General features: G+C 28.0%; 3 protein-coding genes, 1 long non-coding RNA gene and 4 pseudogenes across 4 annotated transcripts; 6 read left to right on the top strand and 2 right to left on the bottom strand.

The window, feature by feature from the left end:
* The first annotated feature begins 15,502 nt into the window (after nt 1–15,502).
* LOC126551687 (uncharacterized) lies at nt 15,503–16,623 on the top strand. Its single transcript, XM_050205671.1, has 2 exons — nt 15,503–15,596; nt 15,944–16,623. Exons 1-2 carry the CDS (start codon nt 15,503–15,505, stop codon nt 16,621–16,623), a joined length of 774 nt encoding a protein of 257 aa, XP_050061628.1.
* A 3,325-nt stretch (nt 16,624–19,948) lies between these two features.
* On the bottom strand, nt 19,949–24,184 carry LOC126551688 (uncharacterized; annotated as a pseudogene).
* Nucleotides 24,185–27,872: 3,688 nt separating this feature from the next.
* LOC126551689 (uncharacterized) lies at nt 27,873–30,036 on the bottom strand (annotated as a pseudogene).
* A 3,780-nt stretch (nt 30,037–33,816) lies between these two features.
* LOC114119915 (piggyBac transposable element-derived protein 2-like) lies at nt 33,817–34,487 on the top strand. The gene is made up of 2 exons (XM_050205691.1): nt 33,817–34,087; nt 34,153–34,487. The coding sequence occupies exons 1-2, from the start codon at nt 33,817–33,819 to the stop codon at nt 34,485–34,487; spliced, it is 606 nt and encodes a 201-aa protein (XP_050061648.1).
* A 2,830-nt stretch (nt 34,488–37,317) lies between these two features.
* LOC126551692 (uncharacterized) lies at nt 37,318–40,796 on the top strand (annotated as a pseudogene).
* A 3,272-nt stretch (nt 40,797–44,068) lies between these two features.
* On the top strand, nt 44,069–46,502 carry LOC126551693 (uncharacterized). The gene is made up of 4 exons (XM_050205693.1): nt 44,069–45,430; nt 45,499–45,752; nt 45,831–45,967; nt 46,465–46,502. The coding sequence occupies exons 1-4, from the start codon at nt 44,549–44,551 to the stop codon at nt 46,500–46,502; spliced, it is 1,311 nt and encodes a 436-aa protein (XP_050061650.1). The 5' UTR covers nt 44,069–44,548.
* A 6,339-nt stretch (nt 46,503–52,841) lies between these two features.
* Nucleotides 52,842–54,648, top strand: LOC126551695 (uncharacterized; annotated as a pseudogene).
* A 10,889-nt stretch (nt 54,649–65,537) lies between these two features.
* Nucleotides 65,538–67,742, top strand: LOC126551534 (uncharacterized). Its single transcript, XR_007605460.1, has 4 exons — nt 65,538–65,670; nt 67,402–67,477; nt 67,537–67,587; nt 67,671–67,742. It is a non-coding gene; the product is annotated as an uncharacterized LOC126551534 (long non-coding RNA).
* The last annotated feature ends 4,347 nt before the right edge of the window (nt 67,743–72,089 follow it).

Below are 72,089 nucleotides of genomic sequence, written 5' to 3' on the forward strand. Positions count from 1 at the left end.
TATAATTATGATGATTATTTATATGATTTGAAACAGAGTATGCAAGTGTCGCATAAATTAGAGAGAGAGAAGTTAATAGAACACAAAGTAAAAAGTAAGGACCGATATGACAAAAATGAGAATCCTGTAAATATACACCTGAAAGATTTAGTACTTTTAATAGATAACGCACATAAAAACAAACTTAATTCACTATGGTTAGGACCATATGAAGTAATTGAAGTAATAGTAGATGAAAATATAGTTATACAACGTGGCCGACGAGGCATTACCTACCGTACATAAAAATTATGTAAAACGGTATTATAATGATAAAGCAAATGATTAATTAAAAAATATAGTATAAATGAATAGATTAAGGGAGTTTGTAAAAAAAAATAATAATTAATGATATGTAATAAACTAACAAACCATATAACTAATGTTATTAAGTAGTACTATAATGAAGATATAATTTTACTTTTAGATTGGTGATGATGGTTGGACTTAACAGTGCTAATGAAATAAATTCATCGGAATATTATACATATGTACCCTATGAACAATCCAAGGTTTTTTATTATGAGAATTTAGGCCCCAATAAGGTGATAGGAGCAGAGTATAAACTGGTTACGTATTTTTCACTTAAGGAATATAATACAAAGTATGACTTATTAGGTTTGAAAATGAAAAATATAACAAATATATGTACTGACAAACGCCATATAGATTTGGGTGGGAAATATCAAATAGTAATAACTGATTTATATGATGAAATATCTAATCAAAAAGAACGATTGTATATGTCGTTAGAAGGTAGTGTTAATCAAACCGATGTATATCAAGAAAATAAACGAAACAAAAGGGGATTAATAAACTTTGTTGGTAACGCAATGTATACATTATTTGGTGTATGTGATGATAAATGTGCAAAGAAAACTAGAGAAGCAATCAAACAAACAGAGGAAACAGGAGCTAATATTTTACACATAGTGAAATCACAAACAACGGTAGTAAAAACAGCAGTTAAAAAGATTGCTAGTTCACTAAATCAAACAGAGGCACTATATAAAGAAATATCAACTAAAGAACAAAAATTACATGAGAGAATGATGCAATTACAGAATATAACTGATGACGTATTAGATTTACTATTGGCTGACGAAGTCCATAATCTATACACTATAATAACTAATCAGTATGCGTATGAAACCTCAACGTTGGAACAGATAATAACAGCTGCAAGAGAGGGGTTAATACATTCAAGTCTTATGACACCACAAGCACTTGCATCAACATTGAAAACAGCAGAACGAATAATTAAAAAACAATATGCTATACCTATAGGAACAGAAGCGTCAGAATTAAGTGAATTTTTAAAAATAACAAAAATAAGCGTATACTATTAAAATGAACAATTGGTATTTATTACAAGAATACCATTGGTTGTCGACGTAGAACTTTCATTATATAATATAATACCTATACCAATAAAATTTGTTGAAGATGGAATAGACTCATGGTATATTTAGGAGATTTAAATATTAAAAAATATATATATTAATAATATATACTGTACTAACATACTTTATATTGTATTCTTAATTGATTTAAAATTTGATATAACTAATATTATTATTAAGTTACCAATGTAAAACTGAAATTGTAAGTGTAACTGAGTGCATTTAAGAAAAATTGTAAAGATTTCTGTCTTGCAGACATAAACCTTTTTTTTTTTGTGGGGAGGTGTTATGGGCTACGAAATATCTATAAGATATCTACGAGATTACAAGGCTAAGTTAGTATGACCATGCCTCGTGTCAAGGGTAATGCGGATGCTACTATGACCATGACACGTGTCGGGATAGTAAGCGCACCAATAATTACAGTGCACTAATAATGCATTTGAGATGTTATTGCACATTCTCAAATTCGTGTCCGAATTTGCAACAACAACAACAAGGACACCTGGTTTCGCCCAGAAGGCGACCACACGACGTAAACAAGAGACGCACCACAATATATAAGGGAGCCCGATGACCAGCAACGGCAGATGTACCAAAGCTATCAACAACTGAGCACTTTCACGTCACTCAGCCACTTATTTATTTGTTACATGTATTTTGTTTATATGCAATAAAAACATATTACGTTATTAAGTTTAACTTTCATTCAAATTAACCATTTGGATTCAAATCTGATACTGGCACGCAACAATACCAATATAGTATAATATGAACAATCTCATACCGTGTCCCGTCGCATGCCTGGTTCTTTTTTTTATATTATAAAATTTATTTAGTGAAAATGGTAATTGAATGTCTAGCTATCAGTCATCATAATATGATGTAAATCGATGTCCGAAAGTTAAATCCATAATTGTCATACTTCCTAATGTCAAAGTTCAGATGTTGTTTTTGATATGTAAGAAACTATAAAACATATCAAATGTCATAAAAATTGAAAACATAACAATTCAAAATGTACTCCCTTAACGCGTTATAGTACTACACTTTATAATATGTATATATACTTATAATAATAGCGGCCGGTGTGCCTCGGTGTAAGTGTGCCTCGCTGTGCTGTGAAATTCGGTCTAAGTGAATATCCTAGGCCGGAGTCGGGACTGTAAAGAAAATATCGTAAAAAGTCTAGTAGTCACAATTTTAGTTAATCTAACCTCCGGTGGTTTGGAAGGAGCTGAGGGGGTCCTAACCTAACCTTCGAGGGGGTCAGTGTGCCTCGATTTCTGGGCTGGTGGAAGCCGACTTCGGCGCCTTCGAGAGGGTCGTGTGAAAATCGTGTTATCAGGAATTCAGTCGGAAATTGTAATCGGGTGTCTAGAAAAGAAATCATACACTAAAAAAGTAAGAAAAGTACTGAAGTCGAGTAAATAAATACGAAAAATGGTAATTGAGCTATCAGTCCTTAACTGGTGTAATACCGTTTCCTATTGCATGCCCTGTTCTTTTTGTATATAAAAAAGTGTATTTAGCGAAAATGATAGTCGAGTGTAGATCGCGGACAATGCGTGAATAGTAGGTTTATAATGCCAATATAGTATAATATGAACAATCTCATACCGTGTTCCGTCGCATGCCTGGTTCTTTTTTTCATATTATAAAATTCATTTAGTGAAAATGGTAGTTGAATGTTTAGCTATCAGTCATCATAATATATGATGTAAATCGATGTCCGAAAGTTAAATCCATAATTTTCATACCTCCTAATGTCAAAGTTCAGAATATATCAGATGTTGTTTTTGATATGTAGGAAACTATATAAAACATATAAAATGTCATAAAAATTGAAAAACATAAAAATTCAAAATGTACTCCATTAACGCGTTGTAGTACTACACTTTATATTATACTAATAATAATCGTAATAATATAGTATTAAAAAAAAATCGTAGACGTATGTATTTTATCGTATAAAAGAAAGCAATAGCTTTAATTTTCAAAATTCAAATTAAAAAATCAAAAAATAACTTGAAAAGAATGCAATAAATTTAGAGCGTTCGGGTGGCCGTGTATATCAAATCGCCGCAGTAGGATCGATTATAATATGTATTATGAAGTAAAATTAAAATTGGCATTAGTTACAATGAATACAACAATAAGTATTGAGTTGACTTTTCTACAATTTTAATTTATATTTTATTTTTATTATTGTAGGTGTTTGAAATATTTGAAACTTGAATTCGAATAATTTTGAAATGCAAAAAGAATTACACGATAGAATAGAAATTGAATATTTGAGGGGGGGTCTAGCAATCAGTCATCACCTAAAGTAAATCTTTGTAATATGTACTTTTAAATACATCATCATTTACATAATAAATTGTAAAATAATGTAATAATACATTATGTGCATCATTAAAGGTATTTTTTCCATATACGTTTTTCAATTTTAATTAAAAATGTTTTGAAATTTTAAAAATACATAAGGTTTATATCACACGTGATAAATATAAAAACAGGGTAGGTAAATATTTAACCCATCTTTGAAATCCTTTATTGTACAAATATTTTACATAATTGACCAGTGTCGTGTATTCGTTATATAGTCAGTATTATTATATATGTGAAGGAAAGAAATAACATAAAGATTTAACAACAAACAGAAAATAATCGTTTGATAATTATAATTTATAGCTCAGCATTAATGAAATATAGTAAGTTGTTAAATAAAAATTAGACAATTTATTGTAATAAATGTATTGGTTTATTCAGAACCAATTTAAAAGCAATAATGCTTTGTAAGTGTAAAATATGAATGAGTATGTATAATGTTCAGACAACTGGTTTACATTAAACCAGCATTTTAAGCATAACGTCTCATAATATATAAGCTAAAAAAAAAAACAGTAGTACAAAAAAAAACATGGTGCTTAGATGACAGATGTTGTATATTGTGCAATTGCATCTTATTATTATACGTATTTTCCGTGTCTATGATATTGGTGTTTGATTATTTGTTCTTAATACTTCCCAAACATAATATATGTATTTAAGGGGTTCAATGAGGTATTGGTTTACAATGAATACAAATATACCTAATAAGCAAAATTTATAAATACTTTCGCATATTTAAATTTGTACGTATTTAACAATAATACGCCGACTGTGGAAGTGAAGGCGTATAGTAATGTTGGGTACCTACACTAATAATTAATAAATACTAATTTTGTATTGAGTATAACGAATTTACCAACAATAAATAGATTTACAATTCGTCAAATCGAAATCTTATCGACGATAAGATACTATTACTATACCCAAAGATTAAATCTAACACGGCCGCCGTTGACGTCCAATTAATATCGGACTGGGAAGATGACAATATATATCATATAAACATAATATAAACTCCACGTAAAAATAAAACCGAAATCTCCTTTTTTTTTTAATGTTTAATAACAATTGCATTTCATCGGTGTGCAAAAACTCGAGATAAACCTGTACGTATATAATACAAACACGAAAAACACGTCGAAAATCGGTATTGAATAACCAATCCGTCTAAAATATATAATTACCATATATATTATACAATATTGCCGAGTTCAAAAAATAATAAATAGCGTATAGGTAGTAAATATATGGGAAACTATAAAATAAATATATAATATTCCAGTAATATACGTAGGTATGCATAATATATTAGAGCTTTAACTCTTGACAATCAAACGAAAAAACGAAAAAAAAAATCGGAAAAAAATGCAAAAAATCGAGAGCGTCCGAGCGGCCGTGCGTTTCAAAGCGCCGCCGTCGGATCGACGACGTAACCGCCGGAGTGGGATTCGAATCTGACTTACCTAGCACGGGGACCTAACGCCTAAACTTATCGACTACAGTTTGAGATGAAAAACCGTGTCGAACGTCGAGCTCTTAAGCCGTTTCCGAACCGCAGAGAACACCGCATTAATCGCATCGATTCGCAGTCTCCGTCCGTAGCAATTCCGTTAACGATCGTAAAAGAAGAATCGCCATCCTTATCGTACGTAAGACGACTATTTAACAGACACGCGCGCTATTCCGACGTACCTGTCGCGGTTCGAAAATCAAACCCAAACGCCCGTCGTAAAGACCAATAACGTTTATGTCGCGGAAACCGAAACGCGTTAATGATGTATAGGCGCGTACATGAGAAGTCTCCGTATACGTACGCGTATTTTAAACGCGGTCGATCAAATATCGAGTCTCCGTATTATATTACGCACAGGTACGATGTACAGTATTATATTTTACGCGTACACCCGCTCCGAGCTCACAAGAGCGCGCGTCGTTATAGACCAATACATAAGACAACAGCATTAAGATAATATTATTATCGCTGTCGAGAACGTTTTAAAGACGTTCACTGTCGAGCTACAATAATAATATACGTATTTAAGGCGGGAAAAGGTCGAGAAACGGAAAAAAGGTAGAAAAAAACGTTTTCGAAAATAGTGCGGCGGAACGGAATTTTGTGATTGGTAATTTTCTAATTGTCTATAATACGGGTGGCGCCGCACCGGCGGAAAGACGAACCGCTTCACGTTTTATTATATAAGGAGAAGTAGATATAATTTGTAAAACTTTGAAAATACTATGAAAATTTTATTGCGGAATGATACTGCAACGTGCTCTGATAATTATATTAAATGTAATATATAAATTACCATAGCCAACAATACTCTAAACCATGGGGACGTAAAGGATATCCTCATAGTTATGTTAGGGTGAGCAACCAGGCAAGCAATGATTGGGTGTGGTCGGACTAGGACCGGATCTAATAAACAAAAGTAGGAAACAATCAAAAGTATCATCGCCCGTGTGCTTCTATCCGATGGGAGGTAATGGCATGTGACTACTATCCGGTGACATATTATGGATACGTAATTGCCACCCGGTAGAGTATATTAGTTGCGGAATCACTCACCCGATAGAATATTATAGTCATATAATTGACGCACGCTATCGGCCGGATGACGCAAAGCGTGGGCAGAAGCGGATGCAGGTGCAGATGACCATCAGGGATCTGAAGGTACCGCGGGAGTCCCTGGACGATATATAAGGGGGCCCAGATTAGGCACAATTCAGACGTGATCCACCAGAGTTAGCGCAAGCACCTTCACGTCACCCAGTTTAATATTTTATGTCTCCTGGACTTAGAATATTTTTCACAAGTTTTATTAAATTAAATAATTGGACTTAGAATAATTTTAAATAAAAAACACTTAGAATAATTTCGAGAGTTCAATTATTTCACAAAACCTTTTCCAAATCGACATCATTCAACTGATTGTACGTGGCACGTTACAAATTTGGCGCAGTCGGTAGGATTCTTTCAAATAAGAATTCTTTGGACGAACAATTTTAATTTTTTCGAACTTAGAAAATTTTCGGGAAAAAATATTTTTTTTCCACTTCGAAAATTTTTCGAAAAAAATTTAAAATATATCCACTTCGAAGAATTCACGGAGGCACATTCGGCAACGAATCACGGTTGAAGAAGACAACTGCAGAACGTCAACTTCAGCGACTCCGAAAGAGAAAGAATCAACAAGTAACACCACGGCTCAGCAATCAAGGAAGAGAAGCATCAACTCAAACCATCGTTGTGTAAGCATAATTTTTTTCTTAATGTAGAATAATTTTAAGCGTCTAACTCTGTTCGCGTCTCCTTGGAATTAAAAACTCCATCGTATAAGTTACTTTTAATTGTGAAGGTGTATATATATATTCCCCGTGAAAAATTAAATAAATATCTTGATAAAATTAAATAAATAATTTAAAAAGGGAAAAATTAGAATAAGCAAAAATAAAAAATAATAAAAAAAAACGCAACGATTAAATAAATTTAATATTTTAATAATACACTTAGATTATTTTTACGCATAAAATTTTTATTCAATAATAAAATAATACAACTTATTTTAGTTATAAAATATAAAATATTTCAAATATATAATTTTTCGAGGAACAAATAAATAAATAAGAATATTTTTTTTAAGAAAAAAAAAAGACATAAATAATTTTTCAGAAAAAATTAATAAATTAAGAATCTAAAAAAAAATATATTTATTATTTCAAAAGGAAATACAACAAAGTAACATAAAGAACTTTCAGAAAAAAATAATAAGTTAAAAAAAAAATCAATCAAAAATTAATAATAAAAATATTTTATATTTTAAATATAAATAAAATATTTTGACATAGAAAATTTTTCAGAAAAAAAAAAAATAAATTTAAGTTTTAAAATAAAATTTTATTTTATTATTTTATTTATAAAATATAATAGCAGAAGAATAAAATTTTTAAAAGGAAATAATAATAATAATTTTATTTTAATATAAAAGGAAAGAAAATTATTTTAATTAATTAAACATTTTTTTTTTAATTACGAAAATTAAATTATTTTATTAAAATTAAATATTTTACAAGAAAATATTTTTTTTTTATGCGGAAAAATTATTTAAGATAAATATCGTAAGAATAGTATAAATAAATTTATTTTTTTTAAAAAAAAAAATAATAAAAAAAAAAGGAATATATTGTTAAAAAATTTATAATTAGGGGAAAATATTTTATTTAAAGAAAATTATACGTGAAGAATACGGAAATAAAGAATTATAGAAAAAAAAAATTATTAGTGAATTATACGTCAAGGAACACGCAAGAAAAAAAGAAAGAGTTTATTTTGTGAATAAAAAAGAATATTAATTGAGAATTTTATTGAAGGCAGTTAAGACCTTATTTATTGAATTATTGGGAAGGCAAGTAATAAGTCCTTATATATATTGAATTATTTTAGGCTGAAAAAGTGCCATATTTAAAAGTGATGAAAGGATTATTTTGGGCGGATTTGAGCCATATATTGAAAATAAAAGTATTGAATTATTTTAGGCTGAAAAAGTGCCATATTTTAAAAAGTTGATGAAAGGAATTATTTGGGGCGGATTTGACCATATATTGAGAATTAAAAGTATGAATTATTTAGGCTGAAAAAAGTGCCATATTTTAAAAAAGTTGATGAAAGGAATTATTTTGGGGCGGATTTGAGCCATATATTGATAAATAAAAGTATTGAATTATTTTAGGCTGAAAAAGTGCCATATATAAAAGTGATGAAAGGAATTTTGGGGCGGATTGAGCCATATATATTGAAAAATAATTGTGAATTATTGGGCCGAGGAGCCGTATATGAAAAATAATGTGAATTTTATTGGGCCGAGAAGAGCCGTATATTGAAAAATAATTGTGAATTTTATTGGGCCAAAAAGAGCCGTATTTTGTGAAAAATAATTGTGAATTTATTTAGGCCGAGAAGAGCCGTATTTAGCGATTTAATAATCGGAGATTTTATTAGGCAGAAATAAGCCGTGTTATAATTAAAAGATAATTGTGAATTTTATAGGCGAGAAAGTCCTATCGTGTTAAAAAAAAAAAAAAAAATTTACTTGACGTATATTGTGAATTTTAGAGAGGATAAAAAAAAAAAATCCTAGAAAAAATAATATAAAAAAAAATATAGATAGAAATAATTGGGGGAATAATAAAAATATTACGAGAATTTTATAATAAAATAATATGATAAATATTTTAAAGAGATTAATGTTTGATTAATAATTAAAAAAATATAATAAAAAAAATTATTTAAGAAATAAAAATATTTAATTTAAGTTATAATAAATGAATATACAAATAAACGTATGAATAAGGAAAAAGAAGAAAATAGTTATAGTGAAAACGATAGTAATAGTTCGGAAGAGGAAACAGATACAACAAAAGAAATCGGAACTCAGTAGAGTTAAATAAAAATATTGAAGTAGTAAATAATTAGTAAACATAAGTTAAATACGAAAGAGGGTAGCGACTCTACACAGGGAATTAATAAGGAAAAAACAACAGGGAAAAGTTTGTTAGATACTACTGTTAGAGAAGACTCAAATACCGGATTAGAACAAAGATTAATAGGGTTACGTAGTACACCAAATTTAGTCCACTCAGAATTAGGACCAGTAAAGAGGAAGCAAAGAACAAAAATGTCTAGTGTAAAGGCTACAATTGAGCAGGTCACTGCTATGATACCAATATGTGCCGATGCAAAAGACGTTTGTTCATTCATACGGGCATGCGATTATGCATGTGAGGCCGTAGATAAAGAAACTATACCTTATTAGTGAAATTTATTAATACTAGGATTACTGGCAAGGCGTTAGAAGTATGTCGGTATAGGGAAACCAGTGATTGGGAAACTATTAAAAAAATATTAAGGGGGGCTTTTGAACAGCAATTGTCACCACAAACATTACAAATAGGATTAAATTCGTTCGTATGAAAAATGACGAAGATGTATTAACTTATACGGGTCGCGTAGAACAGCTATATTATAATTTATGTAATGCAACATTGGCAAATAAAACGCCCGAAGAGGCGAGAATTTTAAGGCAAACTCTAAAGGATCAGGCATTAGCAATTATATATAAACGGGTTAAAAATGGATTTACAAACAATATTACGAGCTAGGAACCCAGAAACTTTAGAACTGGCAATGCAAATGGCTAGGCAGTTAGAAATCGAATTTAGTTTTAACAAAGAATTACAAAATAACGAGACTAAAGTAAATCAAAACGGAAATAAAAAAAAATAACGGAAATCGTTGGTCAAATAACTATCAGGGAAATAACCCAAATGGACAGAAATTCGGTTATAAGCAAAATTATAATCGTGGTGTCAGAATAGACAAGGTCCTAATAATTATAATAACGTTAATCGTAATAATAATTTTAATAATTTCGGTCGCAATAATAATAATAATAATAATAATAACTATCCGCGTAATAATAACGGTCAATATAATAATAATAATCGGAGACAGCAAAACGATCCCGGATGTTATATTTGCGGCAGAACTAATCATGTCGCTCGCGATTGTCGTGGTAATGTTACACAAGTTGCGCGTCGGAATAATAATAATAATCAGCAACCGCAAAATAATAACGCACGACAAAATACTAATAATATTTTAACAATAATTCAGCACCAATAACTTGTAGTTATTGCAATAAGATAGGACACGATAGTGTTAGCTGTTATAGTAGGCAACGGGATGAGCGTAATAATGCAAACCGGACGGGAAACGGTCAAGTGTCGAACGGGAACGGCGTCCGTTCGATCAACCAAAAACGGCCGTAACGGAGGAATTATCACCCAACGATGTTTCACCATCGTATCAGTAATTAATGAAAATCATGTTACATTTCAATCACCTAACTTTAAAACAAATACAGCAAATCTTCTTTTAGACACCGGTAGTGAAATCAATTTAATAAAAATAAATAAATTAACAGGCGAAACATTAGTAAACGAAAAAGAAAAAATAAATTTAAAAGGCATTAATGATAAAATAGTAACTACCATAGGCAAAATTACAATAATATTAATATTAAATAATAATAAAATAAAAACGGAATTTCATGTGGTCGATAAGGAATTTCCAATACCGCGAGATGGAATTCTAGGTCACCACTTCCTGTTACAAACTAACGCATAATAGATGTTGCGAATAATATATTAACTATAAATGATAACACTCCGTGCGAATTAAATAAAGATAAAATATGTTACAATTAAAACCGCGAACGGAACGAAAAATAAATCTATACCAATAGCTGATCCGATAATGGAAAATAAAAATATTTTAATACAGAAACAAGAATTAATACAGGACGTATATTGCGCTAATATAATAACACGGTAAAGAATGGAAACACGGTGATAAGTATACTGAATATTTCTGAATTACCACAAACATTTATGAGGACCAATTAAATAAAATATTATACGACAATGACATAGAATATAAATTACACGAAATAACTGTAGTAAATGACAATAACGATCGCGTAAATAAAATAAAAGTTTAATACGTAGTGACCATTTAAATAACGAGGAACGTAAAAACAATATTAGAAATATGCGAACATTTTTCCGATGTATTTCATTTGGAAAACGATTATTTAACATTTACTAACGCCGCGGAACACGTAATAAGATTACCCGCCAATCAACCGCCTATATAAAAAGACCATATAGATTGCCACAGGCACAGCAAAAGGAAATTGAACAACAATTAATTAAAATGGAACAAAACGATATCATAGAACGATCTATGTCACCTTTTAATGCACCTTTGTTGTTAGTAAAAAGAAATCAGATTCATCTGGTAAAGATAAATTTCGAATAGTAATTGATTTTAGGGCACTCAATGAAGTAACTTTAAATGAATTCATCCGTTACCTAATATTACGGAAATATTAGATCAATTGGGACAATGTCAGCTTTTTACCATTTTAGATTTAGCAAATGGTTTTATCAAATACCTTAGCGAAGGAATCTCGCGAAATGACAGCGTTTTCGACCGGTCAAGGTCATTACCATTTTAAACGTATGACTATGGGAATGAAAACAAGTCCCGCTACATTTCAGCGATTAATGAATAACGTATTGTCGGGGATAATAGGCATTAAATGTTTAGTATATTTAGACGATATTATTATTTATGCGAAAAATTTGAGCGATCACAACAATAAGCTGATAGACGTATTCGAACGTCTACGTACCCATAATTTAAAATACAACCAGATAAATGCGAATTTCTAAAACGCGAATGTTTATATTTGGGACACATAATTTCGGAACACGGAATAAAACCAGATCCGAAAAGATAACATCAGTATTAGAATTTCCGGTGCCTAAAACTGTAAAGCAAATAAAATCATTTTTAGGTTTATCGGGGTACTACAGGAAATTATACAGGGATATAGTATGTTAGCTAAACAATGACACACTTATTAAAAAAGGATGTTAAATTTAATTGGGACGAAAATTGTCAGGTAGCTTTCGACAAATTAAAAAACGCACTCTGTGCAGAACCGATTTTACAATATCCAGATTTTACGAAACAATTTATACTTACAACCACGACGCTAGTGGTAAGGCTCTAGGAGCTATACTATCCCAAGGAACGATAGGTAGCGACACCTACCAATAGCGTACGCATCTAGAACTTTGAATAAAAGTGAAATGAATTACTCAACTACTGAACTAGAATGTTTAGCGATTGTATACGGGGTTAAACAATTTAGGCCCTATCTTTACGGTAGAAAATTCGTGATACTCACTGACCATAGACCATTATCTTGGTTATTAATTTAAAAGATCCGTTATCAAAGTTGGCGAGATGGCGCATACAGCTTGAGGATACGATTACGAAATAAAATATAAACCGGGAGTACAAAATTCGAACGTAGATGCTTTAAGTAGAATGTATAGTATAAAAGAAATTAAGGACGAAAGTTATACGAGCTTTCTAGAAAAATCGGAAACAACAATAATAACGAATAGTAATGTGAAAGAGGTGAACGGTGAATTACTAGAATCACCCGCAGAATATCATTGTATCAGAAATAGAAAAATATTATAACTTTAAATCGGGAATAAACTACGAATTAAAACGAAAATTTGGAACGAATAAATGCTAGAATCAAATAAACAAATAGGCGACGTAGTATACGTAGTATTTTAATTACGAAGAAAGATACATAATATTTTTGATAACTAAAAGTAAAGAAAAACAATTAACCACAAGTGAAAATATGCATTTTGCATTATTAAATTTAAAGTACTTTTGCATTAAAATTCCTTGAATAAGTTAGCCATGAACCAGTTAGGAAAGAAAGACGGGTTGGACTGGACAAAAACAAGATCAATGATTAGGTATATATTTCGAAATACAGATATAGAAAATAATAATCTGTACTAAATTAGAGTACACTAATGAGGAAAATAAATTATTTTCAAGCAATTTCATGACTCATTACTAGGGGGTCATGCTGGATTAAATAGAACGGTTAAGAAAATTAAACGACAATTCAACTGGCCAGGGTTAAAACAAGAAGTAAGGGAATATATAAAAAACTGTCCGTCGTGTCAAACGAATAAAACAACTAATAGGCATCACCGTAGTCCGATGATTATAACTACGACAAGTTCTAGACCGTTTGAAAAAATATTTATGGATATATATAGTAGGACCTCTAATACCTACTGCAATAGGCACAACATATATTGACTATGCAGGACGATCTAACGAAATATTCATTAGGTGTTCCGTTACCAGATCATACGGCGAACACTATCGCCCAGGCGTTTGTAGTAATTTCGTATGTGTGCACGGTATACCTGAAACTATATTAACTGATCAAGGTACAGACTTTCTTAGTAAGATTTTCACAGAAGTGTGTAAACTACTAAAGATTAATAAAATAAATACGAGTCCTTATCATCCGCAAACTAACGGTAGCTTAGAAAGATCACATAGAACTTTAGCCGAATATTTGAGACACTATGTAGACAAAGATTTAAATAATTGGGATCAACTATTACCATATGCATTATTCGTATATAATTCAACGGAACATAGTTCGACTAATTACCAACCTTACGCGTTATTATATGGAAAAGAATTGGACATACCAGTCAAGTTAAAATGTAGCCCTGAACCTAGGTATAATTACGATGATTATATATTCGATTTAAAACAAAAAATGCAGGAGTCACATAAAATTTCCAGAGAAAGATTAATTAATAAGAAGATAAAATCTAAAAAACAGTATGATAAAAAGGAATTTAGCGAAGACTTAGATGTGAAAGATTTGGTATTACTGAAAGACAAAACCCAGAAAAACAAATTAAGTCCGTTATGGAAAGGACCTTTTGAAATTTTAGAGGTTTTGGATACCGAAAATGTAGTAATACAGAGAGGTAGAAGGAAGGTGACTGTACATAAAAATGATGTAAAAAGATATTACGAAAAAGACAAACTAGACAAGGATGATTAGAAATCCGATACGAAAGTTTAGGTAGGAACTAAATATAATTAAATAAGTATTAAATAAATAAGATAGATAAGACTTAGAGTGTAGTTTAAGATTAAGTATTTATTTTTAGGGAAAAGAAAACCAAATTCATAATTATCTATACGACATGATCAAACGGAAAAAACATAACGTTACTACTTTCTTAAGAAGGGACGAAGCACCTAGTTGTTTAAAGTCACATATGGAAAATGCTAATAAGAAATTGGGCGAACCCTATTCGCAATCGGAATTAGAGAGATTTACGAAAAACATTACGGTTTATATACATGACGTTATGAAAAAAAACGACTTGAGAGAACAATTTTGTATAGTAAAACGATTGGTTAGACGTAATGCCGGAGGCTGACGAAATGTTAGAGCACGACAGGAAAAATATAGAAAAGAAATGAAACGAAGGGTGATGGTAAGTCGTAAAACAGAGCGACAGTGGACCAATTGTTGAAAATGTATGAACAGAAATAGATAAAAAAATAATAATATAATAAAAAATAATAATATTAAGTATAGATATAGAGCATAAATGTGTAATAAGTAATAGAATAATAAAATAATATAAGTAATAAGTAATGAAATTATAGGTTAATCATTATGACGATAAAGGGAGTAACGAGCCATGAAGAAACAATAGTTTTTTATGAAGTAAACAATAGTCGTGTTGAACTTCAACGAACGACTTGGGGAACAACGGAACGTATAACTTTAGCTTTGAATGATGAGAACAACACACGGGTACATATGAACCTGGGGTGTATATTCTCCATAAAACCTACGACTATTGTATTAAATAACACTTTAACAAAACTTATTATCGAAAAAACGTGTGAATTAACATTGAAAACAATAGGATTAAACAATGAAAAATTCATATTATTTCCGAAAAATGTTAGACACCTAAGTGTAATACATTCAAAGTTACTACATAAAACCAACATAACTAATCCAACATTGCAGACAATTTCAACTACAATAAAACCTATCATGACCAGTGAGCATGACTATAATTTAACTACACTGAATAATTTCGAGTATAACAAAAATACAAATAATACCCATTACGAAATAATATCGCAAATGATTACAGCAAACTTAACAATGATAGACTCCACAAATGTAGTAAATGAGTTTGACTATGGCGATATCACGTCAGATACTACAGAAGGAATAGAGGATAGAACAAATATAACTAGTAAAATAATTATTAATAACACCAGCACGCAAATCGTAACCAAACTAGAAAATCCTAAATTTAAAATACATTATTATAATTTTATAATATGTGTAGGAGTAAGCATTCTAATAATGACCATTGTACTACTAATTATTAGTATACACCATAATTTTAAATGTGTGAACAGATACAGATACAGATATGTAGTAAACTTAATACACGAACAAGGAACAGAGTTAAACACGATGAGGGAGACTAGTATATAAGAAAAAATATATAAGAAAATAAAAAAAAAAAGAGAAAAAAAACATGAATAAAGATAGTAAATTAGATTTATTTTAGTATTAAGATACAAAATATTTAATTATACAGAAAAGAGACACATAAATTCATAATTATGGACTTCGAGTTCTCAATGGTAAACAAGACAAGCATGGTTGTCATCTCCGGAGCTATATCCAATAGCTTAGACCGTTTTAAGATCAGGAAACTGGAGGGACGACCTCTTTTGCTACCACTTAACGAAGAAGCTCGACCTATGGGTGAGACGGAGCTTCAGGTGGCAATAAGAGAGATAAAGAGAGTGTTCAGAGTAAAAACTGATCTGAGAGATGCTTGTCTAGACCAATTACAACAAAGTTTGAGTTCAACCAGGAATAATTTGAATAAGGGATATATTGACAGTTATATACGTAGAGGTAATAAAGAGAATGTGATAGTAGTATGGAACGGACATTCGGACAAAAATATTTTAAAAAGATTAGATTTAGACCACTATCCTATGTTAAACATAACGTGCTACGATAAGTATTTTAATAAAAATTTCTATATTCAGTTTGAAAAGTTAGGCAATAAAGAAATAATTTTCGAAGTAGATATCGGTACATATAATAAAACAGGAAGGCTACTTAATTTAGTAGAGACCCATGATATAATATGTAAAAAGAAACACCATACTACGTATGCGCATGATCCGAGAATGGATGTCAAGTATACTAAATGTATATTTGATTATGTGATACGGAAACAGCGATATGAAAATTAATAAAACATTTCTAAAAACAAAATATATAAACAATAACAATAAAAGTAGTAATAAAACAAAAACAACGGTTACATTAATAATCAAAATACGAACGTAAAATTTCTTTTTCAGAAATTCATAATTCTATAAATTACAAATCAACTCTACGAAATAAATAATAACCAATAATGGATAGAATGGAGCAATTAGCTTCGGCAATATCGTTTAACATAGAAACGCAATTTCATATTAATCCAACACAGGGAGAATGGCATAATTACACAGCTTGTTTTGATTTTCATATAGTTACCGCTAATGAAAATATACTCGTACCTTACGAGGATGAAACTATATTGGAAATGATTGAGGCAGCCAAAAGATTTTTGTATGATATGGCGTTAGACAGAGAATTTGGTGAACCATACTGTTATGAATTAAACTATTACCTCGAAATAATACAGAATCCACGAGATATATTGAATTACAGTAGATAAATGTATGTCTAGAATGAATTGATCAGGTAAAACGAAGTGGTTGGGGCTGTACGAAACACCTATCGACATAACATTTGACATATGATCGATGGGGTGGATTCTATGGCATCCCCAATGAGTAAAGAGTGATCAAGTAAACGTATTAATCAATTAGGGTTGTTGTCAATGTGGACGACGTACTTAAATGATTAGTATGTCATTCCATGGGCAGCGAATCTTGATTGAGTAAATAAAATAAAAAAAAAAAAAAAACATAAACTGGAATGATAATAAATATATATATATACACTTAGATTTAAGAAAACATACTGTACGAATAAGTTACTATTGGGATATGGAAATAAATTTGAATTGTGGGGAACTTTATAGATTTTGTACTACTAAAATAATATAAATAAAAAAAAAAAAATATTATTTGTATTAATTAATTTACCATATAAGAAACTATTGTAATCAACACATTATACTAACCACATATTTTATTGGAATTATCAAATCAATTATAATCACTATATTGTACTATTTACTAACACTATATTTTATTGTAATCACAATTATAAATTATAAGAAAACTAACCAACATATTTAAAACATAGAATTATATAACCAAATATTTAATCTAACCATATAATCATTAATTTATTATAATCAAAATATTTAATCAAACTATTTAACCAATTGTAAGTGTAATCAATCCATATTTAATCAAAACTATATATACAACATATACATCATATATTCATATTATATAACGAAAATACTTTAAATGTAAAAGCATACAGAGAATTGTAATGTATGTCTTATATCAATGACTTGTAATCGATTATTGTAAACACTATAACATTGTAATAATTTGTAACTTAACTATTTTGTACTGAACTTTGAAAGATTTCTGTCTTTGAGACATAAACCTTTTTTTTCGTGGGGAGGTGCAACGTGCTCTGATAATTATATTAAATGTAATATATAAATTACCATAGCCAACAATACTCTAAACCATGGGGACGTAAAGGATATCCCATAGTTATGTTAGGGTGAGCAACCAGGCAAGCAATGATTGGGTGTGGTCGGACTAGGACCGGATCTAAAAACAAAAGTAGGAAACAATCAAAAGTATCATCGCCCGTGTGCTTCTTATCCGATGGGAGGTAATGGCATGTGACTACTATCCGGTGACATATTATGGATACGTAATTGCCACCGGTAGAGTATATTAGTTGCGGAATCACTCACCCGATAGAATATAGGTCATATAATTGACGCACGCTATCGGCCGGATGACGCAAGCGTGGGCAGAAGCGGATGCAGGTGCAGATGACCATCAGGGATCTGAAGGTACCGCGGGAGTCCCTGGACGATATATAAGGGGGCCCAGATTAGGCACAATTCAGACGTGATCCACCAGAGTTAGCGCAAGCACCTTCACGTCACCCAGTTTAATATTTTATGTCTCCTGGACTTAGAATATTTTTCACAAGTTTTATTAAATTAAATAATTGGACTTAGAATAATTTTAAATAAAAAACACTTAGAATAATTTCGAGAGTTCAATTATTTCACAAAACCTTTTCCAAATCGACATCATTCAACTGATTGTACGTGGCACGTTACAATACTAATCGGGAAAATTCAAAATATAATGTATTATTTTTATGGATAATATATGCTAACATGTTATTAACCATGGTTGAAATATACTATGTTATTAACCAATAAAACAACTAGGGTATGTTATCATTTATCAGTGATATCCTTGATCTAAGGTGATATCATTAGGTATATTATTTAAATTACAAATTACTATGTACAATTATTAATTATAATAATAATAATTTATTTTTGAACTATTAAAATAATCGTTCAGACAGTTAGACTACTTAGACTAGAAATTAGTACTACAGTGAAACACTTGAAAATAGCGAATATCTCCCAATAACTTTCTACAATCTGAACTCACCAAGGAGCAAACGCCTCAGAATAATGGACAACATTTCAGCGACAGAGTGTCCGAAGAAGTGAGATTTCACAAATATGATTTTTATGTGTTTATCTATACTTTTATTACTTGTATAAGACAAGTAACATGTTTACTAGTAATAGGTGGCTTTTCTAGTATAACTTACAAGTTACAAGATGTTAGTTCTATACCACTACAGAATCCAGTAATAGCATTATTCCTTTAGTCTTATTAGTGTATTATGTTAAAAACAAGTAACTACGTACAGCAGAATATTATTAATTTAAATATTTTGTAAGTCACCAGATAACTTTATACATTAGCACAACACTGCTAATTAGTGGTTCATTATATTCAATGTTATTAACTCAATATACCAATAAATCAACAATCATTATTATACATTTTAAAATGGATATTATTTAATCAAATTACAAAACAATTAAATTATTTAGTAATTGATGATTCTCTTTTGTGCCAAGTTATCTGACTACGACTGTATAATGTCTCGGTTATTAACATTTTTTATGTACCTAAAATATTATACAATATGTTATAATAGGTTCATTTATTAATTTTACATAGGTAGGTAGGTTAATAAAATTAAATAAATATCTACTAGTAAAACCTAAATAATTAATAATTGTATTTTAGGTACCAAATACTAACAATTTAACTATTGTTAAAGACATTTTATTAATTTTTGTCACTTTTAATTAAATCAATTATATGTTTAATTATATATTTTAAATAGTTATAATATATGAAAGAAAAATAAATACAATATTAATAAATTATGGCTTTAAAAAGAAATTTGTGAAATAGAATTACCACAGAATTTTTAGGTTTCACCTATTCTGTGTCATAACTAAAAAATAATCCTACCAACTAAACTTTAATCGTATACTCTCATAACTAGAGTGAGAGGAACTCTACAAACTGGACAGTTATTTTGAATCCCTGCCAAACATGCTTCACTTCCACATAGAACTTTATGTCAGCAAGGGACTATAACATGTGTACTTTCTTCAGTACAAATTATACACATTTGTTGGTTTGGTGGAAGTGGTTGCAATGGTTCATTACGATTATAATATACAAATGGTAAATGTTGTCTCTCTTCTTCCCTTTCTGCAGCTATTATTTCCCCGTATTCAATTTCAATCGGATCCAAATCTTCTGGAATTATATAGTCATTTTCATTGTCTATAATAAAAATGTAATGCATCACTAATAAGTTTTATATTTTGAAATGAATATATTAAAATTATACCTTCCAAAACAAGTGGTTCTTGTTGTTGCTGATCAGATACATGACTCAAAATATCTACATCATCTGAATCTATAAAAAATTATATTTTATTAAAATTATGATATGAAATATTACATATATATTAAACATCATTATAAATTGATAAATTAATTATTTTACTTTATAATAAAATTCCATTTTTTAAATAATAAGATTATTTAAACTTGTATTTTACCATTGCTATAATTTGAAATATTATTAAAATCAACCACAAAAATCTCTGGATCATCTTGTTGTACATCATCTTCAGGTTCAGTTATGTCATTCTGCACTATATTATTAAGAATATTTTCATTTGTCATATTATTATCCCTGGCTATAGCATCATCGTCACCATCGTCATTTTCAGATGTAACATCTATACATATTTTATATTATATTATTAACAATAGTAACAAATAATATTAGTGTATTTCACTAGGCACAAATTTGTGGAATCAAATATACCTCCTAACACATTTATCTGCCAATTAAGCTCTTCTCTTAAATATCTTTCTGTTGTGTGACAACACTGTAAAAGGAACTCATTCACTCTTAAAATACCTAGGTCTAATTGAGATGAAGCAATACTAATCCGTTGTGAATTTGCTATGTATTTTACTTTTATTGGCCGAGTTACTGAATGCCCTTGTTCTAATCGACCAATTATAATGTGCGATTTCTCACTTAATTCATTTAAATGCGCTATAAACAATGAAAAAAAAAACAGAAGTTACATATTACTTAATAAATATTAGGTAACATATTTCATGAATTTTAAAAAAATTAATAAAATAATTAATAAATAATAGGTATATGTTTAGTATGAACTTAACTCAGGTTTCACTAATTAAATTCTATACATTTCATATAGTAAATTACATTATTTAACAAAAGCTTTTATAATTAAAAAATTGGAATTTAGTCTATATACTCACTCAAAAATGTCCAAAGATTTGGATGCATCACTTGAAATTTGTCTTTTAAACGTCCATGGAATGATTCAATATTATTATTGGTACGTCTTGCTATTCCATGAACCGAGAACAAATAGTCACCTCCATTTTGATTATTTAACCAATACCTGAAACAAAACAACATAAATTTAATTTAAAATATGTTATTTATTTATTAACATGATATTATACACATTGGTGGCATACCTTGAAAAATAATTAAAGAATGGTGCCATATCCATGAATATATTATTGTCCCTAGCATACTGGCGAATTACTGTATACCCTTCGTCTATTTTATTATTAGGTAATAATGCCAATGCAGAAAACATCTGCACACAACATTGTGCATTTAAATTTGATTTAACAAAGCGCGTTAGTCCTCTTTTTCTGATATTTTTTACTAATGCCTGAAATAGCAAGTGAGAATAAATAATGCTGTTTAAGTTTTACCATACAACCAAAATAAAATAAATCTACTTGAATAATTTAAACTTTAGTAAATATTATTTATTCATTAATTATTTAATCCCCTCCCCAATTAATACATTCAATACCAGTAGTAATTATGAAAAAAAAAATTTGTAACTATTATTCTGTATTAAAACAATTTTTATATAAATTGTATTGTAAAATACTGCATGTCACATAAATCACAATAGATGATATTGTGTTTTATTATAACTTGGTAACTTAATTCAAAATACAATTATATGAAAAACAAACTGTTCAGATGCATAATGTATATTACCAATAAGGATCCCCCTTTTTAGTCTAATGTATAATATTAACTATATAACAACTTTGTAGATTATGTTTTTTTCTTTTTAACATTATTATTATTTGTATTACTTATTCTTTACTTAAGAGGAAGCTACTCCTGCATGTGTTGTCTCTGTCTTACAAATGCATAACATAGACATTTAAGTTATATGTTCTGAATACTTTATTTAACTCAATTATGATAAATATTTAATATAAGAGAAATTTGACTTATTATCAAATTTAGAAGTAAGAGTATTATTTAGTAGACCTCATAGGTATTTTTTTAGATTTTAATTTTTTTAAATTGAAAATTGTTTGTGCATTTTAAAATACTCATAACTTGCTTTAAAATTAAAACACAAAAATCCCTATAAGATTCACTATAATAGTCTAATTTCTAAATTTGATAATAAGCCAATTCATTCCAGTATTAATTATAAGTTGAATGGATTATTCAGAATGTCCAATTTTCCATATTTCCTGTTTGTAAGACAAAGTCAGCGCATGCAGGTGTAGCATCATCTTAAACCTTAAATGTATTAGGTACCTTTTTATATTTAAAAGGCACCATAAATTATTAATAAATAATGGTTACATGCTTAAATTATTTATCATTAACATACTTGTACATAATGAAACCAACAAGAATGCTGATCTGCATCTGGATAAACAGATTTAAAAGCATTCAGCAATCCAGATTCAAAATCAGTCATTATGTTTAATGGCATTAGAAATGGAAATAATTCCTTGCACTTCTTCAATAATAAAGTATATGCCTCTTCAGTCTTTGATTCCATCAATGCATATACAATCGGTATGGACTAATAAAATGTTAGAAATGATTAATGTATACACTATACTTGCCTTACAAATAGTTAGTTCTAATTAAAAAAACTTACGTGGTTCTGATATATTAAATGCATAATAAAAAGTTGACGGCTTGGTGGAGTTGAAGGCACAACTTTAAATGTTGCGTCAGCGTGCAATTCATTACTCCCAAGCATAACAATTGTCCTAATTAATTTACTGCACGCAAAAATTATTGATGATTTCCCATGTGTATCTGTAACCTTATCCTGATAAAAGGGCTGTTGACAACAGGTATAACGTTGGACATTAAAGTCCAAGAAATTTGCCAATTCGTTTAATGATGATGGTAAAACTGGCATGACTTTTCTCCTAGCTTTTCTCATTAAAATTTCAGCCACTGGCCAGGGGTATAGGGTTGCAGCAACTGCATTTCTAAAAAAATTTATTTTAAATATGTATTGTACATTATTTATTATCATTTTAAAAGTTTAACCTTAATTTATTTTATTTTACACTTTTAGATCAATATTTTAATTTGTTTATTTAATGTATTTTTTATGTTTAGGGTGAGAATAAATGTAATACATTTGTGCTAATATTAAATAGGTACCAAGGTATAATTGTATTATTATAATTTATAATTAATTATTATTAGTTATTACTGCTAAAATTAATAAAAGTAATAAGTTATAAAACATAAAACATTAAATATATTTAACAAGAAATTATATCAATATTATATTATAATAAAATAAAATATTGCAAAATTGTAATTAAGTGTAAGTGTATATTGTAAACTGTCTAATACTGCTAACTGAAGATTTACCACCATCGATTTATGTATAGCAAATAAAATAATTATATAATAATTTTAATCAAATTACAACTTTTACAGATTGAAAAAAAAACAACATACTTCCTAGCTCAAATAATCTACAGCAAGGCCTTATGTGAGGGGGATTTGGGAGGTTCAACCCCCTCCAAATATTTTAGAGTTATATTATAAATTGAATTTATTTAAGTAACAACCTAATTATAATAATTTTCACAACAATGAAAATATTATTTACCCCCCCCCCCCCCCGTGCCCCCACCCAAAAAAAAAAAATTGTTCCAGCTACGGCATTGAATTCTTCAGGATGGTACAAATTATATAAATTATAAGTAATAATATGGAAATTCATGCTTACCTAATTATTTCTTCATCGTAAATGTTCCGGAGTCTTGTTGTCTCGTTTACAGAACGGTCTTTCAGTATTTGCATAAATCTTTTTTTTAAAAGCTCATTATCGTGCTCAGGTTCATCAGGATCATGCGTATGTTTCACCAACTCTACCGTTGTGTTGTTTGCCAAAACTCTTTTAGCTGAGCCTTTGCAATATTTGGTACTGCAGATCAAATATCTATTTTGTATTAAAATATAAAATCATAAAAATTGAATACAATATGATGACTCGCTTAGTTTATATTTTATTTAAACTTACTGAACACCTTTACGGATACCTCCATTATTTTTATATACAAATCCTTTATACTTATTCATATTTTATTAATTTTAAACAAAATAGACAAAAACTACAGAAAATATATTAAAAGTTACAGCAACCAATAAGTACACCTTTTTACTCGTAGATACAGTAAAACTAAATATGCTTTATTGGGTATCTATTTCATTAGTGCACTGATCAGTGATTTTATGTGGGTTTGATGATAAACAAATTCTATGAACTTTTAAAGTGCTCTTTGTGTTTTGTATGTTTTGAGAAACTAGGTTTTCAATTGTATTGTTCTTTGAAAATATGTAAGACAATACAATATTTTTTGATATTTTTAATACATTTCATCGATTAAAATTGCGCATACACATTTTATAATTCATTAAATTATAGCACTGTACTTAAGGTTAGGTTAAAGTTCAATAAAGTATTATGTAAGACTCTTAAAATTAATATATTTGATTTTTATAATTTAACACAACTTAAAATGTGCTTGAAAGTACATAAATTTAAATGATATTGAAATTGTACAAACATATTATAATACTAAAATAATAAACTAGAATGAAGTATATATAGCGCCTTATTTGACAATGTCATTTGTATTTGACAACATTTTTTTAATATTATATGTAGGTAAACTGTTATACTTATATTACTATCAGTTCCATCTTTACCCTACGGGCACGTGGGGCACATGCCCAGGGCCCCCAGCCAAATGGAGGCCCCGAACAACCAAAATTATAATTTTAGACCTACTAAAAGGGCCCCTTAAGCTTCGATTGCCCATGAGCCCCTGGACAGCTTAAGACGGCCTTGATTACTATAGAGCCGGAATTATAATGCAAAGGCATCTTTTTTTCTGGTGTTATGAAACGTTGGTCCGTAAGTATAAAATGTGTTTTGGGTGATACTGATTATATTAAAATAATTTTTTTTTTTGCAATTTTTTTTATCCTTTGATAAAATTAACCTTAAATGCATTTTTAACGGTTTTGCATGGTGTATTTCTTAATTTTTAAAGAATTTTTCACAATTTGTTCATAAAACGTATTAAAATTATTGTGGTTAATAAGAGACTTTCGGCAAACTGCTAATGGTAGGTACGAATAATAAATTATATAGTACGACAAGTTATCATCAATAACAATTTTATAATAACCATAGACTCCGATAAGTATTACCACTGAATTAGTAACCAATTGTACCCTACGCCCTGCAGAACTAAACAGGATCAAATACTGTAGTACATACTATTAAAGTAAAAAATTAAATATTAAATTTTTTTTTCAATTTTTAAGCTATAATATAGGTTAGGTTAGATAATAAATAAATTTAAATGCATATTTTTAGTTTTTTAAGTCATTTTTTCATTTTTTGAGATTTCTTAGAACATTGATATTCCAGCCCTACTTATTACTTATAAAGTAGGTACGTGCATAGTCTTCGAGACTTCCACGATACCAAAAATAAACCCCCAATAATATAATATAACAAATCATCTTAACATTCTTAACAATATTAACACTCCGAAACAAACCTTACAAAATTTCTTCTGAATTATTTTCCACCTGGCGCCTGCCCATGTTTTTTTTTATCATGTATATAGTATAGGTATTAGGTACTACTTACACGTATTTAGTATTGCGATTTGACTATTTGAGGTCAATTTTTTGATAAACGGTCATTTTGTACAAGTAAGATCTATTGAAAATATAAAACATGAGTATGGATAGTGGATACTGTAGCATGTACGAGCTGCCAGGACAGTAAAATGGTAGTCGGGTAAAAATGTATAGTGTAAATATGGACACTTTGTATGATCTGGTAAAATTATTCATTTCATAACATTAAGTTTGATGAGATTAAAGCATTAGTTAATGTATTTTATATTAAATTAAAGCTTTTATAGTAAAGGTATAGGTATGTACCTATAACCTATTACCTATGTAAACATTGTAAACAAGCCAAAATAATTGATGTAATGATGTTATTTAAAATAACAGGTTTTCTGGCACCATTACTTAGTTATGTATAATATATTTATTATTTAAAAATTATAATTGTATTATACTATATATTAAATAAGTTGTACGGCTTGTACCAACCTAAAATGTTGATAAAAAATGTTTAGAACATAAATTAGGTAGTCAAAAGAATTAAAACTTTTCTAAAATTTACATGTCAAGTAACAACCAAATACCTACTACTATTGGTGTTATAATACGTACTATAGGTACTTAATACTTATATAAACTATAATTTATAATTTTATTACCAAATTAGATGTACCAAATGATATTTGATATATCTAAATAGGTTAGGTTTAGGTTAAATATGTCGGTGCATCCAAAATGTATGCCAAAAAAAAAAAAACATAAATTGGGATGTCCGATTGCATGCAATCTCTTGAAAGGGTTTGTTCGAATTGCATGCCACCTCATTGAGTCGTTTGCCCTAAACTGCATGCCCTACATAATTTTATTGATAACAAAATAATTTAACTTACTTTTCCACTGAAAGAACGGTTTTTTTTGTTACATTACAACAGCCATTACAGTAAAATATATAAATATTGGAAAGATATCACTGTTAATATCACATAATATTAAATAGAAAGATTGTAGTTTAGTCTAATAAAGTGAATATCTTTTACATTTTTACATTTGTAAATAGTTTATTTTAAATAAATAATTATAATAATAATATATAGTTTGGTGGAATTTTTTTAAATAAAAAAAATAATAATAATATTGTCTTTATAATATATAGTCTTATTCAATTTGAAAAAGCGTATTATATAATATGCAGGGCCATGTTAACGCATATAGGCACTGTGCCTAGGGCCTATGGAAAATTATGGCTGATTGTATTGTAAAACGCAAAATGGTATAATAGAGGATGGTTTTGTTTTGTATTTACTAGTTTTTGACAGTTTTTAATTTTATATATTTTGGAGTAAAACGAATTGTTTTTAAGATTTGCTAAAACTGTTATCATATAAAAGCTATAAAAGTCAAGATTTGATTTATATGCTGCAAATGTATATTTTTATTTTTAAAAGCTTAACACAGAGATTCCAAACTCTTTCTCCCAATGAGAAGGTTTCTTAATAATTTAAATACTTGACAATGGCCCTGTAGGGGCTAGGAGTATAGGGCTTACGATAATGTTAAACCGGGGTTGTATATGTTACGGGTAATGTTAACATTTGGATAACGTCAACATTATCCGGCTAATAAGACATTAGCCAACTGTCATCATAAGCCGCCATGAATATTGGCTAATGTTAACATTAACCGGGTAATATTACATTAGCCAAGAACTTTTGGATAATGTCTTAACAACCATAAAAATGTACCATACATGAGATGCAATAATTTAAATTATTAACAATATTAATTATATTTAAGAGAACAAGCATAAAATACATAATATTAATTATATGAGTTTAATTTTAATTTTTAACAACGTAACCTACTAATGATACATAATATTGTGTTATCCTTTATTATTGCACGGCATGCTTCCGTGACATTTTGAATTGCACAAAATGCTAGATGCTTTACATTTACATCGATTGGTGTCACATTTCCCCTTACATGAACACCTTTTATATCCTTGACCACCACCATCTGACATTTGACTCGCAATTTCCCTCAATGATTTTTCTACATGTACCACCTCATCAAGCGGTATTAAAGCCAACGGACAAACACCAAACTGATTTCTGGTGTATAATTGTGGCAAAGTACCATATTTGTTGCCAAGTTTATAATATTGCCCATCCTCAATAGACACAACTGCAAATATAATATTTCTCGGGTCTGCTCGTCCTCTGTCGACATCCGGTAAAGAGACTCACACTGTCTCCAATGTTGGCTGGGGGGAACTTATGAATAGACCTAAATTTCATTTTTTCAGCTTGGTTCAGTAAACAAATTTCAGATTGTTTTCTATTATTTTCGATTGATTTCTGTAAAAAATGAATTATTAGTTATTGGGAACAATATAGGTAATTTAAAATAACAATATCTTACCTGTCTTGAGCATATTAAGTCACATAGTCCTTCATCCTTCGATGCTTTCGAACAACAATTTTCATTCACCACTTGAACATTATTTTTTTCATCTACGCCTTCGTTTTCGTTTTCTTCATTGATATTGTTTAAAAATATTTCTAGTTCGTCTTCAGTATTGATATTATCAACGGCATCGCTAGGAAAACGTGTAGTCAAACCAACTCTCATATCTGTTCCAAACATTGCCTCGTACGGTGACCTAAAGTTATTTCGAAAATATGATAATTAAAGCTCAAAAGTTAGGGTATGTTATGTTAAAATTTCACAGTAAAAAAGTCGGCAAGTGGGTACCGCTCTGCTGTACATTAGGGGGTGGGGTGGACCTCGGACTAGGGTAGGTTAAATTTGAATGCAATGATAAGTATCATTGTATACGAAAAACGATTCTGAACGGAGATGATTTGTCAGTCTAGAATATTTAACGTTAGATATAAATACAAACAATTTTATGAATTTTGAACTACAAAATAATTTGCAATTTTTGAATTTTTGTCAAAATTTGAACTTCAAATGCTAATAAAAAAAATTGTGCCTATGTATTCTTATAATTTTTTAATCACTATAAGAATAACATATAAGGAACTTTGTGTAAAATTTTCAAGAATTTTGATTTCAAACACTCATAAAAATTTTTTGTCTGAATCCGTTAGAGTTTCTTTTACAGATATTTGAAGAAAAATTTATGGAGAACCTTGTAAAAATTTTTACGATTTTCTAACCACAAAATTACTTGCAAATTTTCGCAATTTTGACATATTTCGTATAAATTCGAACTTTAAGTACTTATAAAAAAAAATTGTGACTAACGATTTCGGATTTTTTTTATCACTTTAAGAACAACTTATAAGAACCTTGTATTAAATTTTTAAAATTTTCTGGTCAGCCAAAAAAATTTTATCGTTATTTAAAAAAAAAATACTTAGAAAAATTGAAAAATTCAATTGTCTATAAATAGTTCAAAAAAAGTCAAAATTCTTTGAAAATTTAACTGTGTATGGAGAACGCTAATATAAACATTTGGTGAAAATTTCAAGTATTTAGTTATTTAGTTTTTGAGTTATAGCAAAATAAAAAATTCGATTTTGACGAAAACTGGTTTTGCGTAAAAATTCCCGTTTTTTCGTCATTTTTTTTTTTGTTTTTTTCGATTTTTTTGAAAACTGTTGAAAAATGTTTACTTTTTACTTTTATAATACACCAAGGATATTCACTTTTCCATCGGAAACCACCCCCAAAGTTTGAAATTGAAGCATTATTTCGACTAGTTATGCTGTACACAGACACAAAAACAAAAAAAAAAAAAAACATACATCATTGTAAAATCAATACATTTATCACTCCGTTCAGAATCGAATACTGATAAAAATTTAAATACTAATTTTAAATTACCTTTGGATACCAGAATGAAGTGCTTTATTCTTCATTAGCTGCACAAATCTCAGTCCTTCTTTCCATGATTTTACATTATTAGTTTGCATCCAGGTTATCAACATATTTTGTATGTCTTGATTAGCTCTTTCCACGCTACCCTGACTTTGACTATGGAGTGGTTTACCATGTACTATTTTTAACGTAGGCCACATAGTTTTCAAGTCATTTATAATTTTATTAACAAATTCTCGCCCATTGTCGGATTGTAAAATAACCGGTGCTCCAAAAATACAAAATATATCCAAAATATTGGTCGCCACTTCTTCGGCCGTTTTTGACTTTAAAGCCCGCAACTGAACAAATTTTGTTAAATGGTCTTGGTAAACCACAATAAAGCGAAATTCTCCATCTGCTTGCGATTGCATGTCGATCAGGTCAACTTGACAACGACTATTCATTTCTGAATGAATAATCGGTTTAACAACAAGGCCTTTTCGTTTAGACGACAGTTTTGTTTGACAAGGTCCGCAAAATTTTAAAAACATAAGTACAACTTCTTGAGTTAAATTTTTGTATTTTTTTTTTATTTCAGCCATCATTCGATGCTTACCACCATGACCAATATTGAGATGTATTTCATTTAGTATGTCATATAATTCATCATTTTTTACGTAATATAGTAAATATTATTACTTTTTCGACGGTGCTATAGTTTCTTCTCTCTCCTCCGATATTAATATTTCAAATTTGTTCAAACGACGAGATTTATTGCCGCCTTTCAATTCATTTATTATATTTAAATATTTTTCATTTGACATATAAGATGAATTATCTTCTCTTTTTTGACACAACAGTTTTTCGAATAAATTATAAAATTCCGTTTTTGTTTCCATTTTATTTGAATTTAATTAAGACACTTGACACTGTAGGTACTGTAAATTACTGTAAATATCACGTGTGAAAACTGAAAACAGACTAACAACAGATCGATGCTCGACGTTTTTTTTTTTGTACAACATATACAATTATAACAAAAATGTCGTGAATTAAGATAAATATTAAGCTCATATATATTGTTCACTTTATCGATAAGATAAAGTACTGCTGCACTATATTATAGCAGGTATACCTACGATTAGCTTTAAACTCGTAATTCAAATAATCTACAGATAGATGAATCTAAATTTGTAATCGATAAAATATAAAATTATTATACGTGTAGATTACACTCGGCCCCACTTGGTATAAAGAAATAGAATTCAGTTTTCACTTTTAACATTATCCGATGTTGACTGGCTAATGTCGACATTATCCGGATAATGTTAATATTTCATTAATATAAACGAAAAATTACACATTAACCAAAACGCATGGCTAATGTCGACATTAGCCGGATAATGTCGACATTATCCAAATGTTAACATTACCCGTAACATATATATGTATATAAATATTAAATACCTACAGTTAAAAATAAAAATAAAGTTTAAAATATTTCAATCTAGAAATTAATCATTTGTAACAACCATATCATAGAGCGTTTCTAATGTTTCTATACATTCGTATTTTTTTTTAAATTAGAAAAATTCAAATTAAGTTATAAGAAATACATCAGTAATTAGCTGATTGTCATATATCTATATAGGTAGGTATAGTGTATACGTATAATTGAGATTAAAAATTAAAAATTATTTATTTATTTTTCGCGTGCATTAATTATTATTTAGTAATAAAGTTTATAATTCTCAATCAATAGTAGAAATATGTGTTTTATAATATATGCTACTACCACATTTTTTTTTTTTAATTTCCAAATATAAATAATCGGCGAACGTACATAGTATATTATAGTATTGTACATTTGTACCATAGAATTGCATTTATAAAAATAAAATTTATGTTTGGCCATATAAAACCAAGTTATATACTTTAATCAGTTTAATTATTCAACTTAAATACAATTCTGAATTCGATCATGTTAAATATATGCAAAACATGCAAAATAAAAATAGTACCATTTTCATCACAATAATATAAATAGGTAATATAAATCGAAGACATTACTCACTTAATTCCATTTGGACGTAGCAAAAAAACATGTTGTTGCATACAAATCCTATACTCTATAGCCCTGATATATGTGTATAATAAATAAACTATTGTCGATACATGGGCACAATGGCACATAGCATGCAATTCAGGCAGATGTCTCTATGAGATGCAATGCAATTCGGATAGACCTCTTTAAGAAATCGCATGCAATTCGGACATTTTTTTTTTTTTTGGCATGTAATTCGGATGCAGCCTAACGTGTTATAGCTGCCCGATATGGTTCTTCCTAAATACGCCACTGATTAAACAGTTATACCTAACGATAATATACCTAAAATATAATATTATAGAGCGAATACTGAATAGTGATAGTCGATAGACAATAAATTATAAAATAATGATGAACAATAAAATATTGAGTAGGTTATGTTATTAGTGGCGCAACTAGTATACATTTTTTTTTAATTTTCTTAAAAAGTAACTTAATGAAGCTTTGCCTATTATACTTATCTAGTACCTATCAGTAGTATCTACTGTTATTCATTAGGTACCAATTTTTATAATAAAAATAACATGAGTGTTTTACATTATTTAACTGAACAATATATCTATATTCTATATACTAAATGTTTTTTTTTGTATTTATTGATTTTGAATTGATATTATGAGTTCAAAGATTAACTTTTCCAGAGGTAGATAGGCCTATGATGAGTAGTTTTGGGGGCTAAGCCCACTACCTCCCGATCACAATACAGTTGCGCTTATGAATTTTTTAATCTTCCCCTCCTTGATTCCCACCTAAAGATGAAACTTATCCGACATAAGAGAAAAATAAAAAGTCCATTTTTAAAGAGTTAGGTATTTTCTAAATGTGTTCAATTTATTAAATTTTTAAAATTTTAAATAGGTATTCAAATTTTGAAGAGTGTAAGAGCTAGATTTCAAAACAGTGATATGGTTGTTTTCAAATAAAATACATGCCGAATTTAAGTATGTCTTAAAAGTTTTATATCCGATTTACTAGGATGGACAGAATTGTACATTGGCATAAGATGGAAATGTTTTGAAAGAAAATAAATCCTAGACTGAATTATTTCGCATCAGTTTCTTTATTACAATGGAGGTAAATAATACTAATGTACTGTGTGCAGACTTTATAGTTCAATATTTACACTTCATAGTTCATAGATTACAGTGATTACACTAAAGTGAGAACACAAATCAATTTTCGAAATTTAAAATTCAAATTTTTATGATTTTAAGCTAATCTTTTTTATCCAAATTGATAACAGCATGATAACCTGTTACCACTACCATGGTTTATTGGTATAGTATATTTTTCAATATCGTCCCGATTCGTACGGTTCTGTAAAATACTTTATTGTAAATTACAACTCTTTGTGAATAATCTACTGTTATTTACTATACTTTAAAATACTGTCCCGATTCGTACAATCCTGTGTAGTATAATCTGTTTTATATTAATCCTTTATAAACGGTCTTTGAGGAAATAATTTCCTGATAAAAATATTCAATGGTATTATTGTTCCAAAAAAATTACATTCTGTAAAAAAATAATTCTATTTAATAAAAGTCTTTTTGAATACTGTTCATGAAAAATATAGTTCTTTGAAAATATCGTCCTCAAATTAATTTTCCTGAAAACTAATTTCCCGTTTTTTACGGCCCTCCATCCATTTGTGCATAAAGATATCATATGATACACTTGATAACAACCGTCTCATAATATTCATTCATATGTTCATACTTGTTGCCGCCGTAGCATAAAATAATAATAGCAAATAATGCATAATACTAGCGGCTACATACGAACCGCCGACCGACACACACACGCAAGCAGACACAATGTACCTGTGAATTTTATTATTGTTATTTATGTTTAATTTTTATCTGTTAGGTTTTTTGCAATCAACATAGCAATGACATATATAAAATACCCAAATGTAAGAATTTATTGGTCTTCTCAAGAGGGGTTGAGAATGAACCTTATTGCTGATGCTATGACTTGTAACCGGTTTGCCGTAATTAAAAGGTTTATTCATTTTGTAGACAATTATGAAAAACCTCAAGTAGTAACTCATAAATTTTGGAAAATTAGACCTGTTTTAGACATTTTACACAATTCTTTTCATTCAGCTATATCAACTAGTCAAAATATAGCCATTAATGAAATGATGGTTCCTTTTAAGGGTAGGAGTTCAAACAATACTTAAAATTAAAGCTTAAATAATGGGGATTTAAAATTTGGGTTCAAGCCGGAACCAATGGATATGTACATTGTTTTGAGCTTTATCAAGGTGCCTCGAAAGACAAAAAATCACTTTTTGGTCCAATAGGTGATACAGTTTTGAAATTGTGTCATTCAATACATGGTGAAAACCATAAACTTTTCATGGATAACTTGTTTACTACTGTTCCACTATTAAGAAAATTAAAGTCTTTAAACATACATGTCCTTGGTATTCTAAGATTGAATAGAGTAACTGGAATTGAAAATTACCTAGTCAAAGATAAATTGTTAGAAAGAGGTAACTGTTCAATAGCCACATCTGATGACAATCTGACTGTTGTACGATGGAAAGATACTTAACTAGTACATACTATATCGACATATGCTGGGGCTAGTCCTGAAGATATAACTTCATGTTATGATAGGAAAGAAAAGAAAACACTCGTCCATTTGCTATACAGGAGTACAATAAATTCATGGGGGTGTGGACCTCATGGATAGAATGATTGCTCATTACCCTCATGGATTCAAGAACAAAAAATGGTACTTGAGGATTTTTTTTCCATTGTTTGAATATTAGTATAATTAACTCATGGTTAATATACAAAGAAAATTGTCAAAATATACCACTTCTTCAGTTTAAAGCATCAATTGTTTGGACCATGCTCCAAATAGGAAAATGTGATACACCAAAAAGAGGCAGGCCTTCCTTACAATCTGATCCACAAAAAAAAAAAAAAAATGTTTCCATTGTAGTTTCAGAAATAAGATATGATGGTAAGGATCAGAACTAGATATATTTGTAAAAAATATGATACTCCAGTTTGTCCAGAGTGCATAGAAGACTTCCATAAAAAATAAAGAATGAACTATAATATTTTTTTTTTTACTTTGTTTTGATATTTGTTGGGTAACATTTAGTATTGCTTTTATGTTTATTTTGTGCAATTTAGTTATTGTTTAATATTTTTATTATTATATTATCTTCATAAGAAATATTACAAAATATTATTTTAATTTTATACAGAGTATGAAAGAAGTTTTTCATTTATTTTTATTTTGTTAGTAACATATTTTTTTTTTTACGTATATATTAATTGTATTTCTATTATTCTTAATCTATTTATAACCACAAGCTGTGAAAGATTTAATTTTTATTTTATACAAATTGTTATTATTTTATGTTTGGATTACATTAAATATACAAACATCTTTATAGTTATTCAAGTTGTAGATATCCTAGATATTCCAGGGGGCATGTCCCCCTCCTACCCAATATATTTACCTTAAGTATATAGTTAATGTGTATTTAATAATTTTAATTTGTCAAAATTTAAAATGTATTAATTATAAAAATGCATTTAAAAAAAAAGTTGTTCCAAATATGCACAGAGGTATCATATGATAACGGGGTTGTAATCTATCTTCACGACATAAGGGTTGGTCCTAGATTTTTTTAACTATTTTTCTCATTATTTACGGCCCAAATTCTATATAGGAGGTTTTTTTTTTGAAAATCTAAAAAGTCTTGCATGAAGAGGTTAAAATAGTGGATTTAATTATGGCATATACATTTACTGAAAATTCAATTTTAAACTTAAAACAGCTAATTACACAACATAACTCTTTGTATGTAACACTTTTTGGTGACAATTTGAAACCAAAGCACCACTTTTTAATTCATTATCCTACAATAATACAATATTCTGCCTCCCCAAGAAATTATTGGTGTATGAGATTTGAAGGCAAACATAAAGAGATAAAAATGTATGCTCGTTCTACTTGTTCAAGAAAAAATATTACTTTAACTTTAGTAAAAAAAATGCAGTTAAAATTTGCATATTTTATTTTGCAGTCTAACAATACAAAAATTGTAATAAATCCAAAATATTGTATTTGTACTCTTCATTCTGCTGCAATATTAAATACAATTCATATTCCATTAACAACTTATAAGTGCTACAGCCAAATTGAATATATGGGAACAATATATAAAAGAGGTTATTGTTTAACAAAATGTATTGATGAAATGTGTTTGTTTGAAATTTCAGAGATAATAGTTGTAAACGATAATTCCAATATTTTTATATTATCTAAACAAATCCAAATTTTAAATTTCCATTCACATTTTGAAACTTTTGAAATTGATGAAAAAAAAACAATAGTTAATGATTTTAATATACACAGTATCAATGAATTTAGTGGTCCGCCTATAAACATCGTAAAAACTGCAACAGGAAAATTGATGATTCGCTTAAAGGAATTTTTTTCCTAATCTAATAATTTTTTAATTTAATTTTTGTACATATTAATTTTTAAGCTTATTTTTAATTATATTATTTGAACTTTGAATACACAGGTGATGCTTTTTTTTAATGCTTATTATATATTGTTGCGTGCCAGTATCAGATTTGAATCCAAATGGTTAATTTGAATGAAAGTTAAACTTAATAACGTAATATGTTTTATTGCATACAAACAAAATACATGTAACAAATTAAATAAGTGGCTGAGTGACGTGAAAGTGCTCTGTTGTTGATAGCTTTGGTACATCTGCCGTTGCTGGTCTTCGGGCTTCCTTATATATTGTGGTGCGTCTCTTGTTTACGTCGTGTTTTCGCCTTCTGGGTAAAACCAGGTGTCCTTGTTGTTGTTGTTGCAAATTCGGACACGCAATTTGAGAATGTGCAATAACATCTCAAATGCATCATTAGTGCACTGTAATTATTGGTGCGCTTACTATCCCGACACGTGTCATGGTCATAGTAGCATCCGCATTACCCTTGACACGAGGCATGGTCATACTAACTTAGCCTTGTAGTCTCGTAGATATCTTATAGATATCTCGTAGCCCTAACACCTCCCCACAAAAAAAAAGGTTTATGGCTGCAAGACAGAAATCTTTAAAATTTTCTTAAATGCACTCAGTTACACTTACAATTTCAGTTTTACATTGGTAACTTAATAATAATATTAGTTATATCAAATTTTAGTAACACAGTAATATTTTAAAAATTAACCTCGATCGTTCAATGGTCAACGCTATCGATTGTAATAATAATAAATAATGACTTAATAAGCATAAATGGTTAATACGTTTTTTTTTTTATTTAGTAATAATAATTTATTTATTGTTATTTAATGGTAAATTTTATATTATTATTATTATTATTATTTTTAATTACAGTAAATACAACGAAATGTAATATCAAAAAGAACACGTATGCACGTAATTGGAAGCAGACTTATTCAATTAAATCGGTTTAAAAAATGTTCAAAAACGTTTGTTTTAAAAACGATATAATTTCATAGACTTTAATCAATTTTTTGACTACGGTTTTGAAATGATTGTTTGTAAATTAAAAAAAATGACACAACAAACTAGTATTAAATTTAACTTATATCTCGACTGTGTTTATGTACATGTGTTAACACAGGAATACCGAGATATTTCATTTAAAACAGTGAATGTGTTGGCATATACAAATTCAAATTTAGAAAATTTATTAAAAAAAATGTTTGATAAAATTAACAAAGAGGAAAGTAATTTTGTAACTAAATGAAGTGGTTAGAGTTTATATTCAATTGATGCATTACAATTAAGAATCAATATTGTAAACCCTTTAACCGGATCTTCTTATGTAATTTTACCAGAATGTATAAGGAATAAGAAAGCTGTTATAAATGTAAAAAATAAAGATAACAAATGTTTCAAATATGCAATTTTAACAAAATATAATACTCGTTCAGATAAAACTAAATTTAGTAATCAATATTTTAAAATACTTGAAAAAAAAAGTAGATTAAATTTTCATTGTATCGATATTCCGACACTAGTTAATCAAATTAAATCATTTGAACGTTTAAATAATGTAGGTATCAGTTAATGTTTTTAGTTTAGATAATAAAAATGTTGTTTTCCCATTATATATGAATAATGTGGAAAGTAAAAACCATTTCGATCTGCTTTTAATTAATAATGGTATAACGTCACATTATTGTTTTATTAATGATTTTTGTAGACTTATTCGTAATCAAAAGACGAAACATAAATCTAAATTAATTATATGTAAAAGATGTTTTACAGTTTTTAGTAATATTCCTTGTAAATTCAAACTATGGGGTATTGATGGGTTAAAAAAACATAAAAAAATTTGTGGAAAACATAAACTTGGAAGACCTGTAATGTTTGATAACGGTGATGACGATACTATTTATTTTAAAAATTTTAAAAGATCTCAACGAATACCTATAGTAATTTATTCTGATTTCGAATGTTATTTAAAACCTATAATAAACAACCAAGACATTAAAACTAAGACATTGATAACTCATAAACATAAACCTATGAGTTATGCATTTTACGTAAAAATAGATTATGACATTATACCTAAATATTTAATAAAAAAATATAAAATTCCAACAAAACTTCATGTTTATAGAAATCGTAATGCAGCAAAACATTTCATGAAGACAATGATAGATATAGGTTCAAAAGTGTGTAATCTTTATAAGATAAATATACCATGGACAAATTAACTGTTGATGAAGAGCATAAATTTCAAAATGCTAGATTATGTGAATGCTGCTTCAAATCATTTAAAAACGATAATTTATTAAAGTAAGAGATCATAATCATTTTACAGGACGTTTTAGATCAGCTGTTTGTTTAAATTGTAATTTTGAATTAACTAATGTTTCATTTATTCCAATATACTTTCATAACTTAGTCTATGACAGTCATTTTATTGTTCGTGAACTTGGTTGTAATGAAAATGATATTCATGTAATACCTAATTCATCAGAAAAATATATATCATTTAGTAAAACTATTCAAGATAAATTCAATATAAAATTTATTGATACATTTCGTTTTATGTCAGAGTCTCTTAGTTCACTAGCTGATAATTTATCTGAAGACAAAACTAGATTTAGAGAAACATTAAAAATATTTTCTTTGTCGACATTAAATTTAGTTACACGAAAAGGTGTGTTTCCTTATGAATATATTGACCATCCTAATAAATTAAATGAAACTTGTTTACCACCAAAACAGTTTTTTTATAATTCATTAAAAGATGAAGGTATTAGTGATGAAGATTATGCGCATGCTCATGTTTGGAAAAAATTTAATATAAAAACATTAGGAGAATATAGTGACTTATACTTAGCAACAGATGTATGTTTACTTTCTGATGTTTTTGAAAATTTTAGAGATCTTTGTTTACAACCACTTAAACTCGATGCTTCACATTTTATGACCACTCCAGGATTTGCATTCGATTGTATGTTAAATTAGAACGGCTTAAACAGTGTGATATTCAAATTTTTCTGGAGAACGGATTACGTGGTGGAATTTGTCATTCAGTTAAAAGACATGTAAAAGCTAACATTCCTAATATTCAAAATATTAATTATGATTCAAACAAACCTGTAACGTGGTTAGCTTACTTGGACTGTGTAAATCTATATGGAAAATCAATGCTATCTGCTTTACCTCATAAAAATTTTGAATGGTTTAACTATTTGACAATAGATATAACACAAATTGAAGATGATGCTGAATATGGTTATATTTTAGAAGTAGATGTTATTTATCCAAAACAATTACATGACAATCATAATGATTTCCCATTTTACCTGAGAATAAATGTCCTCCCAATTCAAAAGTAAAAAAAACTATTAACAACATTAGAATCGAAATTTAATTATGTAGTTCACTATAGAAATTTGAAACAGGCCATCGTTAATGGATTAAAAGTGAAAAAAGTTCATAGGATTCTGCGTTTTTCACAATCTCGTTGGATGGCACCATATATAAATTTATGTACAAATATGAGGGTTAAGTCAAGGAATGAGTTTGAACGACAATTCTGGAAACTGTTAGTGAATAGTGTCTATGGAAAATGTATGGAAAATGTAAGAAAACGTATGTAATGTTTCTAGTATCTAACGAAAAAAAAGCACATCGATTAATGTCGAAAACAACATTTAAAGATCGAACTATATACACAAAAAATTTAATGGCCATTCATATGAATAAGGAAAAAATTAAATTTGATAAGCCTATTTATGTAGGATTGCAATATTGGATATTTCAAAGTCGATAATGTATGATTTTCATTATAATGTAATGAAAAATATGTATAGAAATAAAATTAACATTGTGTATTCAGATACTGATTCGTAGTTTACGAAATAAGAACTTCTAACTTTTTCGATGACATAAAACGAAAATTATTTTCTTACTTTGATACTTCAAATTATCCGAAAAATCACTATTGTTCTAGTGATCGTAGAAAAAATCAACCAGGTTATTTTAAAGACGAATTAAAATCTGAAATCTTATTAGAATTTATTACTTTACGTCCTAAACTCTATGCATATAAAACAAATAAAGATGAAGTAAAAAGAGCTAAGGGTGTTAAAAAATATGTTATTAATAATCACATGAAGTTTGACGAATATTTAAATATATTAAATGCATATATCAATAATTCAGCTAGTCAACAATTATGTAAATCTATGAATTTTATACAATCAAAACACCATTTTGTTTATTCTAAATCTATAGATAAAATTGCTCTTAGTGCGAATGACGATAAAAGGATTATTATGGGTGATGGTATTAATACTATTGCATATGGTCACTATCGTTTAAAAAAATAGTTTATTTTTTTTTTTTTAACTATGTAAAATTGATATAGTATTCAATAAAAATAATAATATTAATAAAATAAAATATAGGATAAATACAATTTAAAAAAAAAACAAAAAAACGTTATTTATTCATTAATTTTATTTTTATTACTAAAATGCATGTTTAAACAATTAGCTAAACAGTATAACATTTAATTTTTCAGAATGAACAAACCTAGAATATTCGTTCAAAACCTATAATTCCAAATTAGAAATCGATATTGAAAATCTGAGTGAACTCTATTTTATTTTAGACAAAGTTTTACGTCGATTGCCAGATTAGTAGGGATATGGTAGTAAAAAGATTAACGGATTTAATTTAATTATAACATTCGGTAATCAATTAAAAAATAAATTAACATAAAAATGAAATAGATCCAAACATTGTAATAATAAAATGGTTTATACAATTAAAATAATAAATATTGATTGATACATTTCGTTTATTACTATTTTAAAGTCTCGTTTACATCAATCCACGAATTATGACTGTTGTTAAAACCTAACCATTAACATATAATTTGTTTTTATTTTTTTTTATAATACGTTCAATGAGAAAGGTGTCGGGAAAAAATGTTTTTTTTTAATTCTTGTGTATAAAAACTGTTTTATTTACAACATTGAGATTTGAGACACATAATATTATTATACAAGTCATAAAATACATAATTAATGTATAATTTTTAATTTATTTACAGATATTTAAACATAAATGGAACAAATGTAGTATTGTACAATTCAATTAGTAATTAGCTCATATTAAAAAAAAAAAGGTATTTATTAAACTATAATACATCAAAATAATTATAATATTAGTGGAGTTACAAAAATTTGTTTTACAAATGCTGTAAAATTTCTAATTTTCTGTTTTTAATTTTTTTTTCAAATACTAAATGTCTAAAAGGGTGCTAATGTCTATGTTTGAATCAGTGGGCATTTGAGTTAAAATGGCATCCAAATCATTTATGCAATTTGCGTTTTCTGAGAGTTGAAAATAATTAAGTAAAAAAATTTTTTTAAATGCGAACAAAAATTGGTAAGGAGTTGGATTAGTGTTATTGCCATTTTGTTGTCTAAGTGTACAAAAAAAAAGATTTTCAAGACAATCTTGATTTAATCTTGCTGTGTATAAAACATAATTTTCTTGTTGGTTTAATGGTCTTATTGATTTTAAATCTTTCCATAGTAGCAGCAAGCCAGTTATGGAGACCAATCAACCATTATTAAATGTCATCCGGTTAGTAACATTAGTTTGTTCTTTTTTGCTAATAACGGTTAAATTTGTAAAAAAAAATATGCATATATTTTAAATGATCCTCTTGTTGTTTTGTTTGTAACAAGGTAAGTTTCAATGCCAGCTGCTACACTTTGGCTAAATACTTGAGCTGCCAAAAAAACTTTCATTTTCTCAAATGGTCCAGGAAAAATATGAGAATGTGTTAATTTTGGGGCTGATCTTAAATTACATTTGCTGTCTTGTTCAAAAAATGATACTAAATGTTGTTTTTCAATTAAGTCATTTTTGAATTTGAAATTGTGTTGAAAAAACATATTTCTTGTTGACTTTAATAAATAGGGAGGGTCAAACATATATATTATTTTATTTTCACAAACTTTAAAATAAGGTCGGGCTGGTGTAACATTAACACTTTTACTGAAACTAACAAAGTTAGAACCCATATCAGTAATAAATGTTTTTATATTTAATCTTATAACAATAAGTTTGCGTATAGTTCAAAAATAATATCTTGCAAGTCATATCCGGTACAGCTACTTGATACTAAAAAGTATGCAATTGGTTGTTTCCAGTTGACATTTATTCCTCTAACCAATAGAACAAATGCATACTTGGCAGGATTATAAGTCTTTGTCTTATTTGTTTGATGAAATCCTATAATTTCATCTTTGTTCAGCATATAATAAAGATTTGATTTTAAGGGCATTTCATCTGCACAGAGAACACATTCTTTAGCTTCGTCAGTAAAATATTTAATTTTATACTTGATAATATTAAAAGAATATCATTCAAACCTGGTATCATTTCAAATTTATGAGTTAGCCGTCTTAAGGTTGAAATTGATGGTAATGAAAGAATATTTAATAAAAGTTTATAGACTCTAGGTCCTAAAAAATAAATTGTTAATGCTAATTGTTTGATTTCATTATTATATCTATAACCTTCTTTTTGTTTTTCTTTAAATTAATTGGGACTTGACAATAGTAAATAATCCAGGTGAAAAATATTTTCACTTAATCTTAAAAAAATGTTCAACTGTATCATAACTAGATAATTGTTGACTTAAACTTACTATAGTCTTCTTTGAATTTTTTATTTCTTGTTTTCCAGATTTAATCTCCATAGCCAGTTTTTGTTTCCTTGGTGTATTTGCTGATAAATATCCAGGAGTTTGATTTGAAGAGTCAGAAGTTATTACTGATGAGCTACAAGATTCATTTGAAACATCAGAAGTATTCATATATCCACTTACATGACTTCTTAATTCTTCAATACCTGGAATTGAAGTACTACAGCTACTCTGACATCCATCAAAATCCTGTGGATCTTCATAGGTTTTCAACTGTAATTTAGTCAATTTTGATCTTTCAAAAATTATTTCATCTAAAAAAATAATTAAAATTGAATTATTTAACAAAGAATTAGTTTTTTAATGTCAATATTAGTTTTTAAAATTATTTAAATTATTTTTAAATATGTTTTAATAATTATGTTGTTTACTTACCATTAAATACTGATGGAATAGCATTAAAAACTAGTCTGTTTTTTGTTGTGGGTTTTAAAAACATTGAGTCTACAAAGTGATCGCCACATACTTTGTAACTATTTTTTGTTTTTAGTTCTTCAGCCAGATTTTCTGTACAACAATTTTCCATCCATGTTGATAGACGATCGTCTTTTGGATATTGGAAAAAACTTTTATTCCTAGTACTTGCTTTATTTTTGCAAAATTGTACAGAGCGACGCATTCCTGCTTTTTTACTCTCCATTTTTAAATTTTGTAACACAAGAGCACAACACCAAATTTTATACAAAAAAAAAAAATACTTTGAAACTCACACACTTGTTCAATAGTCAACTAATAAGACATAAGTCACATGGAAATCACAAAAACAGCAACTAGAGGCCAAGATAACCTAATTCTTAAGGGATGTGAAAGGTCAAAATCTAAACAATGCAACCCCCACGTCGTAAGGCGAGACCGGGTAGTAGTTAGTATCGGTGATACCCGATTGAGCACGGTTGTTTTTGGCCGACCTTTTTGACGACCCGATTGAGCACGATAAAAAATATAAATATTGTGTACAACGTTGTCAGATTTTCACTTTTTTATTGATCGTATGATTTAATGTATATTATATTATATTTTTATAGTTTCGATTATATCATATTATAAATGAATTAATAGGTTATAAACGGGATTAAACGGTGGTTTTAATAAAATACGTGAACTAAGATAAGAAAATATCGGTTACGACTTAGTATTGACATTATTTCATTATTGTTCAAAAAATATCTATAAATTATATCAATTGATGGGTACACATGGAAGTTGAAAATAACTTTGATAGATAGGAAACCAGAATTTTATCTACAACGATCGTACTAAATTGTGATTAACTGTCATTGTATGTACCTATACAGTTAATAAGGCCTGTGTCACAGTCAGTCTGTTCTGTTGTCTCGTGTGTGTATTTTAAAAATTATGGAAAATAATAAAATAAAAATTATCTTGTCCGAGAGAGGTAAAGAATTCGCAAATGTTGGAGAATTTAAATATAGGTTTATTGGTGTGAGAAACAAAGGCGAATTGTTGAAATGGAGATGTACAAAAAATGATTGTACAGCAACAATTTATTCTGGACAAGAAAAAAATATCATAGTACAATCAAATGGACAACATAATCATGAGGGAAATTCATTAAATAAAATTCAAAGGCAAGTATTACGTGAGAATTGCAAACGACGGGCAGAAGAATCAATATCAATGCAACCACTTAAATTAATTAGACATGAACTCCTTCATAATACTGAACTAACATCAATTGTCCATAACGATTTGAAAACAGTTCGTAAAGCCATGTATGATCGACGAAGAAAAACACTTCCTGAAATACCTAGGTCCCGAGAAGACATATTTTTGCAGTTACATTCAATAAAAACTCAAACTGATTTTATGTTTAACGGAAAGCAATTTATACATATTCCTGAAGATGAAAGTTTCGTATGTATTACTAGTGCCGACAACTTACAATTTATGACAACGAAATGCAGTGATTTGTTTGCCGATGGTACATTCAATTATGCTCCTAAATATTTTACGCAATTATATACAATACACGGATTCAAAAACGGCTATTATTTGCCTTTAGTTTACTTTTTTTTGTTTGAGAAATCGAAAGAGATGTATAAAAAAATTTGGCTATTTCTTAAAGAATTATGTATGAAATGTAATGAAACTGAATTTATACTACAAAAATTACATGTTGACTTCGAAAAAGCAGCTCACCAAGCTGCTTCTGAAGTTTTCGAAGATTTACAATTGATATCATGCAGATTTCATTTAGGGCAATCGTGGTGGAGAAAAGTAAGTACAAAATAAAAACTTAAACTTACGAAATATTATTAAATTAAATTAGTTTATTATTATTACAGATAAACAGTGACTCTATGCTCAGATTAGCATATAAAAAAAAAGATGATGCTCTTGGAAATTGGCTAAAAATGTTTTTTGGATTGGCTTTTCTTCCAAGCCATGAAGTATCTGATGCATTTGTCGAACTTATTAGTGTATGCCCAGATGAAATTGCATGCACAGAATTTTCTGATTATATTTTTAATAATTACATTGATGACGGATCTCAATTTCCCCCAAATATATGGGCTGAGGAACCAACGTTTAATCCGAGGTATCTATATTCTATACGGAATCTATGAATTATTTTATTATAGACATGCATTATTAATTCTCCAATTTTAATATTTAGAACTACTAATGCAGCTGAAAGTTTCCATAGAACATACAATTCCCAATTTTACAAGGCACATCCACACATCCACTTGGTTATTATAGTGTTACAAGAAACTCAGGCTGAAACAATTACGAAAATGCAATCTATAGCAAGTAATATCAATAAAAAGATGAGTGTTATCGAAAACCAAAAAATTAACTTCACTATAAAGGCTTATCAGGAGTATTCTAAATCTAAAAATGCTGACAATCTACTTAAATACTTATTAAAAGTCGGAAATAAGTATTTAGGGAAAGAAATTTGAAATTTTTTTTATGTATATGAGTGAAATTTTGCAACTATTTTTTACTATTTATTTTTTTTACATTAATTTAATTTTTTATATATTATACTCGGTGTAATATAATATACTAATTTGACTGATCCAGCAAAATCAATATGTAATAATATAATAATATATGATTAAAAATCAAAAAAAGATTTTAATTTATAAAAATGTATTAAAATGTATTTTATTTTTTAATAATAATATTCTGCGGTATCAAGTGGCAACGTCGCGCCTATTTTCATGCTCAATCGTGTTGTTTTTGGGGTTTTTTGGGGCTCCTATTGTTTTATCGTAACCGTGCTCAATCGTGTTGTGAAAAAGGTCAATCGTGCTCAATCGTGTTCCAGCCGTTAGTATGAATAGTATGAATTTCAATGTTGGCGCCAGGTAGAAATCGGGACAATTTTTTTGTTATTTTCCAAACGAAATTTCATACCTGCACTGTGGTCACACTGATTTCGTCGCGGAAATAATATTCATAGTTTTTGTTTACATCCCGAGTGAGCTATCTGTTTTCATATAGTCTGTGCTGTTACTTTCGTTTTCAATATAACTATTTTCTTCTTCTTCCTTATTCATAAATTTATTTTTATACTCATTTATTATAACTTAAATTAATTATATTTTATTTTTTATTTCTTCAATTATTATTTGTTTTACGCAATTTACTATTTTTTCTCAATTATTAATTAAACATTAATCTCTTTAAATAATATGGACCTTTTCCGTTTATTCACTACCAATGACTATTGACTACACATGCGTGTTTCGGCACTCATCGCTACGCTCCTCGGCGCCGTTGCTACGCTCCGCACAAATCGAAAATATCCCTCGACTTGCTATGCAACGCCACCTCAAGTAAGTCACAGGATAATCACTGCCCATATACTACGACATAACTTACCCTGTGACCTACTAATAATATTTATCAATATTATTTTATTACAAAATTTTTCCGTAAAAAATTTTTTATTATATTCCCCCAATTAATTCTCTTAAAATTTTTATTTTCTTAAACTTAAGATTTTTTTTTTATATCCTCTAAATTATTATATAGAAATTCACAATTATTTCTCAATTATTTTCTTTCTCATAAAACACGGCTCTTCTTGGCCCAATAAAATTCACAATTATTTTTCTTCACAAAATACGGCTCTTCTCGGCCCAATAAAATTCAATACTTATTTAAATCACAATATATATGGCTCAAATCCGCCCCAAAATAATTCTTTTCATCAACTTATAAAATATGGCACTTTTCAGCCTAAAATAATTCAATATATAAGGACTTATTACTTGCCTTCCCAATAATTCAATAAATAAGGTCTTAACTGCCTTAAATAAAATTTTCAATTAATATTCTCTCTAATTCTCAAGACAATTTTTTCTCGCGTGTTCCTTGACGTATAATTCACTTATAATTTTTTTAAAATAAATATTTATTCCGTATTTCTCACGTATAGTTCTTTGTAAATAAAACATTCCCCCTTAATTATAATTCTCCTTTTTTTTTTTATTATTTTTTTTAATAAATTTATTTTATACTATTCTTATAATTAACATTTCAAATAATTTTTCCGCATAAAAAAAAATTCTTTTGTAAAAATATTTAACTTTAATAAAATAATTTAATTTTCTTATTTTAAAAAATGTTAAGTAATTAAAATAATTTTTCTTCTCTTTTTATATTCTTCTCGTTTTTTTTTTTTTTTTTAAATGTTTTTTCTGCTATTATATTTTATTAAAAAAAAAAAATTAAATTAAATTTTAAGACATCTAAATTATTATTTTTTTTAATTCGTAAAATATTCTAAGTGTAATATTAAAAAAAATTATTTAATCGTTGCGTTTTTTTTTCATTTTTTTTAATTATAGCTTATTTAATTTTTATGTAAATTATTTATTTAATATTTTACGGGAAATATATATATATACACGATACACCTTCACAATTAAAAGTAACTTTTACGATGGAATTTTTAATTTCAAAGGAGCCGCGAACAGAGTTAGACGCTTAAAATTATTCTACATTAGAAAAAAAAATTATGCTTATACAACGATGGTTTGAGTTGATGCGTCCATTCTTCTTGATTGCTGAACCGTGGTGTTACTTGTTAATTCTTTCTCTTTTGGAGTCGCTGAAGTTGACGTTCTACAGTTGTCCTCTTCAACAGTGATTCGTTGCCGAATGTGCCTCCGTGAGTTCTTCGAAGTCGATATATTTTAGTTTCGAAAAAAAAATTTTTGAAAGGGAAAAAATAAATTTTTTTTTTCGAAAAATTTTCGAAGTCTGAAAAAATAAAATTGTTCGACTAAAGAATTCTTATTTGAAAGAATCCTACCGACTGCGCCAATTTTGTAACGTGCCACGTATGAGCAACTGTACTGATATAGATTTGAAATATATGTGAACGCAGATGAAATATTTTCTAAGTGTTTTTAATTGGAAAAATATTAAGTCCAAATAATTAATTTAATTAAACTATGAAAAATATTCTAAGTCCAGAAGACATAAATATTGAACTAAGTGACATGAAGGTGCTCGCTCTAACTCAGGTAAATCACGTCTAAAATGTGCCTATTCGGGGCCCCTTTATATATCATCCAAAAACTCCCGCGGTACCTTTAGGTCCCTGATGGTCCGTGCGCGTGTATCCGCTTCTTTCCATGCTTCTGCGTCATTCGTGCGACGGTGTGTGTCAATTAGATATCTATATTATTGTATCGGGTGGTAATTACATATCTATATTATTCTACCGGGTTGCAAGCGTACGTGCGATGATCTGTCTTTGACCATGAACGATGCCGCCACATAATATAATTGTTATAATATAATATTGCCGATGCGGCCAGTGTTCTCACGCCGCTCCGCCGCCGTTGATGATCGACAACTGTTACGGTAATGTGTTAATCGTTCACGGTTAAGAAAATCTGTACTTGATCACCTGCTCACTTTAAGAATCCAATTATAAGAATATTTGTTACACCTTTATCGTAATTATAAAAGTGTTTTTGTTGCACCCCCAATGTTTAGGTTATTGTTACACTGAAAAAAATATCTTAGGTAAAATTAACAAATCAATTTTGTAATTAAATAACGAACATCTATATTGTTAATACTATAAGAATAGTGTTGAAATAACAATTAAGTTATACAATTAACGAACTCATTGTATACTCCATCAATAATTTATAAAATTAACAATCTAAATGTTTGTTATTTGTACAATGAATTGTAATTATAACAAATTATACTTCATTAATCAATTACAAAAAATATTGTTCTAAAATTGACCGCTATGATTGAAAAAACAAATCATTTTATGAAAATAATGAAACAATATTGTTATTTCAATATAGTTATTCATTAAAATATTAAATCATTAACTAAACTTTTGTAAAATGAGAAAAGATAATCTTAAAATAAAATAACAATGACAATTTTGTCGTTTTATCAAATATTCAATTTAAATGTACAAAAATACATTATACGATTAAAATTATTTTTGTATTATTGGGGTATTTCCATGATGATATCCAAGCAGATACGTTCCCACCTCTCCGCCACAATGACCCATCCTGCAGACTGCAGATATAACTACGTAAGAACATATTACATAACCGTCATAACCATTTCATTTCACATTTGGCATTTTCCATACGCTAAGCACGTTACCGTCCGCTCGTCAACTCTGTTTTGTCATAACGATTTTAGTGTTTTTATATTTTATATACGTTCCCGTGTTATATCATCTTAGAAGATAGAAGGTATGTATTAATTATTAATATTATGTTACATTAAAATATTAAATATAATTAAGTACCTGTGTAGGTACCTAAGTTATTTTAACTTTTGAAGTTTAAGATCGTTATTCTTTGGTTATCGTTAATAAAATAATCTAATAAATTAACTATTTAGTAACTCCAGAATAGGTACAGTAAAAGAAATTAAACAGATTTTTTGATCATTTTTTTTAAGTAGGCATTTTAATTTAGTTTTGATAATGATTTGTTACTTATGTAAAACTGAGTGTAAACAATTACAGTCATTAGTTATCCATTTCAAAGTATTTCATTCGCTTGGCCCTGATCGTTCTTATGATTGTTGTGAAGAGTCATGCTTTCAGTCATTTCAGAGCTTGAGTTCGTTTAAAAGGCATGTTAAAAACAAACATATTAAGTTAACATCAAATGATTCTCTTCCTATCCAAAACCCTATAATTAACAATACAAGTATTGATACTCTTAGTACCACTTGTACCACATCTGATATACCCTCAATATTTGTACAAAATGATACTTTTAATAGTTTTAATTATCAATCAGCAATTTCTGATCTCCATAAATCTGCTGTACAATTTGTTCTTGGTTTACATGTAAAGAATAACATCACGTTTCAAGATGTTTTGAATATTCAAAAAGGCATTGTAGAACTCATAACTAAACCTATAGCTGAGCTATTGGACTGTTTCGTGAAGGAAAAAATTAATGACCCAATATTATTATCATCATTTAAAAAATTGTCATTAGATATATCAAACACATTTACACTTTGTAGTACTGAATACCGTTTAATGAATTGGCTCATGGAAGAGCAGTACATTAATCATTTAAATCAGATAATTATAAACCGAGAAATAACTTCTGTATATGATAAAGGAGAAGTTATATATGATGAACATGTTACAAAAGGTCTATTAATGCCTATGAAATTCCAATTTAAAAAATTTTTTGAACAAGGGAATAATTTTCAACTATCACTTGATCGTTTAAATAATTTAAATTCATCTAACTCTTCAAAAAATTTCATACAAGGTGATTTATGGAAAACCAAATTAGTGAATTTTTCTGATAAAATAGTGTTTCCATATTTTTTATTCATAGATGATCTTGAAATTAACAACCCGCTAGGATCTCATTCTACATTTCAAGCTGTTAGTGCTGTGTATTATTAATTTCCATTATTAGAAAACAATTCAAAGCTTAATAATATATTTTTGACAGTTATTATTAAATCAGTTGCTATGAAAGATTATGGTAATGAGTCCTGTTTTAAATGTCTTACAGATGATTTATATAGTTTTGAAAAAGAAGGCATAATTATCTCTACTCCTGAAAAAGGAGACACACGGGTTTATTTTATATTGGGGCTTGTTTTAGGAGATAATCTTGGGCTAGATTCGATTTCAGAATTTTCCAGATCTTTTTTAGCTTCATACTTTTGTAGATTTTGTAGAGCTAGTATCTATATCACAAAACAATTATTTGAAGAAGATAGCCTTTTAATGAGGAATATTACTAATTATAATAATGATGTTGCTATTAATGATATTCGTAACACAGGAGTTCATGGTGATTTATTTTTAAATAGAATACCTTCTTTATAATACTAATACTAACCTTTCATGTTACTCAAAATTATTGCGTGGATGTAATACACGACTTGTTTGAAGGCATATGTCATTATGATATGTGCCATATTATTAAATATTTCACTGAAAATGTCAAGTATTCTTCTTTAGATACATTAAATTCAAGAAAAAGTAATTTTAATTATGGTTCAATAGAAATAGGAAATATTTCTCCTTCCATAAATACAAAACATTTGCAAAACGTCCATCTCAGAATGTATGCCCGAGATATGATGACTTTTACACATTTTTTTCCTTTAATGGTCGGGGACTTAGTTCCTGAAAATGATGAAGTTTGGTTGTTCTTTTTAAATTTACTCCAAACTTTTGATATTATTTTATCTTACAGTATATCAGAACAAAAAATATTAAATCTAAAAAATTTAATTCAAAATCATAATAGACAATATGTTTTGTTATTTCACGATTCATTAAAACCGAAGCACCACATATTGATTCATTATCCAACCATTATTAGGCAGTCTGGTCCACCAAGGCATTTTTGGTGGCATTTTTGGTGCTTTAGATTTGAAGCGAAGCACAAAGAACTTAAATCATACGCACATGCTACTTCCTCTCGTAAAAATATAACTTATACTTTAGGAAAAAAAATGCAAATAAAATTTGCATATCAACTTTTCTATTCTACTCCTACTAATTTAATTATAAATAAAATCCACGAAATAAAAAATAATGAACATATACAATTTACTAAAAGTTTAATTTTACATCACCAATTTAAATGTTTTACCCAAGTAGATTACAAAGGAACATTATTTAAAGTAGATATGTTTGTCACCAGAGTGATTGAAACGTTAAATCTTTTTAAAATTTTACAAATTATAGTTTCTGATGAAAATAAATGTTTAATTCTTGCTGAAGAATTTAAAGTAGATTATTATCATTCGCATTTTGATGCATATGTTGTTGAAGACAATTTAACACAACCAGGTAATTTGAGTATTTTTAGTATTGATGATTTAAATGGGCCCCCAATTAATATTATTAGAGTCGCTAATAATACAATTATGATAAGACTTAAGGAATATTAATAACATCTTATAAACTTTATCAATGATAGTTTTTAAGGTTTTTTTTTATATATATATATACATTTATACAATATATATTAAATGCATCCATATTTATGAATATACTTTTTTTTTATTTGCTTGTTTTAGGTACCTACCTAGGTACTTATTAAGATATTTTCAATATGTTTGTATAATATAATATGTTTTAACTTAACATTTAATAATTAATTTGCTTATATGTATGTTAGACAATATGGATCTAATTGATGACAAAGCAAGTAAAATCATAAATGGCTTTACATCAGATTTATTTAATGAAACTAATATTGATAATCTTGTTAATTTTCAAGACATGAATGAACCTCAACATTCTGTAATGAACGAGTATCCAAAGATTACAGAGGAAGATTCCTACAAATTATGGTTATTGTTAAACGATTGGAACTTGGGCTATTTATATAATACATGCATTGGTAAAAAAAACAATGAATATAATATAACTGTATTGTTAATACCTATCACAAATTTAAAAAATGATTGATTGATGTGGAATGTTTAAGTAATATAACATCAGATCAATGTGAAAAATCGTTGAAAAATTTTCCCCTGGGCATTCAAATAAAATTTGAAATTTGTTTATCAAAATGGAAAACAAATAGTCAAGTTCCAAATCAGTTAATAGAACTTCAGATTGTTAGCAAACATATTTCAGATGCAATTCCTATGATATTACCTGAAACTACAGCAGTAATTACAAAATCAGTATTAAGTCTAAGCAAAATACTTGAAGACCAATCACAGGGAGGGATCTTTGGTGCTCGCCAACTACAAAAAGTTTGGTTCATTAAATGATGCATCTAGATTAATACTGGTTGATATTATTATTAAAACAGCTATAAAAGAAAATATTATCATGACAATTAAAAGTGCTGAAGAAATTTCCAATCAAATTGTTGCAGCTTTTCCTAATGAAGTTAAGGTAATTTATTTTTTCAAAATTTTGTAAATTAGCAAACAATGATAAAAATGATTTTTATTAGGATTATTACTTTATGCGTGATGGAAATAAAGCACCAAAAGGAAAATTATATGCAAAATATAAATATCACAATGTAATAAGAAATTTAAAGAATGGTGGACTAATCGAAGCAACAAAAAAACATAAACTTTCAAAATATGATGAAAATAGTAATGCTCGTCAGTTGAAAAACTTTGGTAAATATTTTGTTACATTAAATTTGTTTTTACTTTTCTAACTAATAATATCCTGTAAGTACAATAAATAAGATCTGTATGTTTAATTTTTTGTTTTTATAGATTCCGAAACTGGTATTGATGAATACTTAAATAGTTTAAAACCCGATAATTGCTCATTCAATGAAATTGAAATTATCTGGAGAGCAACTGTGAAATATAGATTAAATTATATAAAAAATAGTCAAAGTACCACCGATACATTAAAATACTGGATAAGCTACAAGCTCCCAGCTGGTTAAAAATTAGTAAGTATACGTTTTATTGAAAAGTGAACTGAGATATTTAAATATTTAATAATATACAATTTTATTTTATTATTCTAGATTGATATTGATTTTAATATGCTTTATCCTGCATCTAACTACATCTAACTGCATCTAACTTGATGTCAATTTATTCAGATGTGTCATTTAAACTTATAGATTTATTAAAATTAAAAATTAAAGATTCCCAAAGTTTAAAACTGCTTGAAGAAGTTCTAGAAAAGAATCCACTAGAAAGTAAGGGTTCTCTTTAAGTATTAAATACTACATGTTAAAAATTATTTATTATTCTTCAGATGGCCGTGCTGAGTGTATTTTTCATCTTTTACATGCAGTATTTATTCCCACTGCAAAAAAATCCACCCGTAGGTAATGATAAAGGACAAATTGACCTAAGTTTTCATTATTTTTACCTACGTATTATTTTCAGTGTAGCTACAGTATGTAGTAATTTATATACTATATTTAATATAATACAATTTTTTTTTAGGCTTTCTACATATTTTATTCTTATAGAAGACATTTGATCTTATTGACTAAAATCAATGACCGCTGATTATATTGAGATTATCAAGGTTATGGGATGAAATATGGCGTGATCGTAGTTTCAGGTAATATAGTTAGATAATTAGAGGTAAAAAATAAAATTAAGCAGTATAAGAATTTTTTTTTTAGGCTTTCTAAATTTATGCTTATAGACTATAGTAGATGTTTGATCTGATTGGTTAAATCAATGACCGCTGATTATATTCAGATTAATAAGGTTGTGGGAGGAAATATGGCATGATCGTAGTTTCAAGTATTCTACTAATATATAAATAGGTAGGTAGTACTTATAGTAAAATACAAGTAAACTATCAATTTAGTTCTTAAATACTTTGTGTTTGTGAATTCATTTTTCAACGTACAAAGTGAACATTCATTCTTTGTATAATAGTTATCAAGTTTTTAATACTACAATATGTAAGTAACGTTTATAATATTAATATGTCTAATTATAAATAAATATATTTTACACATTTTAAAATTTCAGTTTAAATAAATCAGATGAATAATGTTATGTTTGAAAAATACTTATAATTATTATAAAAAAAAATATTAAAAAGTCTGTAAAATATAAATGAAATTGATCGAATTTAATAGTAAGTTACGTTTTAAATATAAATGTGACTAATTGTAAATTAATATATTTTACACATATTAAAATTTTAGTGAAATAAAAATCAGGTGAATAAATTATATATTTAAAAAATACTTAAAATAATTATAATAAAAAAAAAGCGGGCAAGTGGGTACCGTTCTGCTGTACATTAGGGGGTGGGGTTGACCTCGGACTAGGGTAGGTTAAATTTGAATGCAATGATAGGTATCATTGTATACGAAAAACGATTCTGAACGAAGATGATTTGTCAGTCTAGAATATATTATACTTAAATATTGTCATATATTTTATTTTTCAATTAGGACGCATTTGCATATTTTGGCATGGTTAATCAATTTTTCCAAAAACATTGCATGTAGGTAGTTATCATAATTCACATAGATAATATCTATGATAATTCATAATACCTTATATTATCATAGATATACCTGGTATACCATATAATCACATATAATATTGTACACAGCCAAAGTTTATAGATTATAATCTATAAACCTTGCAGCTGCTGGTATAGATAATAAACTTTATCTATATCTGTGATATTTTATGTTTTGTTTATATTCCGTATATTGACATTGTTGGTTGATTACGGTTTTTAAAATTGTATTTCTATTATGAATTAACCATATTGTATTAATTGTAATCGTTTTAAATTAATATGATTCTACGTCGTGTTGATTCCTTGTGTAACAATTACATATTAACATCAAGACGAGCTATTTCCTAAAGATTTCATTAATGTAAGTTTAATAAGTACCTATCACATTAAATTACTTAATATTTACTTATAATCATGTATTTTGTTTATTGTTTAGATATTACTAATGGCTGAATTGTATCATCAAATGTGCATATTATTATAGTGTAACCAAGCTCAGCTGATGTTATACTCAGTAGTCAGTGAACTGTAGTACAAATTGTTATTTGCCTTTCAACTGGTAGACTTTAGTATAGAGGTATTGCAAATAAATTTGACTAGATTACTATGGACTATTCACAATATTAATAATTCAAATTAAATCATTTAATAAAGAATTTTTTTTTATATTTTATTATATTTCATAAAATTAACAGTGGATTAATACATTTGTTTAATTTTAAGTTCAATAGATACAGAATTGTGTAAAAGTTTCGTATCACACAGCACATTGTGTAATGATAAATTCTTTATAAGATTCATAGTTCTTAGTACATCAACAATATCAACTAATAAAAATGTTTGAACTGTTAAACCGAATGAAGGCCATTGAAAGATTCATGTACTTTCAACCGTTAATTGATTAAATATTTTGAATCTGTAAAAAATAACAAATTTAATGTAATAAATTAGTATTAACATATATAATAAGTGGCTTTTTAAATATTTACTTTTTACCTTTAATGTATTATATGTATTATAATATATTCAATAAATTGTTAGTATTCGAGTTGTATCATAGTGAAATGTACAATGTAAAATAATATGAAGTATTATGAATAAATAAATTTAAATAAAATCTGATTATTTATTTTTAGTCACTGTATATTATAATTATTTACTTGGCACAAAATTACAAAATATCATGTCCTAAACAATTTAAATTATGTATGGAAAATAACATCTTATTATACAGGCTTAAGTCATCTAAATACTTAACAGTGGAAGATAGGATTTGCTGTAGAACTGATATTCTATAAGTTATTAAAATATGTTATGATCCTAGGCGAATACATAATAAATGTTGATAATCTTAAGACCGCACAATTAAAATTGTAGTTTGTATTTGGAGGATTGAATACAAACATACATAGTATAAGGTATTAAGGTCAGAAGTGAGGATAATAATTTATAGTTCAATATTATTTAAATAAAAATAAAATCTAGGTTTCTGCTTATGTTAAAAAATAACAATTATTATAAGGTTAGTGCCCTTACACTTTTTATCCAGGCTTGGGACTGGCAACTTATACATATTATTATGTACCTAAGTGAATAGTTGGCGGTTTACACGTTCCTTTTTTAATCCAATAACAGTCAGATTGTATACAGGTTAAGTTTATAATTTATTTTTAGCTGTGTTATGTTTTTTTACCAATTGGAGAATATTTTTACAATCTTTTTAGAATGATAACATATACATCCTTGCTGTTGTTTGGCCATCTTTTTTCTGCAACTGTTGTGTCATTAGCGCAAACCCAATTGGAAGTTCCTTGTCTCAGGTATGCAATGTAATGGCCAGAGCTCGTGTTTTCTCCCATATGTAATATTGCAGCTTGAGTTTTGTATTGTGCTCCAGCAATTTCCAAAATAGAGGTGGGTACGCCACTAAGTTTTAGATCTGTTATCTTTTTGGGAACAAATTGACCATTTACAAATGTTGGAATAAATAGTTTTAGTTGAATTACTATATACTCATTTGCTTCTATTATCTGATGTTTATCTTCAGAACCTCCGATGTTATTACAATTATTGCATTTGTAGTCATTTAATGTATTCCAAATATTTTGATTTGTTGAAAACAATGTTTGCAAAGTTTGTGATCTGTGCTGTGGAATCTCAAAATGTATAATCAAACTTGTAGGTGCATAGTTGGCCGTTGTATGAATACAAGTATTGCAACGAATGGTATACAATTCTCGAAATCCAAATAAAGATTCAAATGTAGGTCTACTACGGTGCATAAGTGCTTCTAAAAATTCTATACAATCTTGTTGCTGTTGCAGAGTATATAATATTGTCTCGTTGTCCAAATATTCTCTGATTGTTCGAGTATCACATGACCCACTGTTACTTGTATATTCGTGTAAGCTATGTTGAAGTGTTGGTCCGAGTTGATTATTGCGAATTTCATTTACAAGAGATTGGCAATTAAAAAGAACCTGTATGACAGAATTAGCATAACATGATACACCATCAATGTTAGTAAAGCCACAAAATATACTACTTGATGTTATGTCAACTTTATTCTTAATACTTGATATTTTTATTGTTTTTGGATTTTTTTACAAAGTTGCATTATCACTTATTGTTTCTTATAATGAATCTGACCTTATGTTGCAATTTTCTGGAACTTTGAGAGTATTACTATTGACCTGAATAAATTGAATATCATTAATTACGGTATTATAATCAACTATTTTGGTTGATTTAGTTTTAGTTTCTGGAACCAAAATAGTGTCACTATCAACCTGTATAAACTCAATATCGTCCAACTTATTATTATTATTATTCAGGACCTTAGTTGATTTAATCGATTTTTTGGATTTTTCTACAGGAAATCCATCGATTGCAAGAACGTTTGGTTTAATAAAATTGTTTTTGACTTCTTCTTGTACAATTTGGTCATCAACAGTCTCAGAATATTTTTCTATTTCCTTGAAAGTATCTATGTCCATAGCCAGAATAGGTCTGTGATCACTTATGAGGGACTCGTACACCAAAGCTGCAATTTCAACATTTGTAATGACATTGTCAATGGTTGTTCCGTGATCTGTAGTAATAACATTGTTTTTGGTGGAAGCTACCGTTTCAATGAAATCACAAAGCTTCTGTACAGGAAAATTTGGCGATGAATATATCCCAATATAGGTAATATTTTCAATGATGACTTCAATTGCTTCTAAGTGTGTCTTTTTCTTTTGATCTTGAAGCAATGTTGTGCTGCAGATTATTTCTTTATGATTAATGGATTCTCCAACAAAACAAATTGAACCACTTTTACCATTTGCATGTATACTGTCTATTCTACAGCATTCAGTATGGTTCTTAATGGTCTATGTGTCAGATGATTTTGAACCAGTTTCTTGGAAGAACATTATTTAGACTGTGTGGTCTACATGAATAGTATTCATTGAGACCGTCAAAAAAAATGTCATCAGATTTTGGATCCATTTCTCCTCTAACTGCCATTGGTTTCAACATTCGAGTTCTTTTATCAGGATGGCTAGTGTTTATAAATATATACCCAGTTGAAGTATTGCATTGCTTCATACCTAAGCAAGTGTACACTGCTTCCTGTGCAGAAATTTCCTGACTCCCTGAAAAAGTTGACGCTATCTTTTTCAGTTGTTCTTTAACCGATAAATCAGTAGAAGACTTAAGATTTTCGACAATGTCTCTCATTAGTTTTGATATTCCACGTTGGCTTTTTCCAATATATTCGATTACATATCTAACACAAGAATAAACGTCCAATATGAACTGTATATCCATGTTAGATTGCCATAACGGAAATAATTTTTCATTGAATCCAGAAACCATTCGTTGTTTTATGGTACGTTTTAGAAAAACTGTTGGCCGTCTGATAACAGTTCGAATAATGGATTTATATTCATTAACATCTTTAATTGACAATTTTTGTAAAATGTCTTCTAATGTTGGATCTGAAGATGAATCACTGTCCTTGAAGTCCCTGAGGTATTGCAGAAGTTTTTCATATTGTAGTACACGAATTTTTCTTGTGATCGGATTACTTATGTCTTCTGTTAGCGGAGTCAATATACAGGTTTCATTCATTGGAGGATATGGTATGTTGAAGCGACACTTTTTCATTTGTTTGTCTTTGTCAGTTCTGTAACAAGTGTGTGTATGGCTATGAGTATTTTTATGCAAATACTCATGGGTCGGACTGCCATCGTCTACCATACACGTAATGTATTTGTTGATAAGTGTTACACATGCACCAAAAGTTTCTGGTTTGGCTGGATCGAAAACAGGTGCATTGTCTAACCACAATAGCATGTGTACATGTGGACTGCTCCTATGTTGATATTCGACACGATAAAAGAAATGTTTCACACTGTGTTCTTTGAAAATAACATTTTTGGACTTGATCAATTTAAAAAGTGCTCTAAACCTATGATCAAAATAAGTAGCACAAACAACTGGGTCTTGTCGAATTAAATCTGATTTTTGTGCATAAGTTAGGACAGTATCATCAGACAACGTTTTGGAGTAACGCAGTTTATACAAAATCTTTAACAGATCAGTCCAAGTTGATTCACTAGGGCTAAATGTTAAGAATAATGTCGGTTGACCTTCTTGACGCACCATGGCAAAAACATTTTTTCCTAGCAGTTCAGACCTTACTACTTTTGAGTAATTTTTTAAAGGTGATTTATTTGTACGTGGATGCCCACCAAATAAATCAGGAAAAGCTTTTTCCTCTACATGGTCATCAATAAGAATAGATAACGGTTTCATGCCTTCGCCTGGTGCAAAAGAAACAAAATCACAGTTTTCAATCATCGTGTCCATTGATCCCGGATTGATTGGTTCAATATTTGTGTCTTCATCGTCTGTTTCTTCACTTTCGTGATCCGAGCTGTTTTCTAAACTTTTTGTTGTTTCTCACATGCGCCAGCCAATTTTTGTCTATTACAGCATCTTTATATAGAGGTTTTTTAATCAAATCATTCAATGCTAATACTACTAATGATGGTCTGACATTTTGATAAAGATAATGCTGTTTAAGCACGATTTTCTTTTTAATTTTACCTTCATCATCTTAACTGCAGCTAAATTTTCAGCAAGCCTTGGCAAAATAGATGTAGTCTTAGTCAGATCTATTGGAACATTGATAACGTTACCTTAATTTTCAGCTGTCCATCACTGCGAAGACATTTGAATATTTTCATAAACGGTAATCTAAGGGAAACCATTTGCTTTTCTATTTGATTTAATTGCATAACTGAAGACGGAACACTGTTTAACTCATAACCATTTCCTATGTACAACTGAGGAACTTTGGATTTTTTTATATGTGGAAGACAACTGGAACATATCGTCACAGTATTCTTGGCATCACTTGGAATTGACATCCCCAATCGACTGAAGATATCAGAGTTGCATTTATTGATACTGGATGGGAAACGTAATCTATGACACGAATAACATTTTTCTGATAAACCTTGAGACCTTTTCAAAATATATTCAGATATCAAAACATCTTCCTTCTGCCTAGTTTCATTTAATTTTTGCCGTTCTCTTTTTTTATAAGATATTGAATTTGGTGTTTTCTTTTTAGTAGATACATTTTGACATAGGCTACTATCTGATGGTAATCTTCGCTTTCTCATGTTTCGAACATTTTGAATTTGATATGTTTTTTTTGAAAACTGGATTTTCCATTCGTTTCAATCTGTTCTTCACACTGGCAACCTTGTTTGCATTTTTTATAACTGGATCTTGCAGTCGTTTCAACATGCTCTTACGACTGGCGATCTGGTTTGCTTTTTTAACAACCGGATCTTGCAGTCGTTTCAACATGCTCTTACGACTGGCGATCTGGTTGGCTTTTTTAACATCCGGATCTTGCAGTCGTTTCAACATGCTCTTACGACTGGCGATCTGGTTGGCTTTTTTAACATCCGGATCTTGCAGTCGTTTCAACATGCTCTTACGGCTGGCGATCTGATTAGCTTTCTTTAAAACTGGGTCTTTCAATCGTTTTATTGTACTTTTTAAATTTAACAATTTTCTTTGATTTGTAGCAACAATATCATCATTGTTTTCTCAATTTATCCTTTTCAAGTTCTTGCAAATGAAGAACAATGTTTTCGCGTGATATTTTTATTGCTTCTTTTTTATTTTGTGTACGTTTACTCGGACGTCCAATTATATGAAAAAAAAATATATATATAAGACAAAAATAAATAAATAAAAATAAACTTACAGCTAAAAAACCTTAATACTAAAAGTTTAAAAAAAAAAAAAAAAAACAACAACTGCTACCTCTGTCAAACAAAAAAAAAATACAAAATTAACTGATAATTAGAGTATATAATATTATAAAATAATTAACTTGAAAATTACCTTAACACAAGTCACAATCACAGAAATCCAATAAATGAATCGAGAAAAAACGAAAATGATCTAAAACAAAATTATGAATGTTACCAAAAAGAAATATATAATAAAAACACCTGAATTGTAGTAGCACCGCTATTATAATATGATAGAGTGTAAGGACACAACCTTAACATATTTGACATTTACAATTAATATACAAATACATAATAGATTCCTAATTTATTCATTTTCCTTTATTAAATAAAGTAGTTATTTTTTTAAGAGGATGCTACCCGTGCATTTGTTGTCTCCGTCATACACACACCCGACATACCAAAATTTCGTTCACTAGTTTCAATAGTGGGCTGTTAATTTTGATATTGGAGTAAATTGACCAATTATACAATTTTTATATAATAACATTATCTGTGTTTAAGCGTTGGCTTCTATTCTATAGTTTAATTTTCAAGCGGGATATGAGCATTTTTAATTTGTGATATTTCACTGCATACTTGCTCATAGTATGCTTGAAAAAATTGAAAAATCGCCAAAAGCACAGATCATGTTCTTACCTAAAAGTTTGATAATAGGTCAATTTAATCTAATATCAAAACTAACAGCACATTATTGAAACTAGTGAACGAAATTTTGCTATATCGGGTGTGTGTAAGACGGAGACAACAAATGCATGGGTAGCGTCCTCTTAATAAATAATAAATATATCTAATATTTTAAAAATTAGGTACAATTAAAATATTAAATAATATCTCCTACTCATAGTATCTAATAAGTAAAATATGTAAAAAGGAACATAGAAAAATAAACTTTAAAATTAATTATGTTTTGTTTACATTTCTTATGAATAAATCGTTCTTTAAACAAATTAATGTTATTTTACTACCAAGAAAAGTAATTAGAATATTGATTTAGTTAATGAATAATAAATTCAATAATATAATTTTGTAATTTATTGTTATTTGATTATGATAAAAAATGTGTTAATATTTTTTTCAAACATGACTTAGTAAGACAAAAAACATAAACTGTTATTTGTTCTACACACGTTCTTATGTTTTTAATAAAAACTAGTATCATACTTTAGTATTATGAGTAATTGTTATAAATTCACTTAATTAATATAAGTTCATTACTCTCAAATATATTTTATCACTTCATTAAACGGTATAAAAATATTTTTAATTTAATTATTTTTATAGAAAACACATTGATATAAATACATATTATGATATAATATAAGTTGTTAGACAACTATCAATCCCTCTATTTCAGATTTGTGACTTAACCAGTTTACACTAACCTATTGATATACAAATTTAAGCCACATTCATATGACAATAATATTATCCATTCAATTAACCAGCAAAATTGACTGATCTAAATGTTAATATAAATAATTATTACAGTAATATTCAATAATCAAATGCTAAATATTTTATGGAATCAAAAAAAAAAACGTTAAGAATCTAAAATTAAAGAGCTTTATTTATATTTAACTATTATAGGTATTTATTATTGTTTAACACGAAAATCATAATATACGAGTACTTTTTAATTGGTAATCAGTCAAAAAGTCTATGGAAAAAAAGTCCGAACACATGTTTAGTGTCGGACAAACAAAAAGTCCGAAAATACAAATTATTCTATTAAATTTTCATTATAATTGTATAATTTATTATCCATTTTAATCAATTTTAATAGGTATTTTAATATACATATATTTATCTAGAATCTAGATCTATATAATTTTTGTTCTTTTATATAATAATCATGGTAATATTGATTATTGCTTGTAGGTACATAGGTAATATAATTTTATGGTAGCTAACATGTAGACATACAGCCACATATCATAGCGATAGATATATCTTAGAATTTAGATCATATACGATCTAAGAGATATTTAATATAATATAATATATAGGTAATTAACTATAGTAGATTTCCGTTTTATTTTTTTTAGTTATACGAAATAATAAGAATAAGAAAATAGAAAAAAAAATATTAGTTATAAAGAATATTTTGTCCGACTATAAAAACTGAATCCGGACTTTTTGTCAAACTTTTTTTAAAACGGACTTTTCTTCAGCGATTAATTTTAGTTAATTGCTGTATTCATAAAATGTACAATGTAAATACACACTACACAACTTGATAAACGAAAAAAATTATTCTCATACATGAGGAAATTCTTGACATAGGTACTAATATAATATATATATACGAATCCGATGATTGCAAAAACGTCATGAGTCAATTATTTAAAGTTTTTGGATAATTGATAAAAACTGTAGAATATAAATATTTTTGAAACATAAATTAATTTAAGAAAAAGTACTTATTAAAATATATCATACACCTACTAATAATACTACACCTATAAAGTCGGTTTTTTCACTCAAAAACACATGATATGACTATTATAGTAGGTATATACGTTTTTACTAATATCTCAATTTCAAAAAAAAAAAAAAAAACCATTGTAAAGTCAATACATTCATCACTTCGTTCAGAATCTAAAATATGACTCGTGACGTTTCTAAAAACATCGATTCACAATTTTTTTTACTGAGCATAATATTCAGTTTAGCATTTGAAAATTATTGAAGCATAAACTTATAATAATTTGTATAAATCTATAGTTATAATAATTTATAAAAAAACATAATATGGAGACCAAATTATAATTATAATTTGATTTTTGTGTAGTATTATCAAGCTTTAAATACCAACGCAAACTGATATTTACAATTAAGCAAGCTCCACTACTATAGGCTACAATATTATTAAAACAGAAGAAGAGGCCCAAACAATATACAAATAATAATATTAAATAAATTTCATTCAAAATCAAAGTATGGATCTAAAACATGATATATCTTTCGGATCACCTCCCGTAAACATACCACTGCACCTATGTAGTATGTACCAACCTACTAGGTAGATATTAAGATTATAAACTTAAGTAGTTAGTAGTTACTCACCAGAAAAACAATGTATTTATTAGATAAATGAGTATAAAAACAAGTCCCTTTCACATCGATTGCTAAAAACACACTAAATCAGAATTTACAGAATTTAAAATAAAATATATAATCGAATAGTTGTTGCCAATAACTATAGGTAGAAAGGAAGGTATAGAAAAAAATGTATTTTGATATTTTGTTGCGCGTGTCAGCAATTACTAAGATAACGATTACAATTTCAAAAATCCAAAAGAAATGTATTTTGATATTTCGTCGCGCGTGACGCCAATTAGTAATAAGACGGCTGGAATTTCAAAAGGCCAAAACATTAGATATAACAATGAATAGTATCTATGACTTAGACCCACAACGAACAGCATCGGTAGAAAACTGGTAAAATTATACAGCGAGTACAGGCAATAAATTACGATAGGTAATGATAACTAATTAAAAAAAAAAAAATAAATTGTCAAGGATAGGTACCTGAGACATTTATCAGTAGAGATAAACTTCTGATTTTGGCACACTCGTTAAATTACGAAAATAATTGGACCATTCGACGTTATACTTCATAGAAGATAGTACCTAACACTACGGCGATTTTTTTTTTTACAAAACCACGTTACGACTTACGTTCAAATAGAAAAGTAAGTACAATATTGAGGTAACTTTATATTTATATTTTATTTTTTTACTGGATAAGTAATGTTAGTAGGTACACAAACAATTAGAATTTCTTAAAATGCATAATATAATTTGCGATGTTTAAAAAATGTTTCATAAGATTTGCTGTCGTAAGTAATTCTTGAACAAATTTATATCGGAGTGACGTTTTATGAACCAGTTCAGGATTAAAATTATATTTTTAATTTTTAGTACCTATTATATTAAAGTTATAAAAGAAAAAATAATAGAATAGGATTTATTAAAAATAATATTTATAAATCATTATAATTTAAATTCCTAAAAAATTGGAAAATACAAATGCTTTTAATAATTTCTGTAACTAAATGTGTTTGAAACCCGTCATATACATATGCCATAGTATACTTAAATCAGAGGTTCCCACCAACCTATGGTCCGCAAACCATACCTACCTACAAAATTTAAACAAATATTTTAATTTTATATTAATTATATTAATTTAATATCTTTAATAGTAAAGGAAATACAAGCCCAAAAATCACATTAACGTATTTTTATAATTTTAATTTACTTTCGATAAAAATAATAATACAATATACATTTTTTTTTAATAATAAAAATTTGTGTTAAATTGTTGATAAATGTAAAACTTTTACTTAATCTTGAACAATAACAAACATTATAATATTATGTAAGCTATAATAAGAAATCATTATAAGGAATTTCACTATATTTTATTTATTCATAACCTAAATTCTAAAATGTGTAAAAAATTGATTCTTGGCTATAAGAATAAACAAAGTCTAAAATGTATAGTGGTTTGTGACGTATCGAAAGTTCTCCAAGTAGTTCACAGTGTCAAAAAAATTAAACAACTGATTTAAATATGTTTCAAAATAGTATAGACATAATAATTTGCATTTTGTACTCCATTCATTAATTTTACTAATTTTAATCTCAAAATATTATCCAATAAGATATATCTGTGTGACATTGTCACTGATGTCATGAATGCCTGTACGGGATCCCTTGCCCAACAATTGAATTAACTCACGATAACTACACACTGTTATACACACTTTTTTTTGTATAATATGTAAATAACAACAACGGTCATCTTTTAAAATTATATAGATTACTTTTTTCTGTATTTTCTACATATTTCTTTTAGTATTATAAATATTATTCACATATCAAACAATCATTAAGTTATTATTTAAATATTTTTATTTTAATAAATACCCATCAATGTTTTTTTCTATACAGCCATTTTTTTTATGTACTGCAAAAAAAATTGCACAATAATGAAATAATGAAACTACAAAATATAAGATATCAATGCCCCAATGCACATTTAATTTATTATTAATTTTTATTATGAATAATTTAAAAATTATTGATGTAATTTTCATGAAATTAAATAAATTCTATAATAAAAATAAATTACATAAGCATTTTTTAGCTAGTTTTATTTAAATGTATGTATTATCTCATCAAGATGATTAAATTAAAAATATATTTATTATATTATGTAGATACCTAATTATTTGATTATATATGCCTAACTCCGTCAATAAATCCTAATTATTTTATTTTTATGATTTTAACTCTATTCATATTATGCTAAACACAATACCATCATTCAACATTTTGGTCCTTAAATGATTTATAATTTATTAACATTATAAACTCTGAAATAATATATTAAATATAGTTGTTTATGTATTATATAGATGACGACCATAAATCATTATTATAATTATTATGGGGATAACGCTGCCCCCATAAATAAGGGTGAAGCAAAAACAAGTAATCATGCAAAAGTATTATTTAACTTAAAACTGGTTAATTTTTATTTATTTTTTTAGATGACAATCAAACAAAAAATCAAAAAAAAAAAACAAAAAAACCTAAACCGAGTATGTATATTGTATACCTATTGAGTATGCTATGTGATTAATTTCACATATCTAATTTATTTATTTTTTTTTTTTTTTTTAAGAATGTAAAACGTGTAATAAGGGCCACTATGGCCGCTGTAGACGGCAGCCCGTGGCATCTCTAAAAAAAAAAAGTTGGTATCCCTATTATATTGGATATTAAATTTTAATTACCTAATTAAGCAATAATTAACATGTATTTTGTTGTTTAAATCAGAATATGATATAAGCAATGTCGGCCACAGAGGCCTATGCTGGTGGCGTGATGAAAAGCCGGTAAATATTGAATTCAATAAAACAGTTTTCTGACTAGGTGCAATTTGAATATGATTATTTTAATAATACAATTTTTTAAATTTTAGAAAACAAAAACCAAGGACCTTAGAGCGGTCCTGGAATCAAAAAAAAAAAGAAATAGAAGTTTTTTTTTTTAATACTTAAATATCACTATGCACATATCGAATATTTAAATACAATAATATTTATACTAAGTTCCTGTTAATTATAATCAAACCATGTCTTCATTTAATTTATGTATCAGTGGAATATCCAAGAGAAAAGTTCAAACTTCAGGAAATATTAAATTGCTCTATAGTTAATTAAATAATAGGTATATGATAGTGCAATTATTGATATTGCAATTCAATTGAAATCATGGGCGCCCATTGGGGGGGGGGCGGCAAGATAGGGCACTTGCCCCCCCGGACAAAAAATATCATGGACTTGTAGCTCAATAAATATTACCATAATATTATTATTATCTTTATTAACTTACATTTGAGAATTTTTTTTATTTTGACACCCCCCCCCCTAAAATGTTACCTATGGACGCCCATGATTGAAATAACTAAAATGGCTCACTTTTGGTTTTCATAATCACACAATATCAAAATACATTCCACTACATTCAGACTCCCAAATATTTGCAACCAAATATTAAATGTGTATTTATTAAGGATTTTTTTTGTAATGTAACTAAACAACCACCCTCTCTCCCAAAAAAAATTCTGAATATCACTGATGTTCATAAAAAAAAAAAAAAATAGGACAACTATCAACTTCAAACACCACAATAGTGTACCACTAAAGAATATGTGTATACACTGAAGAATAAGTTTATTAAATATATGATATAGTCAAACTAGGCATTTTACTAAATGACAAATAATCAAATAAGTTCATTTTTTATTTAATTTCACTACCAGTCTAGACATTTAGTTAAATGATTTTAAGAAATTAAAAAATATAACGATATTTTCTATTAATTATTAGGTACTAATTAATTTATATATTATATAAAAAAAAACCATTAGTGATGATAGTGAAATTATATAAAAATGTAATTTAATAAAATGCCTGATTTGACTATATGCCTATCACATATACACTATTCATAAAACTATAGTAAATACAAAATATTATCTAATTCTGTTGTAGAACAAAGCAGACAATCATATGGAGGTGGAGGAGGACCATCGACTTATAAGTTTTGAATAAAAAAAAAAAAAAAAATCGTTTTAGTTTTTTTTTTACATCCTACTTATCTACCTACATTCATCATGGATCATTAAAAAAAAAAAAAATTCTACCTATAAAAATTACAAAATGTTATAGTACCTGTTCTTATTATACGTTGACTAGTTGGTTGTGAATGAGTTGCTGGTTGAAGCAGGCAGATATGTTAGCCAGCATAACGTATGCAGACATGCACCAATAAATAAGTACACTTTTTTAAATCTGCTTCCTCAGGGTTATAGGACCTAAAAATGTAGGTGAATTATAATAATTAGTAAGTCAAAGACAAATGTGTCAAAAATTGTAACTCTCAATGTATACCAATAAAGTTCTCACCGAAAAGAGTATAACATTGTTAATAATACTTACCTATACATTGTGCTATTTCAATTATTGCATTGAAATGTTTAGTCCATAGTAAAGTTGCCCATAATCACATCGGTTGGAGTAGGAAATTTATAATTTATTGGCCAAAATATATTTTATTTCGACAAAACAATTTCAATGAAAAAAAAATAATAATAATAAAATAAAAAAAATCACATGTGCAGGCTACAATTAATATTCCATTCACAACCAGATTACCAGAAACCACTATTAAACAAATTAAAATTTAAAAAGTAAACATACCTTGACGAAATGAGAGGTATTATAGGTTATTATATTAAATATAATATAATATTATAAGTCTATACCATTACAATTAACTAAATATTTTGATTTTTGATAATCACAATGTAGGTACCCTATAAAAATAATTTGAGCATAGCGACTGTCAGTGAAATATTCAAATATCACGTACCTACCTATATAAATGTATAATAATATAACATTATTTTCGAAAATTTTAAATTACATATTGGTACCACTGTATAGATTATAATGTTCAAATCATGAAGATAAGAGATAAGGAGACCAAACTCCTATGAACCGCCCGTTTATAAAGTGGCCCGACAAAAGTCGCACGGTTATTCTGCCACCAGGAGCGCGTCGTATGAATAAATTGATGAATTATTTTGAATAATTCATTATAAATGTTTATTAGGTACTGTTAAAGTGTTAAATGTAACTACTATTTTAGTATGCATCTACTTTTTTCAATTTTATTCATAAAAAGTTTTATTATTGACATTTTAACCACAGACAAAAAAATGATAGTGATGATTCACATTTCAAATCAGCTGAAAATCAATTGAATAAACTCAATAGTGGAACAATCGTTGTAGAAAATAAACACCCTACTATAAACAGTAAGATATAAAACATTATTTACCTACATAAATTAATGTATAATACTTGGACAATTTTTAACTTTCAAAAGCATCTAAAATTTAGGTGCATGTATTTAATGATGATTCACTATTTGAATTTTAAATATTAATTGATCAAAGTAGTATATATTTTTTAATTAGATTTTTGCTTAATCATATAACAGTTTTGCAATCTTCCTAGTTTATTAGATATTTTAATCACTGACAAAGAAAATGATAGTGATGATTCACATTTCAAATCAGCTGAAAATCAATTGAATAAACTCAATAGTGGTACAATTTTTTATACACAATAGCTTAATGATAATAATTAATATTGTAACAAATATTAATAAGTTTCTTATTTTTTTCCAACATTACCTGAAAACTATTTTAAAAAACCAACACTTGCAAATTTTTCAAAATTTTGGTCATTCCTTCCAATTCAACCGAAGATTAATGTTCCTTTTGCACCAATAAAAGCTTTTAATCGAAATGATGGTGGGAATCGTAAATGGGTATCTTATAGTTTCAAACATAACGCTTTATTTTGTTGTATTTGTATCTGTTATGGTGACTATTAATGGGAACCGGTCCATTTCCCGAAGGGTTTGTCGATTGGAAACATATTTATACTCGTATAAGTGAGCATGAAAATTCAAAAAAACATAAGATGAGTGTAGATGCTCACATAATGAAAAAGAAGTATGGCTCTAGTGATTCCCTTGTTACATATGGTCACAGTTCAATAATGAAAAAAGAAGTTGAAAATAGAAGACTAGTATTACTTCGCATTATTGATATAATTAAATTAATTGGAAAGCAGGGGCTTAGTTATCGAGCCAAAAATAATGAAGCAGCTTACACATTAATCAATCCATCCTTAGACCATGGCAATTTTCTAGAATTTATTTTATTAGTAGGTAAATATGATCCAATACTTATGGCTCACTTAGAAAAATCCATTAAAAATAGCATTAAAAGCCACAATAATGGTTCTACACAAGGAGGAGGTTATGTAAATTTTTTATCAAAAACAACTGTCAACAATATTATTGATATTATTTCAAAAAAAATTAAGTCTTTTATATCAAAAGAGGTTATAGAAGCTGGTATATATTCAGTACAACTTGACACGACCCAAGATATTTCTGTCGTTGATCAGTGCTCTCTAATTATAAGGTATTTAAGAGGCACATCTGTTTGTGAAAGATTAATTGGTATGATAAAATGTACTTCAACCGAAGGAATAGACTTTGCAGAGTTATTAATAAAAGTTCTACATAGTTTGGACATAAACCCAAAGAATTGTGATGGAAATGCTACAGACGGAGCAGCAAATATGCTAAATAATAATAATAATAATGGGTTTTCTATTAAGTTAAGTGAAGTGGCAAATAAACAAATACATGTGTGGTGTTACGCACATGTGTTAAACTTAGCAATAAGTGATATCACTTGCAAAATTGTACAATCTATTACTTTATTTGGTATTTTACATGGATGTGCTGTTTTCATTCGTGAATCGCATACACGCATGGATATATGGACAACAAGAAATTCAAAAAAAAGAGTTTTTATTATCGAAGCAACTCGTTGGTGGTCTAAAGATGCTGCTTTAACAAAAATCTTTGGAAGTTTTAATAACCCTGAGCTTGGAATTTTTGTTGATCTTGTATTATAAATATTATCATAATATTATATTAGGTTAGGTAA

Source organism: Aphis gossypii, chromosome X (genome assembly GCF_020184175.1).
Source record: "Aphis gossypii isolate Hap1 chromosome X, ASM2018417v2, whole genome shotgun sequence".
Classification (NCBI taxonomy): Eukaryota; Metazoa; Arthropoda; class Insecta; order Hemiptera; family Aphididae; genus Aphis; species Aphis gossypii.

What these genes read in the sequence shown, in the direction of transcription:
- LOC126551687 (XM_050205671.1), top strand. Translation starts at nt 15,503, where the DNA reads ATGATAGACTCCACAAATGTAGTAAATGAGTTTGACTATGGCGATATC. An exon ending in GGATAGAACAAATATAACTA is followed by an intron (nt 15,597 to 15,943) that starts GTAAAATAATTA and finishes AAAATATTTAAT; the next exon opens with TATACAGAAAAGAGACACAT.
- LOC114119915 (XM_050205691.1), top strand. Translation starts at nt 33,817, where the DNA reads ATGACATATATAAAATACCCAAATGTAAGAATTTATTGGTCTTCTCAA. An exon ending in AATGATGGTTCCTTTTAAGG is followed by an intron (nt 34,088 to 34,152) that starts GTAGGAGTTCAA and finishes TTTGGGTTCAAG; the next exon opens with CCGGAACCAATGGATATGTA.
- LOC126551693 (XM_050205693.1), top strand. Translation starts at nt 44,549, where the DNA reads ATGGAAAATAATAAAATAAAAATTATCTTGTCCGAGAGAGGTAAAGAA. An exon ending in GGCAATCGTGGTGGAGAAAA is followed by an intron (nt 45,431 to 45,498) that starts GTAAGTACAAAA and finishes TTATTATTACAG; the next exon opens with ATAAACAGTGACTCTATGCT. An exon ending in GAACCAACGTTTAATCCGAG is followed by an intron (nt 45,753 to 45,830) that starts GTATCTATATTC and finishes TTTAATATTTAG; the next exon opens with AACTACTAATGCAGCTGAAA.